General features: G+C 40.8%; 5 protein-coding genes across 25 annotated transcripts in view; 2 read left to right on the forward strand and 3 right to left on the reverse strand.

The window, feature by feature from the left end:
- Dap160 (dynamin associated protein 160) overlaps window positions 1-21,782 on the reverse strand; it is a 264,887-nt gene extending 243,105 nt beyond the window's left edge. For 14 of the 17 annotated variants that reach the window (XR_011224723.1, XM_045747362.2, XM_045747358.2 and 11 more), the window contains exons 1-4: window positions 21,674-21,782; window positions 18,258-18,412; window positions 15,246-15,421; window positions 3,429-3,842 (exon numbers count right to left, since the gene is read on the reverse strand). Coding sequence is in view for 16 of the 17 variants with exons in the window: in XM_045747362.2 (XP_045603318.2) it covers window positions 3,429-3,842; window positions 15,246-15,421; window positions 18,258-18,412 (745 nt within the window). In the remaining variant the exon portion in view is untranslated. The remainder of the gene's footprint in view (window positions 1-3,428; window positions 3,843-15,245; window positions 15,422-18,257; window positions 18,413-21,673) is intronic. The other 3 variants (XM_045747361.2, XM_045747360.2, XM_069313476.1) reach the window with 1 other exon arrangement.
- Window positions 21,783-27,557: 5,775 nt separating this feature from the next.
- Larp7 (La related protein 7) lies at window positions 27,558-42,740 on the forward strand. Of its 2 annotated transcripts, none has more exons than XM_069313396.1 (2): window positions 27,558-27,810; window positions 35,962-42,740. In XM_069313396.1, the coding sequence occupies exon 2, from the start codon at window positions 36,015-36,017 to the stop codon at window positions 37,695-37,697; it is 1,683 nt and encodes a 560-aa protein (XP_069169497.1). In that variant the 5' UTR covers window positions 27,558-27,810; window positions 35,962-36,014; the 3' UTR covers window positions 37,698-42,740. The 2 variants fall into 2 exon arrangements, with proteins under 2 accessions (XP_069169497.1, XP_045603322.1); XM_045747366.2 differs by lacking the exon at window positions 27,558-27,810 and adding an exon at window positions 34,555-34,632.
- A 7,938-nt stretch (window positions 42,741-50,678) lies between these two features.
- Window positions 50,679-52,655, forward strand: Pex3 (peroxin 3). Its single transcript, XM_045747367.2, has one exon. It carries the CDS (start codon window positions 50,919-50,921, stop codon window positions 52,125-52,127), a length of 1,209 nt encoding a protein of 402 aa, XP_045603323.2. The 5' UTR covers window positions 50,679-50,918; the 3' UTR covers window positions 52,128-52,655.
- Window positions 52,656-60,344: 7,689 nt separating this feature from the next.
- On the reverse strand, window positions 60,345-69,804 carry LOC123761369 (uncharacterized). 3 transcript variants are annotated; one of them, XM_045747369.2, is made up of 5 exons: window positions 69,689-69,804; window positions 69,400-69,470; window positions 66,127-66,491; window positions 65,848-65,927; window positions 60,345-63,369 (listed from the first exon to the last, which is right to left on the reverse strand). In XM_045747369.2, the coding sequence occupies exons 1-5, from the start codon at window positions 69,689-69,691 to the stop codon at window positions 60,400-60,402; spliced, it is 3,489 nt and encodes a 1,162-aa protein (XP_045603325.2). In that variant the 5' UTR covers window positions 69,692-69,804; the 3' UTR covers window positions 60,345-60,399. The 3 variants fall into 3 exon arrangements, with proteins under 3 accessions (XP_045603325.2, XP_045603326.2, XP_045603327.2); XM_045747370.2 differs by lacking the exon at window positions 69,689-69,804 and adding an exon at window positions 69,555-69,640; XM_045747371.2 differs by lacking the exon at window positions 69,689-69,804 and having other exon boundaries at window positions 69,309-69,446.
- Window positions 69,805-69,954: 150 nt separating this feature from the next.
- Window positions 69,955-72,089, reverse strand: part of LOC123761370 (uncharacterized) — a 10,651-nt gene continuing 8,516 nt past the window's right edge. For both annotated transcript variants that reach the window (XM_069313500.1, XM_045747372.2), the window contains exon 8: window positions 69,955-71,948. In XM_069313500.1, the coding sequence (XP_069169601.1) occupies window positions 71,796-71,948 (153 nt within the window). In that variant the 3' untranslated portion in view covers window positions 69,955-71,795. The remainder of the gene's footprint in view (window positions 71,949-72,089) is intronic.

Raw genomic sequence — 72,089 nt, forward strand, 5'->3', positions numbered from 1 at the left:
ATTTCATACCTTCTCAACATCAGGGGTTGCAAAATCTCATATGAAGCACAAGTTGGCTCCCATCTTAGGTATGCACAACTTTTGGATACCCTGCCCCCCTCCCCCATCCTTTATCTAAATTCTGGACAATGTTTAGAACCAAGCAAGAAGATTTATCTCTAGTCTTGACCCAGTCTGGTTATACTGGTCAGTACTGTGCACCAGAGCTTTCAACACCTGAGAGATGTTGATGACTTTACTGTTATGTATAACGTCAATGATCTCAAAAATACCCACCTGGCCCAGCTTTGTGAAGAAGCAGACGTTGGCAACAGCAATATAAGGTGTTCTGCAATCAACAACCTTGTACTGGCTATGCCATTGTCTTGAACATCACTCCATCAAAGGTCATTCATACCTAGGCTGACTCACTTTTAGAACACCTCCACTAAACACACAGATGCATATATGTAAAATCCAGCCAATTGACCATGTGAAGGTACTAGTATGCAATTAGCTTCAGCCTGCTACCAACATGATTGTAACTTAGCACTAACCAGAGTTTATTCCTAATGGAAACACGTTTATCAAATAAATGAGTTTCAAGACCTGACTTCAAATAAGCTGATGTAGGATAACAACTCTTAGTTTGCAGTTCTTTAGGAAATGAATTACCTTTTAAATAAAACCTAGTCTTAGTTTAAAAAACCAACGTTGAATGTAATGAAATGCATCTTTCTGGATAAACTTGGTTGGCTCCCTGAAGCTAATCTCACTGAGATGGCTCCTACCTACTAGGCGAGATCAGTTGCGAAGTTGTGTTTGGCCTACCGAGGACCATAACCAGAATCTGGCCACCTCACAGAGTCACAGAGAGCAGTTGACACTCCTCCACCACACCAGAAAAGCATCCAGAAAATCAGCAAACAAATGCAGACCACTGCTGTGTTCAAAGAGACCGAAGCCTCAAAACTTAGACCAAAACTAGAGCAAGCTTGATAGCACTAACCTCCACCAGTGGGGGCGGTGGGAGCCCAAAACTCGGGGTCTCTCCCAGCCAACCAAGCCAGTTCTGGAGCAGATGTGATCACATGCACCAACCAACCCAGAAGGAAGGAAGGGAATGAGGGAGCCACTGGGGGCTCATCCAGAAAGAGTTGTTTCATTATATTCAATGCTGATTTCCTGTGGAGGCACCTTGAAGCTCACTGAAACTAACTTGCAGTCCCCGTGGCGAAGTGGTAAAACACTCGCCAGGCGCTTCGCAAGCACTTTAGCCTGGGTTTGTATCCTGGCCGAGGAGGATTGACCAGGTGCCAATCCTTAACTGTAGCCTCTGTTCATCCAGCAGTGAATGGGGTAAATGGTTGTTAAACGATTTGGCGGGTCGAATGCTGGGGAAAATTAGGATTAAGGACCTGCCCGAAATTCTATGCATGCTAATGGCTTTACAGGAATGTAAGAACTCTTGTGTGTATATTAGTTTGTTTTTATATCCATATCCATATAGTTGAAAGAGGATCCATATCCTCTTTCAACGCCTTAGTGTGGCGATCCAGAGAGGAAATGCTCACTGCATCCATGGTTCCTGCCCGCCATCTGAGGAGCTGGAGGAGCTCTACAACTTGTGACAAGTAGCCTTGTACCTTGCATGTAACCAATGTTGTAACCCTTTTCGTGTAATGAAATTTTAAATAAAGTTAGATATATATACACACATACAAAAAGAATACGGGTGGTAGGAGAAAAAAATATCAGTGTTCAGTGAGGATCCACAAGGTCTTTTCTGAGTACTCTTTATTTTCTTCACCGAGGCCATAGGTCCCTACAATTGCACCAGAGGTTGTACCCCTTTTAGGTTTTTTGTATATGTATATAAAACCTATGTATAGAGAAGAAAAACAAGGGCAGACAAGAGCCCACAAATCAACTGCCATGAGGGCTACATAAAACAAAAGAACAGAGCATGAAGCTGCACCAACTCCTTATCCCAGGAAAGATCAGGAGCAAACTGGCAGTCACTAAGCAGTTCAAAAGAGGAACTGCCCAAAAAACACTTGAACATCCGAGACCTCACACCACCTAACCATGCAGGAATGAAAAAAGTTGCACCAAGACCCAATGGAAAAAGAGAGAAAAATAGTCTTCCTGCTGGCCAGGAAGACTCTGGAACCTTGCAGCACAGCCAGATGGGCAAAGATGATGACCCAAACTCAAAAGAGGCAGGGTCCTTCAGAGGCAAAATTCGAGTCATGCAGGAAGTATTTATAGATCCACCTGAGCCACCATAGGCAAGACCCGAAAGGAAGGAAACCATCAGAAGGACACATCTGATGGACCATAAGGTACATGGAAACATACAATGGGAAAGAGAGGTCAGGAGGGGGACTAATGGAAGCTGGGCATGCCACACCCAAAGGGAAAGGAAAATTAGATGTAGATAGAACCAAGGTGGAATTAACTACTGTACCTCCAATTTCGGAGGTACATTGGTGCAGTACCAATGGACAAGTGGCCCAAGAGAAGGAAATATAGTATTAGTAGTAGTAACGGAAGCCAAAAACTAACAACTAGAAAAGTGTAATCAGACAAAGTCAGAAAGGAACTGGCATTAAGACTGAAGCCGCAGCAAAACACATTGATACAAGTACTGTACCAAAACATTTTCAGTAGCAAAGAAAAGAAAATAACATCTAGGTCAGAAAGATCCTCAGAAAAAGTAAATGTGGTAAATGAAGGTTATCTTGAGGTTATCTTGAGATGATTTCGGGGCTTTAGTGTCCCCGCGGCCTGGTCCTCGACCAGGCCTCCACCCCCAGGAAGCAGCCCGTGACAGCTGACTAACACCAAGGTACCTATTTACTGCTAGGTAACAGGGGCATTCAGGGTGAAAGAAACTTTGCCCATTTGTTTCTGCCTCGTGCGGGAATCGAACCCGCGCCACAGAATTACGAGTCCTGCGCGCTATCCACCAGGCTACGAGGCCCCTCGTTGAATTGTTCGGTTAGGTACGAAAAAGGAAAAGATTGACCCTTAAGGATCATCCTATATGGAACTAAACAGATGGAAGTAGTACTCATGAATGTGTGTGTGTGTGTGTAATTACATAAGTGTAATTACCTACGTGTACTCACAGGATGTGAAATATACTCGTGGTGTCCCATCTTTCCTTCGTCATATAACGCTTTGAAACTGCCGACAGTTTTGGCCTCCACCACTTTCTCGCTTAACTTGTTCCAACTGTCTACCACTATTTGCAAAGGAAACTTTCTAACATTTTTTTGGCACCTTTGTGTGTGAATGTGTGTTTTTTGTTTTTGAGGATGTTTGTTTTAATAAACATGCAGTACTTTATTAAGTATTATTCTTAAAAAAAATCTGAGGTAAAACAATATCATGCACAAAATAAGGCTTGCGAATCAAAAGCAATTTTTAAAAATTACACTTACGGAGAGTTGTGGGTAAAGCTGGCAGCACTGAGCCTTGCCCAGTCCCTGCTCTTGGTCCAGAGATTAAACTAGGCATAATCCCAGAGACCATACCAGGCATAGTACCTGGCAGAGCACCTGTAGTGCATCCTACAGTTGTAGGTGCTACAAAACTAGAAAGACTACTTGATGTTGTAGCCTGAAGTGCCATAACAGCAGAGGCTGAGACAGGAGCAATAGGGATAGATGCTGAAACAGGGGCAGCAGGAGTAGGTATATTGGTCGTAATAACCATAGGTGACATAACAGGACCAGGAGCCCTGGCTGGAGTGAGTGAAAGGCCAATATCAAGACCTGTAAAACCTCCTCCTCCTCCTCCTCCTACCCCAGCAGCCATCCTTACATTGCTAGGCATCCCATATCCAGTGGACGTTCCTATAGGGACCAACAACAGATGTCAACATTGTAACACACTGCAGTAATTGTGCATATCTAGATCTGTTGGTACTATCAGAAAATATATGTTGCCAATTTTGAGTAAGTTCAATAAGAAATGTTTTCTGTCAGTCAAAATATGCCAAGAGAACAGAAATATTATCCAATGGAAAGCAAAACAGAAACTTGGTACCAAGCTGCAGTATACACTTAGGGTTTGATGTGCACAAACTCTGTTTCATGTGGACAAGGCATGTATACTGTACACAACACTTTGGTGGTCCAGTCTCTCCATGTGTTCCTGACTGTATACATTCTGCTTTCCACTGGCCAATCATAGGCCACTCAGCGATGCAAAAAGTTTACAATAATTTTATGTTCACTCAGTTATTTGTTAGCTTACATCTATAAATTTGGTGTTAAAATGTTTGCAACATTTCTAGATAACATAACATAGATAACGTCTAGATAACAGATGCAAAAAAAAAAAAAAAGTGTACAGTATTTATAATAGATGATGCTACTCTCTGCACATTCCTATGTGAAGAGAGTAGAAAGAGTTTACACACATTCCCATGTGTATAAACATAGCTAGCTTGGCTGGTCCCACTGGGCAATGCTTAAAATGTTTACAATCATTTTATGTTTTCTCGGTTATTTATTTGGTTACAACTATAAATTTGGTGTCAAAATATTTGCAAATTAATTCTCTAGAGAACAGATACAAAAACAAAAGTGCATTTGTAATAGATTATGTCTGACAGCAATGAATATACAAATGTTTATGAATAGCAATGGAATGACACATTTTAGCATCATCAAAATGCAAAATTGTTAACTTGCTTCATGGAAAACATTATCCGAATTCACACACGTTAGGCTTAATATTGGTTTAGTAAATACATATATAGTATACTGTATTGAATATATAAATATATATGTTTCAATAACAAATCTACATTACAGTTTTGTCTTCACTCAATTATCCAAATAATATATGGGCCAACGTCCATTCTAGTTAGTCAAACATTCAACTTAGCTGAACTGCTTACCAGGAATATTCAAAAATTAATAAATTCACAATTTTTATACCACAATTCGCCAACTCCCACCGCCTGCCTGTCCAGCCCAGTGACTCCCGCCACCCATCCAGCCCAATGACTCCAGCCATCTACCTGGAACAGTGACTCCTGCCACCCATCCAGCCCAATGACTCCAGCCATCTACCTGGAACAGTGACTCCCGCCGCCCATCCAGCCCAATGACTCCAGCCATCTACCTGGAACAGTGACTCCCGCTGCCCATCCAGCCCAATGACTCCAGCCATCTACCTGGAACAGTGACTCCTGCCACCCATCCAGCCCAATGACTCCAGCCATCTACCTGGAACAGTGACTCCCGCCGCCCATCCAGCCCAATGACTCCAGCCATCTACCTGGAACAGTGACTCCTGCCACCCATCCAGCCCAATGACTCCAGCCATCTACCTGGAATAGTGACTCTCGCCACCCATCCGGACTAATGACTCCAGGAACAGTGACTACCACCACCCATCCAGCCCAATGACTCCAGTCATCTACCTGGAACAGTGACTCCTGCCGCCCACCCAGCCATGTGACCAACCATTTAGCCCGTCTAGCAACTTTTGCTGTCCATCCAGTGAATCCTGCCATTCACCTAGTGACTTTAATCATTTACTCAGCGGCTCCCACCATTTATCCAATGACTCCCACCGTCAATATAAAACAAACACTTTGAATTGGTACTGTATGTGCCATTTTGCAAAACTATACCAAACACAATGCCAAATTTTAATTTCACACCTTCTGATAGAAATAATTTTGTTGGGCGGGGAAAAGTCAAACTGGAGAAGACAGTAGCAGGCAGTATATTACCAGCTTGGTTTCAAACCTCACTAAACATCTAAGAATATGCAGGTGACATACTGTAAGAAAAAAGCAAATGTTGGCCCAATTATTTACTTAGATAATAATAAAGTATTAATAAATGTAATGAAATGCTTCTTTCTAGTTAACTTCTCAGTACACCCCACCCCTTCTCTCTCCCAGAGATTATCGTATTTACCGGCATAAAAGACGCACCCTCACATATGACGCACGCCCTATTTTACAAGGATATTTTGTGGAAGCATCGGCAAATACAGTAAATGCTGGTACTGTTTTCACACTGTAGCAGACCACAGAGATTTACACAGGCCTACTAAGAATCAGGACCAGAATCTGGTTCTCTTGACAGCACAAGAGGGAAATGAGGATCATAAACCAACTCAAAACCAAGGAACACTAACAAAAGGTCCATGCAAAATTACTGTTTGAAATAAGAAATAAATGAAGAGGAAAACAGGGCAAACAATAATTGGCAAACGGATGAACAACCCTTGTTTCAACTTGCTTAGTTGGACACGCTAGGCGGAGGGAAGCAGTGTCGGCTAACCAAACAAAACCCTAACGATTAGACAAAGAAAGATTAGACAAATCACTTAACATAACCCAACCACAAATCCAGCTAGGGCACAAGACCCAGAACTAGACAAGTCTTAACCTCAGCAGCACACATACTAGGCACACAACTACATCAACAATTTATTAATAGGTCTCACATTGGAACAAAGTCCCATGCACTACTCAGGAAGGCAACTCAAAAGGAGTCAATATGCAGAGTAGGAATTTAAACCAGTTAAAGAAAGCTCTGGAAAACCATGGGTGACAAATCAAGTACCCAGGGTATAGAACCATAAACTCAAAGTCTGGGTGAAATAACAGCCAGGACCACACAATGAGGTACAAGCACAATCATAAAACAAGGCATAAAAATTCAACAGAGCAAAGGTCTGCATAAAACAAGTGTTCCATAGAAAATCAACACCAGTTAGCCTAGAAAAGCAGATAAGACATGCTAGCAGGAGCTATATGACCCACTCAGTATGTATGACCCTCTGTGTACGTAAAGCAAATGATGGATTGGGGCCCAGAGTGGCCTAAGATGACAGTGGCAACCAAAGGAGTTGGAGCTATGGTTATTCATTCCTTGCCAATTATTGTTTGCATGGTATTCCTCTTTTCACATATTTATTTGAAGCAGTAGTTTTCCACTTGGACTTTCTGGTTAGTTTCCTTGGTTTTTGGACTAATCTTTATTCCCATTTTCCCCTCATTGAGGAAACCAGATTCTACTCCTAATAGAAGTCCCTGGTAGAACTAGTCCTTAGTCCCTGGTAGACCCGGTAAGATTTGAAGCCTTTGCAGTACCAGCATTAAACTCCATAAGCCAACCCAGAAATGTAAGAAGAATCAATTATTTGCAAGGTTTAAGTGTTAGGAGCTTAATTAGACAACAAAACTACAAAAAAAAATAGTGTCATTAAAGATCTGGCATATCAAAATATGTAACATTATTTATCATTTTACACTCATAATTAAGATTTATGACAATGTTCAATTTTACTAACCCTATAACACATGTTTAAACTTTATGTATGAAGTAATATATACTGTATACCAAATTTATGTTACTGAATAATAGAAAATAAAAGTGAATGAACATTTCTGTGATGTGCAGATAAAGGTGTTGTTTAAATTATGTTCAGTAATCCTGCATGGATCCAGGTTACAATGAAGGCTCATACAAGGAGGGTTTAGGTGGTATTATAATACTAATAACCAGACAAAAATCCAGCATTAAATGTAATGAGATGCTGATTTCTGGGTAAGCCCCAGTGGCTTCCTGAAGCTACAATGCTGATATAGTGCCAAACTACTTGATGCCATCAGTCACGAACTTCCTTTTGGCCTACCGGGGACCGTGAGCCAGAACCTAGTCCCCTCTACAGAGACAAGAGAGCAGTGGCATTATGATAAAATTATCTGTGAATTTTAATCATGTCCACCACCACCAGGGAAGCATCTACAAAGTCAACAAAACTAAACAGATCACTGCTGGTTATAAGGAAAGATCAATGCCTCAAAATTACCAAAACAACTCGCCCAACAATGTAAACAGACTATTCAGAATTCATGAAACTAGCACAAGTTTGTTCACCCCACTTCCTTCCCCCCCCCCCATTGTTTGAGGGAAGGAAGAAAGCACACCAGGTCAGCTGGCTGCTCCACCCTCAGTTCTATAATAGAAAAAACAGCCCTAATTTCCTAGGGAAGGGAGAGTGTCAGGGAGTCACTGGGGCTCACCCAGAAATTGGCATTTCATTACAATCAATGCTGATTTTCTGGGGAGGGAGCTCCTTGTGGCTTCAAGAAGCTACCTACCCACAGAAAAGGAAAATAAAAGGAACACACTAGGTAAGGAGAGAGCACCACAGGGACCATAATGAAGAAAACACCACAGGCCCCGACCAAGGACACAAGAGTTTGTGTCCTTCGTCAGGGCAGCCAGGAAGTCACTAGCTACCTGGTTGCCAGGACCCTGCCAAAACCCCCTATGCCTGAAAATTGGCCCAAGACACATTGGCAAACACAGCCAAGAGAGTAGCAAACTTAAAAACGCAATGGGCAGGTGGGTAGAGCGCAGGCTGGCGAGGCCATAGAAGACCGCGGACAACCTGAGAAACACGCCCTGAATCAGGGGAACCAGAATGACCCATAATGAGTCCACCAAAGCAGGAGCAGTGGCACGAAGGTAGCAATGAAGAGCCGCCACTGGGCAAAGAACATAATGCACCCCTGGCCAAAGCAACCAAGCATCAAACACCAATGGACCCCTCTGGAACCCAACTCATTCTTCTCCAGAAAAGAAAGAGTTGGCTGCAAACAAAAGGATCTGCAGAGCCAAAAGCCCAAAAATCCCAGCACCAAAGGAGAGCATGAAGCATGCCGACACAACAACCAGAGATGAGGAAGAACAAAAACAATGCCTGAAGAAAACCAACACGGACCAAAGTGTACACCAGAAAGCAAGCAGAAGAAAGGAAGAAAAGGATACGGTACAAATACCAAGTCAGCTTGGGCAGTGTATGAGCAAGCTATAGATGAAACAGCACCCGAGAGCTTACAAAATGAAGCGGAGGAAGTATTGACCCTGAACGCAAGCCAGAGTGCTCCACCAATGCCACACGATATGAGGTGACAGTATTCAACAGATGACGACGATCGAAAAAAATTCAAGAAAAAGAGACAGGACAACCAAAACCAGCACCAAAGGGCAATGATAAAGTGAGAGGAAATAGCGGAAAGAATGCCACTAGACTCCATACTGTCATCCAGAGGAGATACGCTGGTAGTACACCAACTAACAAGCCATATGATTACCACAGAAATGGTGAGAAATATGCGTCAGAAAATCCAGACTCAAAGATCGGAAAAGAAGAAGGAACCAGCCAGGTAAGTCACTTGACCAATCTTTTGAAAGAGGTAGAGCTGCAGAAAAACAGATGGGTTCGGACACCGAACAAGCAGCACCTGAAACCAAGTCTGGGCCAGCCACCAAGGAGCCAAAAGCATCACCCTCCCCCCCCCTGTAGGACTCCATCTTTGCCTGGACTCAGAGCAAGAGCTGGACCGTGAAAGAGAGGTACAGGAACCCCCACCTCATCCAGTTCAGCTGAAAGGCATCTACTGCAAGACCCTCAACAGGCTGGGAACAGGGCCACATAAGGGGACAGTGCCACGACCAAGCTGATGCGAAGAGGTTTATGTCCTAGCACCTGAATGTCTGGCGAGCCAAAGGAAGGAGTCGGGCATCGACAGTCTTCTCCATGGAGATGGGATGGAGCCGAGAAAAACAGTCAACCAGGACATTACACACTTCCCTGACATGAATGGCATGAAAAGTCAAACCCTAAGAAGCCAGAGGATGAACTGCATGTGGAGTTCATCCTATGGAGTTCATTTATAGTCCAGCTAAAAAGAGACAGGGACTGAAGTCACCCCCCCCCCCCCAGTTAAAACAATGAACCACAGGGAGACAGCCCAAATGGAACAGGACCACAGAGCCCACAGAGGGATCCGAGCCCTCAACATTGCATGCCACACTACTGCAAACTCTCGCACAGTAATGTGAGTCCAACGAAGGCAAATAGACCAAGCACTCCCCAGACGAGTTAGGGGAGTGCTGGTTACAAAGCCCCAATCAAAATCCGAGGCATCCGTAAAGATGTCGAGTGAGAGCGGAGGAAGACCCCAGGGAACTGAACCCCGAAAAACCTGAAGAGGAAGCCGGCAACACAGCAACCTGTGAGGGGCTCCCAAGTTCACACCCAGCGAACATGGCTGCGGTAAAAGAGCTGGCCCCAGAGAAACCAAAGCAGCCTCCAAGGCTAATCCATGCCCAAGGGGAACATGAGGAGGGCAAAGTTGAGGTTCCCACACACCTGCTTGAGCAACTGCTGAGTCACCCAGCATCCACTCAACACAAACATATGGCAGTTTGCAGCCAAGTTAAGGTTGGCAGAGACAAGGACAGCGAAGCTGGCTGAGAGTCCTAAATGAGGCCCAGCCAAGACCAAACCTGGGATGTAACCAAAAGGGACTTCCACCAGTTCACCAGGAACCTGAAACCAGTGATCTGAGAAAGAACCAGATCCCAAGCCAGCAGACATGTGGACCAGCTGGGAGCTCACACTGGCTAGTCATTGAGGTAGGCCCGAACCCGAACACCGAGAAGACGAAAATGGGTCACCACGATCCGAGCCAAACACGTAAAAACATGAGGAGCCAGATGGAACCCGAATGGGAGAACCCAAAAACGGTAAGCCTGTCACCCCACGACAAGTTCTAACCAATCATCCATGCCCCCATCTCGAGAACAAGACAGACCTGGGACAATGCGGTCATCCGAAATAAATGGCAAGAAATGTACTGGATCAACCCAGACTAATTGAGGATGAACCGTAAATCTGGAGATTCCCTCTTCAGAACCAGAACCAAGTGGGAAACCCACTGAGGGGGGGAAGAGATGATCTTGACCATCCACAAAGACACTCACTCCAAGATTACCTGGCATAGACAAGGACAGGAGGCTTGCCCAGAAAGAAAAACTCCACCTCAGGCTGCACAAAATGACCCAAAAAGCCCTTAGAGGATGGAGCCAGGTGCCAGCAAATTTGCACCAGCCTCCCTCCCCTCTTTAGCCCATCAAAGGAGCATATCACAAAAGAGCCAGTGTGAGCCCCACAAACTGAACTTCCAAATGGCATGAGCACAGCGTCGACCTGACAAAGAAGAACCTGCCAAGGGAAGCACTAGTGGCCTGGCCACCGAGTCCAGAACCGGCCAACCCTGACCAACAGCAGGCACAGCCCTCCACTAAACTGCCTTGAAACACAAGGATGACCCCTAAGACACAGGAAGTCTGACACTGGCCGACAAGCAGTAGCTGCAGAACAAAAACTGGTCCACAACTTCCACTGGAAACAACAACGGGGAAAAGGGAGAGATGGAAATAAGAGCTATGGTCCACACCGAATCCAAGGAAGAGGCTATCACGGCCTGTCGACACACAAGCCGGGAGGCAAAAAACTCTGCCGCCACCTCCTGAAGATAAGGGGCATACAGCTTAAGAAAAGCTGCCGACAACGTCACAGCAGAGACCAAAACCCCAGGAAAAGGAGCACTGCCAAGTGTCTCAACTTCCTCCAAGAGCCAACTGGAATGCAGCTCCAGAGACCTCAAGAAATGTACGACAGCACCCAGGTGCAAACGAATGCGAATGTCTTCCACAACCAGCATAGCTGACAACAGAGAAACCTGAACATGGAGCTGCAACATCCCAATGTTCCTATGGAGAGCAGGAGCAAACAGGCAGACATTGCAAAGTGCAAAGGAAGTGTACTCAGAAACACCTGTAATATGGAAGAAGTCTCATGCAAATCAAGCAAGCAGAACCAACAGAAATTGCACTAAGCCCCAAGCAAAAACAAAGATTTGTCTGCCAACTAGGATAACTCCAGAACCTCATAGCACATCCACAAAAGAGAGGAAGACTTGAACTCTTAAAGAGGCTAGATCCATCAAAGAGGCGGAATCTGGGACGCACATTAGGTGTACACACAGCTTCTGCCAGAGGAAGCCAAGAGGTTGAAAACCTCAGGAAGGATGTACCGAAGAACCCAAAGGCAACCAGAAATGAACCCTGGGAGGAGCCACAGAGGTTCACCCCATTTGAAACCACCTACCCTGCAGAAGGCATAAATGCCATAATTGTCGAATTTTAAAATCGAGCTAGGAAAAAATCATCAGGACAAATGGGTGACCTTTGACTCGCCACTGGCTTCCTGTCCTTGTTGAGTCCAGAAAAATGTTGGAGACCCTTAGGTAAATTCAGGTAAATATCAAACTCATACAGGGAGGGAGGGAGGGATATGAAAACCCCTTACCCTGCAACAGAAGACCTTCTGCAAAAGGAAAAAAAAAAGAGCCCAGGAAAGATAAAGTAGAGCCCAAGGGCCCATAGTAGTACCCTCTCTCCAAGCCCTGGAAACCACAGCATAGGGCCCCAGAGCAGATGCATCATCAATGCCCACTGCCTGAGATAGAGAAGCAGAGTCCAAGGGAAAGTCTTCAAAGGTTGGGGCTAACTGAAAAGAAGGCCCAGAAGCCTCAGCAAGATCAACAGGCTCAACTGCCTCAGCTCCCAAGTCGAAAGGGATGAACTCCGGAGTTAACTGAGCCACATCCAAAGCCAAGCCTTGCCCTGACCCCCAAAACCCTCAGACACATTGGAGCCAGAAATAAGGAGAGAGAACCAGATGGGGGGTGCACAACTCCCGACAGGGAAGGAAGCGGAGGTGCAGACGGGACCACAGTTGAATTAATCAACATCTCCAATTTTGAATCCCTAAACACCAACTGGGGCAGCTCTAGGGCATCCAACCGGGCACACAACCTAGACAGCTGAAAACAGAAAACCAGAAGCATAAAGCAGTCACTGCCTGAAAACCCTGAACGTCAATAGAAGGGTTTGTAAGAGGAGTAATGTGTGGAGAACATGTCCCACATAACTCGGGGTTTAAGTTGTCACTTACCCAGCAAGCAGCATGGGTGGCAGAAGAAATGTGCCTCACCATGTGGCACAGACAATGCACAAATCTCGAACTCGAACAAGGCGAGAGTTCAGCAGAGATATCTACGGGGCCAACAAACCCATAGGAGTATTCCAGGGTCTGCAGGGAATGGCGTTGCCGGAAGCCTAGGCTCTGGGAATGCTATGCTGGAAACCCGGAATAGGAAATAGATTCACAAAGAGAGAAAGTCTCTCTGAACCAGGAGACAAATGGGAGAGAGTTATCTGGACAATGAAATGGGTGTAAGTAGGTCCACACAGCTCACTTAAGACTGAAAAGATTAGCAGTTGGTGTGCTGTAGTTAAGTCGCACGAATCCCAGTGTGCCCTACCAACCAAAACTGACTCCCAACCCCAGGGATGACAGAAAGCCCCAAAAAAATGGATTTACCCAGGGTGAGGACCACCACACAAGGGAGGAAGTCCTCCAAGAGAGAAAACCTCGAACACTTCAGGGAATAGAACTTTGGCAGTGCAAGGACAGCAATAGGGAACACACAGGGAGGAGAACCCTGTGCATATGCAGCTCCAAATGCACAACTCTCCTGGCTCACACAGCACACACGTGCAGTAGAACAACCACAAAGGCAAAACAAAAACATCACTTTGATTTTTTTTTATTGATATATACAAGAGTTGTTTCATTCTTGTACAGCCACTAGTACGCATAGCGTTTCGGGCAAGTCCTTAATCCTATGTTCCCTGGAATACGACTCCCATGAAGAATCGTTTTTACAACCAGGTACCCATTTTACTGTTGAGTTAAACAGAGGCTACAGTTAAGGATTTGCACCGAGTAAATCGTCCCCGGCCAGGATACGAACCCGGACAAAGCGCTCGTGGAATGCCAGGTGAGCGTCTTACCACTACGCCACGGGGACTGAAGCAGAACATGGGAGTCATAATAAAAGAGAGGGCAGCTGACACTGTTTACCATCAGCAAAGAATTGAAGTTGGAGCAGCTGGCTGACCCTGGCCTACCTTCCTCCTCTCCCCGATAAAGGGGAAGGGGAGACTGGGTGAACAATCTTGCACTAGTTTCATGAATTTTGTATTGTTTACATTGTTGAGGGAGTTCTTTTGCAAATTTTGATATGTTGATCTTTCCCTATAACTAGTAGTGATTTGTTTTGTCTTGCTGATTTTGTGGGTGCTTTCCCAGTGGTGGGAGAATGATTAAAATTCACTAGCAATTTTATCATAGTGCCACTAGAGGGAACCAGATTCTGGCTCGTGGTCCCTGGTAGGCTGAAAAGTACTCCATGACTGACCCCACCTAGCAGTATGGCACTATATCAGCATTGTAGCTTCAGGAAGCCACAAGGGGTTCCCACTAGAAAAGACAAAGACTTGGATTTGTCTGACAGAAGCATTTAATTTAATAAGGATGTGTTCATTATAACTTGCCCCTTTTCTCAATTTTATGTGGTAGGGAGGCATCAGCCTAGAATGAATAGGAGAGCAAACAGGTAAAAGGAATAAAGATATCCAAAAAAAAAAGACCCCCATCCATTGCCATATCTTACACACAACATATTGATATATCATATAGAACCAGCACTGTCTGATTATAGGAATACATCAACAGCAACAACCTATCATTTCATACAAACAATTTTCACGAACTTATTCCCTTAGTTGATTCCACCTTGCCTTATTCCCTATCACTTCTCGTAAGCCATTTATCTATACTCTACACTTTTACTCACTCTCACTCATCATGTACATCCATCTTCTTGACCTGCCTTTCTTCCTAATATTTTCAAAATCCCTCACTCATATGCACTCTCTTAACCAATCTACCATCTTCCCTTTATTTAATATGACTAAACCATCTCAAAGTCAAATCTTGGGAATTATTTTCTCAGAAGGAATTGCTACATGTGTGGACTTGTATATTGTGGGTTTATTACAGAAAACTATATTCAGTATAAATTCCATGAGCATATATTATTACTCTAATAAACTGATAATATACCAATAATATGCGAGACCGGCGCGAGTTGGAGTGATCCTAACTTGTGGCGAGAACTGGCAAGCTGGGGGATGGTCAATATCCGAGTGTGTGTGTGTGTGTGTACATGTGATAGGCAGACTGGCTATCCTACCTAGAGGTTAAAACAAATACCTCTGCTGACATCCCAGCTGACTTGATCTCACAGCAGTTTTCAACTATAAGAAATTTAAAAATTATGCCAATCAACAAAATGAAATTTAAAAATTATACCAATCAACAAAATGACACTATTTCTTTTGTTTAGTATATAAACCATCACCATCAGCCCCATTCATTCCCTATGCACATAAAAAACTACTGGAAAATAATGTAATGAAAACTAGAGCATCATTTCCATAAAATACTGCACTCACCCATGGCTGAAACAGAACTTGCAGTCCCTGCAGTACTGCCACAAGCAGATTGCTTGAGTGATGCTGGCAATGCTTGTGGGATATTGAAACCTCGTAATTTTAAATTAATCAGTTTACAAGCAATGCTGAACTCATGGAGATCCATCTTCCCATCACCATCAACATCAGACAATGCCCTGAAGTATTTATCCACAATTAAGACAATGAAGGCATTAATTTACAAGTGTCACTTTTCAGTGTTCCAGGCAAAAAAAGACCAGAGTTATTCATGCACATGTTCAAAATTAATGTACTGTACTGTAATTCCTCCTATCCTTGTATGTACTAAGAGAAAATAACCTTGATTTTAATGAAACTTTAATCAAGTTTACTGCCTCTTTGATATCAACTGGGTGACTGATAAGTGGGATTTGCTATTGCTGCCAGATCTCTTCTGTACACATATTAGGGAAATACTGCAACATATTTTATGAGTGGCTTTTCGGATTTATTAACCACACAAAAAATCTGCAAATACTGTACTTAGCGAGATCCATAATTATTTACATTACAGTTTTGCATATACAGGTACTGTAATTATGAATTTAAGCCCATTTGTACAACAGCAATGCAAAATGTGCATAAATGCAGGATAATTGTACATAATATCTCAAAAGTAGGTCTACAAAAATCCATATAACATGTGAGGGTTCATTTATGAATGATTTTGATTGTTCAATTATCACAGCAAATCTAACTCACTTTTTACGCTAAATTTTTATTTTATTAGAATTCTGAAAGGATCTTCAATTATTGCATCCAGAATCTTTTCCACATTCAATGTCACGCTTACTGGCCACAAGTTCACAGCAAAATGTTTATCCCCCTTTCTGAATATTAGAACCATGTTAACTACCCCTCCAGGCAGTTGGTTCAAATTGAGTTCCAGTATTAAATATTACATACTCTTTAAGTGGCCCACTAAGCTGCTCCTACCATTCCTTTAGGACTCTCCTCGATACCTCATCAGGACCAAGAGATTGATTTGATTTGAATCTTTCAATCTATTTAAATATATCATTCTTAATGTGTTAAGTTAAAGATATACCATCAATTTACCATCAAGATCTTGGTATATTGCTTTTATGCTGGGTCTTTCAGTCTTCCTTGGTAAAGACTTGTATGATAGTTGTAGAGGATGAAATGAGCAATATACTAGACATCCACTAGATGACAAGAGATTCTTCAAAATAGTCCTATCCTTTCCATTACAGTACGTTCATTCATTTTATATACAGTACGTACAGGCGTTAGTTGATCAAAACCTTTGGAAATGAACTTCGCTTCTCTGGCGATCTTAACTTCATAACCTCTTGCTTGACCTATCTTTATAATTACTGCAACAATCTATTAGGTGGGGCTCTACCCTTTTGTAGCTTCTAACTTTTTTTTTCCTAATTACATGTTTAATTTTGTCTGTCATCCATTTGGGGTCATTATTATTTATCTAATTTGTCTAGAATAGATATTATTTTCTTGTGCTATTTTCACAATAGTGCATTTATAAATTCTATATATTCTTTATTACTAAAGGATGGATCATTAAATTCTGGTCCTCTTGTGATAGCTGCCTTGTCCAACTATAACCCTGTCTTAACTGCATTTAATCTGTACTTTGAAAATCTGGGACTGTGATAGTTATTATTTGTGTAGCAGCTATTCCAGTTTATACCAAATCGAATTTCTCTATGATCACTACTGCCCAGTTCATTGCTTATTTCTATATTGTAAATTAATATATCTGTTTGCCAGGACCAAATCCAGAATAGTATTATTTCTGGAGGGCTCAATAACAAACTGGGTCAAGAAGCAGTCTTTGAATAGTCTATAAATTTTATGCTGCACTTCAGATCCTCTTCCACATAGATGGCAACTCTGCTTCTTTATCTACCCATTTTGTCAGCATGAAAGGGCTAATATCCTTAATCTAGTACCGTACTCAATCAGAAGGCTTTGAGATTATGATATTTCATCACACTAGGGGGGTTTTCAAAGGAAGCTGTGTTTAGTGGAGCAGACAATAGAATTAGCTTCGTTCCTTGTAGAAATATAGACTGATTAACAGCAGGAGAAAGCTGCTAGGGTCTGAAAACCTCTGCAGCTAAACTGCTTTGTTACAAGACCCTGTAACAATGACATCAATACAGCATGTTGTTTTGCCCGACAATACATGATCCTTCCCTTTAGGAAATAAGGGATCTTATCAAACTAAATGATTCATTCAGAAAGGAAATTTCCATGTAACTCAAGGCCTGATAATCAAGTGCTGAAAACTAGATTTTATAAAGAAATTATATTCTTAATGATTTGCAATAATTTGTTCACCAACTTCATTAAATTTAATTTTAAATAATGAAAAGTTGAAATACTGTACTGAAATATTGTAAATTATCCTGTTTATGCTTGGTACTGTAATCCTAATTCTATGAAGCTCATACACATCATACTTCATACTTCATACTGTTCAGAATTAACTGAACATATGAATTAGCCAAATATACTACAGTAGTATAAATTAGCCATATTAACCACAACAGTCCAAAAATGAAAAAATTTGCAATTTTTGTACCACAACCCAGTTACTCATGGCAATTACCCATGCATTCTCATCTTTTACCTGCTTATCCCATCATTTATTGGAAAACAATGAACATGAATTCATTCAGATTAACCGAAGATTCAGGTTACCGGAATTCATATTACCAAGCTCTTATAGCACATAAACTGTGACAATCAAAACCTCACCCAATTTCTCAATAATCTATTTCACAATCTATGATGTCGAATTAGTATTTGTAATTCATTAATATACAGTGGAATACTGCATTTTATTTTAATCCTGTACAGTATATAAATAAGTATAAATAAGCACAGAATGAAACAAATTGAACAGATTTAATTACAGCATTCTGGCATCACATTAAAAAGTACTAATACATGCACAGTACATGTATAATAATACACAAAACTTACCAGATGATTCCCAGTACTGGTGGAGGTAATCGAGACTGAAGGAAAAAGCCCTTGGCTTGGTCACCTGTGATGAAACCACCGGTGGGCCGTATAGTATTAAATTGCTCTTCATGTTTCACCCGTTCACCGGGTGTAACCACCCATGGATCACCCATCTATTGATAAAAATAAAATATTACATGTAACAAAGGCATACTATCCTGATAATTAACATTGAAAATAAATGTAACTTATTATATTGCTATCACAGGTGTTCCCCATCACTACACCTTAAACTCAGGTTATTACTCTTAGCACCAACTCAATGATCCTTGAGATACAAACCTCACCTGATGAATTATGCAAGACTTTTTATAAATTCACACATCAAAATTAGTACAGAAAACCATCATGCAACAATCATCTACACATCCCCAGATAGGACAAACAGCTGGCTTGTTGGACAGAACCGCCATGCAGTGGACCTGAAAATGGCAGGCCTTAGAAAAGGTGATTCTATAAGAAACAGGCAGGAAACAGAGCCCTGACAACAAAAGTGCAAGAAGTCTGCAAAAATGCTGGACCACAGATACAGCACAGAGTCAATTATGGACCAATTCTAAGATCAAAGAATGTAAAAAAAAAGGACAGAAAGAGACAAGGACACATCAATGTCTCTCCCAACTGCCAGTAAAAGGGGTGCCTCAAGAGCAAACAAGATAAGGTGATAGTAGAGACAACAACTCATAAATCCAGAAGATCCCAGACAGAAAAGACCAATGGAAACTGACAAATACAGTATTATCAAAAAGAAAGATACTATACTAATACAGTATGCAGCCCCAAGAAAACCTGCCACCTGACTCAAAAGACTGGACACAAAGCCAAGAATCCCCTACAGAAAAATTGTGGAAAGCAGAGAGCCATAAAGATATAGTACGCTGCTGATCCTTGGAGAGAGGTGGATCCTTAGGAATGGGGGAGGGGTTGAGACAACACAAGAAAAAGACCAAAAACTTGGACAAAAGTGACCCCAATGGAGCCCACAAAAGAACCCTCAAGTCAACATGATTTGAGAAGCAGAATGGACCAGGAAAAGAAGGAAAAATAAGCCCACCATAGGCAAAGCAAAATATGTCCTTCATGATGCTGACCAATCAGAAAACTGGGCCTCAAACTGAAAGCTACCAGGACAACACAAAAGGCAAAAAGGCCCACCCGGAGATCATTGAATTGGTTGCCAAGCCAGAGGAAGTAGGCCCATCCATCTCCCAAGCTGTTGAAGCATACAGGAAGAGAGATCAACTTCGAAAATGGTTGATATGCTCTAAATGGAAACAGCACCGAGGACAAAAGCCAGAGATGGCAGAAGAGGGGATACTCTAGAGACCTGCCCCACAGGAAAAAGAAACAACCCCCTCCCCCCAACATCACAGAGAAGCAATCTGAAAAAAAAGACAGAGCAAAACCTAGCAGGAGACACACAAATTAAGAGACAACTGAAACCCCAGCCAAGGGCAGATACAATAGGGATCAGCCCGAATGCTAAAGGAGAAGGAAGCAAACCAAGAAACAGAATCAAAGAAGAAGAGATGATACAATACACCTTGGGCAAAACAGGCATTCACCACATTGCCCTAACAGCAACAGCAGCAAAAGAAGGCCTAACAAGCAAGCAGGAAACCCCACTAAGCCAGTTGTGGCACAGCAGGAACACTACACCAGCAAGTGTGGTAAATAGGGAATCATTACCAAGCAAGTGCAAGCCCTCTAATCCATCATCCTCAATGCCAAAACCAATCAAGGCACCTAGGGCTAAATGCTCCACTCACCAATTATTAAGATTCAGAAACTCTTGTTCTCTGTTAAGGAAAAGGCTATCTTAACCTCTAACACAAATATGTTTATTTGAGAAAAATAATTTCAGGCGATGAGATGACTTCACTAGAACTAGCATTCTAGCAATTACTAGACACCTGCCTTAACCCACTCGGCCACAAGAGGATGAAAGTCATTCAACTCAAAACTACTGAAATCATTGGAAGGTTCTGGAGACCTCAACTGGTACCACAACCAGGATTTTACAAAAGGCCTGCATACACTCTGGCCTGGGGGTAATTGTGTTCTCACACCGTGTTCTTTAAAACACAGAAATTAAAGTGGCGTGATAAACAGTATGAGAAAATCTTTTGGGGTAATGAGGTGACTTGAACTGGCATTCTATTGATTCCCAGACACTTGCCTTAATCCACTCAGCTATTGTGATTTCCTTGTGTTTTCAAGGAGGAGTGTAAGGGTTGGAACACCATTACCCGCAGGCCAGAGTGTATGCAGGCCAGTCATAAAATCCTGGCTGTGGCACTAGTTGACAACTTCAGAACCTCCCAGTGAATTCAGCAGAGTTTTGAGTTGAATGGCTTTTGTCCTACAGTATCACGATCGAGCGGGCTAAGGCTAGTTTAAGTTACAGTACTTCATTTCCCAAAATGATTTTCTTACTGATATATCAAGCCATTGTGATTTCTTTGCATTTATTTTACAGAAGATAGTAGCGCTCTTGTGCTTTGATATTACTGCAGTATATTATATACACTGAAATACTAGCTAAAATGGGCTTAATTGCTGCAAGTGGCTCATTTTCTTTTAAAATAATTGTAACCATCGAATAGGATGAAAATATGGCATGACCACATTCCCAAATAATGATCACCAAACTACCTTGAGGTTACCCTGAGGTGTTTTCGAGGTTTAGCGTCCCCGAGGCCCAGTCATCGACTAGGTCTACTGGTTCCTGGACTGGTCAACCAGGCTGTTGGACGTGGCTGCTTGCAGCCCGACGTATGAGTCACAGTCTGGGCGATCAGGTATCCTTTGGAAGTGCTTGTCAAGTTCTCTCAAGAGAATTTCGTGGTAATGTAATTCTTAATAAGAATTTCAATGTATGCCATCCTGCTGCACCAGAAATCATAAGCAGACTGATGGAGGTACCTTAATGACTTCAGAGACACCAAGCCTAACAACCAAACGCCCAGACAAGTGCTTTGTTGGAGTTAGAAATGGAACGTTTCGGCCACATACCCAAGTGACAAGAGAATCTCAGAGTCTTATCCATAAGAGGTTTATGAATATTAAAACCTCTTTAAAAAATGACGAGCGTGTATTATGTGACCCCGCTCGTCACACAATACAAAATTTCATAGAACGTAGAATTATGTAATATGCGTGTGCAGATAATTGTCACGTGAACTCAAAAGTTACCACGGTGAACGCCTCCCAACATAACTGTCCATGAAGCAAGAGTTACATCCTGAACTTGGCGGTCTGCTGCCACAGAGCTATAATCGCTGAGTTCCTATCTTTAATACCTCCATTCCTTTACAATACCCTTGGTCGAGGGCAACAATTGAATACGAAACAAGGAGCATGCTCTCCCTCACCTTGAAGACCCGTGTTAAACTAGAGTATCATGTCAACCTCTACTGTCACACGAAACCGTAATATTGACCACTACATGGCGAGGCTCGCCGATAGGTCTTTTGTTTACATCTCTCTCTTCATATTTGGCCTAAAAATTTTAGTTATTTACTTACAGAGTAATTTATTATAAATACAGATAATACATTTCAGGATAAAAATTAAACGATAAAATTTCAATATGAAATAAAATATTTGGGCAAATACGTGGTTTTATCCCTTAACTTTGCCTTATCAGGAGAGCAGACGACCGAATGTCAATGGAAGTAATGTTACCAAACCAAGGAAGTCTGCAAACTTTCCTGCACTCAAAACTTAATTGTGTAATAATAATATCGTGGCTTATATATACATATAATGTATATATACTTTTTATATAAAATATTTAGATCTATTGAAACACTGTCATTATTTTCCCATTTATATTGATTTGATATAGGTATTTGGGAATACTGTAATCAGCATCGGGTGCATCCCAGCACCGCCCACTTTTAATACTTGATAATTGATATACTTACAATATTTATTATTAAACACTTATATATAAATTTTGTTATTAAGATTGTATGTATAATTTCCCATAACTGTATAATTAACATTGATGTATATACATAAATATAATGTGTGAAATCACGACGAAATTAACATGTGATGAATAATCATATTTTCATATTTTTCCTGATATCCTAAAAAAACAGAAATAACTCCAGTTCATTTTTTTTATTATTAACAAGCTTAGGTATACACAGCAATGTGCTGCTACCCTATTCTATATGAAAGATTACACAGTGTAGATCAAAAACTAGCTATAAGCTCATTTAATATTCCCATCTCGCAGGATGGTTAGTCATACATGGAGTCAGGGAGGAGCAAATACCAGCCTCAATACAAAAACAAATCAACTCTGACTAAAAATTAGGTGAGAACATGAAATATAAGGCTGATTTATTAGCCCCCACTAGCAAAATCTGGGTACAGCACAAGAAATATATCTTCCCATATTCTTGCAACGCTACGCGTGCTAAGGGTTGTACAAGAATGTAAGAACTTTTGAATATATATAAAAAAAAGTAATTACAGAGGTCAAAGCACCTCTTACCATTTGGTCTGAAGTCACTTATAACAGGGCAATCACAGATATAGTGTTGTCCCAGCTCTAGTTGGAACAAATGTTCCAACCTATGTCTTATTCAAAAGTAAAACCAAACAGTACCTAATTTCATCAAATTCATCATCATTTCATAAAAAAAGTACCTAATTTCATCAAATTCATCATCATTTCCTCAAAAAAGTACCTAATTTCATCACAGTCATCATCATTTCATCAAAAAAGTTCCTAATTTCATCATCATTTCATCAAAAAAGTACCTAATTTCATCAGCTTCAAACCCCCCACACTGTATCTTGTGCCCAAAATTAGTACTTAAGACATACAACTTCACCAGTATAATCAATACAATCAATTATTATTGTCGTTATTATGTTGAACTCAAATTCTGCTAAATGTACCTATTAATACTTTTACTTATTGCTTAGATTAAGGATCTCCTGAAACGCTATGCGTGTTAATGGCTTTGCAAGAATTTAAGAACGCCAATGTTAGGTAGTATCACAACCCAATGTACCTTCTTGTATAATGATAAGTGAAATAAAAATAAAATAAATGTGACAATGTCTGATCACGAAGGAAAATGGGCAGGAAATTCCTTAAGTGCTTTGGTATTAATCAATGCATCTTCAGAAGGATGAATTTTACAAGTTAGTGGTGGTGATAAATAATAATATATTTATGCAGCTTCCCTAAACCATTTACGAAAGTATACGCATACACTAGCTAAGGCTATCTTTTATACGCTTCCTAAGACTAGCTTATACACTAGCTAAGACTAGCTTATGTACCTGAATTTACCTGAGAGTCACTAACACTCTAGTGGCCTCAATGAGGACAGGAAGCCGGTGATTTGTCAAAGGTCCCCCATTTGTTCTGATGATTTTTTCAATCTGGATTTTAAAGCTCAGCAGAGTTGAGCATGGATGTAGCGGGCTCAGCAGTTTTTCCAGTTACGACTTCAGCGGGTAGGCGGTTCCATGGGTTTGCAACCTTGTAATTGAAAAAGCATTTCCTGTTTTCAGTCCTACACCTTGACTTGTTGAGTTTGAAACCGTTGTTCCTTGTTTTCGTTACATCTGACCTTTTGAAGAAGTTGTCCGAATCAATATAAAGGACTTTATGATTGATTGATTGATGAAGATTAAGCCACCCAATAGGTGGCATGGGCATGAATAGCCCGTAAGTGGTGGCCCTTTTGAGCCATTACCAGTATCAAAAGATGATACTGGAGATCTGTGGAGGCGCAACTGCACCCTGCGTGACGGGAGATGTCTCCCGGACCAAATGGTGAAGGACTTTATGTTGATCCGGACAATTTATATTATATTTTATCAATATAAAAGACAAGGGCCATGATGAGGGTTCGAACATATGTCCGAGAGGATTCCAGACGCGCCTTAATTGACTGTGCTACGACATGGTTAAAGAGAATTTCAACCGGGAGTTCAACTTACCTCATAGTTGGCGCGTCTGGGATCCTCTCGGACGTAGGCTCGAACCCTCATCACGGCCCTTTTGGATTTGTTCATTTGATGCACCACGCTATTGTGATTTCTGTGTGTAACAAAGGACTTGTAATGTACGCGTACATGTACGTATTTGGTTGATTAGACACACAAAGTTTAGTGGTTTTGATATTTATTTATTATACAGTCATGGTTACAGCAGTCGGTTTGCTGGCAGTGTAGTGAAGTGTTGTAGTAGTTGAGGTGAAACCTGGAGCAGGACAGAGAGTCGAGTAAGGCCGGGATAGAGAGCTCGGATGCAGAGTGAGAGTCATAGAGCGTGGCGCTCTGAATGCAGGTGGAGTCGAAGAGCTCGAGTGCGGGACGAGAGCATGGATGCGGCCGGAGTCTGGCTGTCTGCTCTGTGTCGGGACTGAAACATTTTATGAGGGTAGGAACGGGACTCGTTGAGTGTTACATTGTTGTTGGTGAATGTTGAAGATGTGGGGTATCTCTCAAGCTTCTGTACTGAACCACATTTAGAGTTTAAACTGATGATGATTTGTTTTTGCCAATTCAATTAAAGACCATAGGGCTGGTCAGACCAGTGAATTGATGGAGTACATATGTCGCTCACAGCTGAGTGCTACAGGAGTTAGCAGGACTGTCGGCGGGCTAGCCGGCCTAGTGGGAGATGTCCGGGTGTTAAAAGAGGATTGGTTTGTAATTCCAGTTCCCCGATGTTGGTAGTCTGGTCGAATTTCCTTCTTCAAGGTGTCATAGTCGCAGAGGTGATCGAGGCGTTCTTGAGAGACGACCGTGCGAAGGATCCGTCCGCTTCCCGGCACTTGTATTTCCAGTAGTCGTTATGGATTATTGAGTTATGCTGTCCGTCCTCCTTAGGAAGTGCGCGGCCACGTCGGATATACCCGGAGAAGGCAGTATGGGAACCTGTCTGCCTGGTTGGTGCCGGTGCGGGTTCTGGGGAAAGAGATGGTGCCTGGGCGGCCGCATGCGGAGCTGGAGAGCCGGTGACATGGACTAAAGCATCGGAGTCGGTCGAGTCTTCGGAATCGGCCTCGTCGTCCTGGTCAGCTGTTCTGGGGGCTGCAGCCGTCCTTGTCAGTGGGGCAAGCTTGGAGACTGCGGAGTCGCTGTGGCCGGACAGTGAGGACTCCCTGAGGGTCGGCTATGCCCCACATGTTTTGTCAATATTAAAAAGCATTTTCCAGTCTTTTGACCATTTGTGGAGTGTATGTAGATCTCTTTGTAGGGCTCCAATATCATTATCATTTCCCACTTTACCATATATATCTTTGTGTCATCTGCAAATTTGATGATGTGGTTTGCAATATTCTCATCTATGTCATTGATGTATATGACAAAAAAGGCTTGGCCCCATAATAAATCCCTGAAGTGAATTGTGGGGTTCAGTCCCTGAGCCCATTATGTGCCTCTGTAACCCTTTCCACTACCGCCCACAAGATGGGTATGGGGTGCATAATAAATGAACTAAACTAAGTACCCCACTCACCACATTTCTCCAGTCAGATTCAGACCCATTTAGTACGACCCTCTGATTTCTTTATTTCAACCATTGTTTTATCCATTCTAGTATTCTATCATTTATTTCATGGGCCTGTAATTTCCTTGCCAGTCATTCATGTGGTACCTTGTCAAAGGCTTTAGCAAAATCCATGTATACTACCTCATCCGGAAGTCCCTTTTCTGTGTAGCTGGTTACCGTTTCCAAAAACGTGAGTTTGTAAGGCAGGATCTATTTTTTAACAAACTCATGTTGTGTCGATTTTACAAGATTGCTCGCTGAAAGATGGAGAATGATTTCCTCCCTTATGATTTTCACCATTAGCTTGCAGATGTGTGATGTCAAGCTGATTGGACGGTAATTTTCTGCTGAGCTCTTTCTGCCTTTTTTTTGTTTTAAATAGGGGGTAACATTTGCATATTTCCAATCTAGGGGGGACTATCCCTTGGTCCAGAGATTTTGTGAGAAGTAATTTCAGCGGTAGGCATAGTGCTGTTAGTTCCTTTATAACTTTGGATTGGACTCCATCCACATCTGGGGCTTTCAAGTCTTTTAGTTTACCTGAGTTTACCTGAGAGCCACTAACACTAGTGGCCTCGACGAGAACAATGCCAATGTTCTTCTTGATTATGTCGCTTGTTATAGGTATTACCATAAATTCATTCTCTTCACCTTCAAACATTTGTGTGGATGATGGATGTCTTCTAACCTTTCTAGTGTGAACACTGATGTAAAATATTCATTCAGAATGTTTGCTGCCCTTTTATCTTCCATTATAACTTTGTTAGTTTTATCTTTTAAGAGTCCTGCCGAATCCTTTGTTTTTATTTTAGTTCTTATATAGGCATAAAACGATCTTTGATGTTTTTTTATTTTGGGGGCAAGTTTCCTTTTGTAGTTTTTTTGGCTCATTTGATTTCTTGGGTGGCCGAGTTTAGTGCCCTTTCGTATATCTCATAATCAATATTGTCCATTGTGGATTTGTACGTTCTCCAGTGGTTCCGCTTGGTTGTCAATGCCCGTTTTACGACCTGTGTAATCCAACTAGTTCCCTTTCCTTTATTTCTCTTTATTTTGCACATATTTGAACGAGTTCCGTGATGACCGTGAAATTTTACCACGATGCTTCCACGTCGAGCTCCCCAATTAGCTTACATAATATACTTGCTACAGACTTCAGCTACAGACCATGTAAACTACAGGTGGATGTAGTTTACATGGACTTTGTAAGACATTTGACAAGGTACCACATGAAAGACCTTTTCTTACAATGTACCTGTTAATATTTTTTTCAATTTTGCTAGAAATTCGGGCAAGCCCGAATAAGCTCGGGCAAGATATACATATTGGAGAGTATGTCCCAGTTTTCGTTCACACAGTTTACAATTGGGAGGTTGACCATTGGGGGGGATTCATTACCTGCAGCCACCTGCCATAAATTTCAATATCCCAGTCTACGTCTGACAATTACAACCTCACAGTCATGGCCGCAGCCCTTGACGGCCATGACTGAAATTGAGATTGAAATAAGTTTATTGAGGTAAAATACACACAATGGGATGAGGTAGATCCAGCTACCTCATCCCTTTGTGTTCTCTAAATCCCTAAATTTGTGATCCCTTTATGATCCCTAAATTTCAATTCCAATTTCTGTCATGGCCGTCAAGGGCTTCAGGAGGGAGGGTATAGGGGGGGAGGGGGTTCCTCCCTGCCATCTGTTGGTCGCCTCCACAACTATTGTAAACAAACTCGGTTGTTAACTAGATGTTATATTAATACTGAGATATACGAGAGGAATGCACCTGGAATAGATAGCTAAATATCTAAATATTTCAAAAGAAGTTTCAGGTCTTTGTTAAGCGTGAGGTGTGAGGAGGAAGCGGAGGAAGGCATCATAGAGGAGCAGCCAGAGATATGAGTGTCTTGGACCAATTGGCTACAGCCGATCCTCTCCTGGCCAGATTCATTGAGGGAGAAACACAGAAACAGCGCTTTCAGGTAAATGACATGTCAGTTATCTATGATGAGCGAGACTGGCCAGAACAATATTTGGAGTGGAAGGCGAGGTTCTCGTGTTTGGAGGCTGAGGTTCTCGTGTTTGGAGGCTGAGGTTCTCGTGTTTGGAGGCTGAGGTTCTCGTGTTTGGAGGCTGAGGTTCTCGTGTTTGGAGGCTGAGGTTCTCGTGTTTGGAGGCTGAGGTTCTCGTGTTTGGAGGCTGAGGTTCTCGTGTTTGGAGGCTGAGGTTCTCGTGTTTGGAGGCTGAGGTTCTCGTGTTTGGAGGCTGAGGTTCTCGTGTTTGGAGGCTGAGGTTCTCGTGTTTGGAGGCTGAGGTTCTCGTGTTTGGAGGCTGAGGTTCTCGTGTTTGGAGGCTGAGGTTCTCGTGTTTGGAGGCTGAGGTTCTCAAGGTTGGAGGCTGAGGTTCTCAAGGTTGGAGGCTGAGGTTCTCAAGGTTGGTCTGGAGGGATTGGGGCTTGTGAGGAGTGGAGACATCTTTGGTGATGCTTGTGTGAGTGGGGTCTACTGAACGTTTTACCCATCTACGTCATCGCTACTCTAAACACTCCTATCTAACCTAATGAAAAATAATAGATACCATTTTATATATGATACACAGTATAATATATGAAGCCATAGAATTATTAAGGTCAAACACACTATATTTACAAGCTAAGATCACTCAGATGTGCTGTTTGGTATAGCAGGTACATGGTGGACTTGTGTAAGCTAGCCGGGGCAGGCCTATAGCCTGCCCCGGAGTCCTGTGTGGGGTTTAGTCCCCCCATACCTTGAGGTGCTTCCAGGGCTTAGCGTTCCCGCGGCCCGGTCGTCGACCAGGCCTCCATACAGTTACAGTAGTTGTGTTAGTCCCCCACACTGCCCCGGGCAGTGTGGGGGACTAACCCATCTCTGAGCAAGTGCAGTGCTTTATGCGAATTCCACGGTGGAATCATCCGAGCGATGTAATCCTTGGGTAACGTAGAGATGGTTCAGTTGGGTTCGTTAATTGTGTACTCCATACCTAACCTGTGGGTAGTGGTGCATTCCAGATACACCTTTCTACCGCCTAGGGATTTCCAACATAGTTGGAAACTGGCCAAGACATGGGGCACTTTTATTTGGATACTGAAATGTGCAACATTTAATAGTATCAAGCTGCTTCATTGCACTTTCAAGCAGTATTTTCTAAAAAGATCCCCAAAGGCAACCCGATTATGTCAAGTGACATTATTCACCTTGCACAGCATGTGTATAAAAAAAGAAATTTAGGTTATGTTTAGAGTAGCAATTCTCTGTTCGAGAATTGCTACAGACAGAGAATTTAAACAGAGAATAGAGTTCTCTGGAGTCTTTTAGGAGCCCTGATTGTTCAACCTGACCTCTTACAGAACACTACATTGCTTTTTATGCTATTGATCCCACTAAAAATGGGGCAGTGCTTTAGGGAAATTAAAATCTTCATAGTACTGTAATAGTTCTGTAATTTAAATTCTGGTAACCAAAATCTTGGGTAATCCGAATAATTTTGAATGTAATTTTTTTTTTTACTGAAAAACTATAATAAAAATTTAGGTTACTAAGAGTTTTACCGAACTAACACTCAAATAAATTAGATTTTTTTTTTTTTTTTTACTTTCCAGGTAAAAATTTGGTTAACTCAAATGTCCATCTACCTCAAATGGCAGTGGGCCCCATATGCAGTAATATGGGTTATCAGGTGTAGACATTATTGATGCTTCATGGGTCTAATGATTTTTGCCCCAGTTAGTTACATGGGTTGCCTAGGCTCTGATGCTTCTGGTTAGGCAAAACTGGTTAAAACTGATTAGGATAGCTGGGCGGGGGGACTAGGGCTCCCCCAGAAGGGAGCCGAGCGGACAGCACACTGGACTTGTGATCCTGTGGTCCTGGGTTCGATCCCAGGTGCCGGCGAGAAACAATGGGCAAAGTTTCTTTCACCCTATGCCCCTGTTACCGAGCAGTAAAATAGGTACCTGGGTGTTAGTCACCTGTCACGGGCTGCTTCCTGGGGGTGGAGGCCTGGTCGAGGACCGGGCCGCGGGGACACTTAAGCCCCGAAATCATCTCAAGATAACCCCTTCTCCCTCTTGAGGAGGGGGGTGCTGCGCAGACAGCGGCGTGTGATATCATGCTCATATGCTCGTTTCTTTTTTGGGAGTTCTATCCACTTGTTCGGCTTTTGGTAGCAATTTTCACCAGAATAGGGGTTTGTTTTGGGACGCTTGCCTTTCTGGGTGCCTGACCCGGTCGATGGCAGACATAGAATGCTTCCAACCACACGGGGGTTTCTATAGGCCATTGCTCCCCATGCCTCTCTGAGGAGGCTAGGTTCTGGCTCGTGGTCCCTGGTAGGCCCACAGAACTCCATACACATGAATGATACCAAAGTCTGACATTAGCATATCAGCCTGGATAAGCTTCGGGGAGCCTCCGGGTCTTGCCCAGAAAATGGCATTTCATTACATTCAACGCTGGTTTTTGGGATAAAACTAATTATTAATTTTTTTATTATATGCTATTGTGATAGCTGAGAGTCATAGACATGATTTCAGTTGACATTTGTGTTTGTTAATTTTTGACCATTTTGGAAAATTTTTGACACGTACTTTAATAAAGTATTTTTTCTCCCTTCCTATTTATGCTACGATGCTGAGACTTAGATCAGATGAAACCCTTTATATACAACTAGTCAAAAAAGTTTGATTGAAATCGAACTAGTTTTCATTTATTCCATATTTTTTTAAATTTGGGAACCCATGCCCCCTTAATGTTGTTTTTCTCTCGGAATAGCATATGATCTTCATTTTCATCAAATTAGAATATAGGTTTTCAGTATAGTTTACTGTAAAAAAAAAAATCGTCAATAAGGCATTTGAAATATGCGGCAAATTTAGACCAAAAAAAATATAACTCCAAATGTATAAAGTTTATGAAAAATCCATTCTGAAGGGATTGTAGAACAGACAGCTGAGCACACAATGTCAAAATACTAGTAGTGAGAATTGGTTAAAAATTGGAATTTTAGAAGTCACTCAAAAATGAAACTAGTTTCAGAGATAATTGAAGTTGAAGTTATCGACAATGAATAAAGGTAATTTTAATTCGTTAATTTAATTGTATGTTTTAATAAACATTGTTTGGCATTCATACTCGAATATGTGTTAAGTTGTAGGGCAATATATGTTGAAATGAAGTCAAGAAAAAATAACTAAACAAACACAAAATCATATAGGTATAATTATAACAATTATGATGTTAATTGTTAACAATCAAAATATAGGAATAATTATAACAATTATAATGATTTAGGGGGGGATATTTAGGGTATACTTTACATAAGTGAAAAAGCCCTAATATGGTCCCTAATCACCAAAAGAACCTAAAGAGACAAAGAAAATAGTTTGAAATAAAAGAAAAAATCAGCCAAAAAAAAAAATTAAGTCCCAAGTTTTGCAAGTTGTGACTGACTTATTTGTTGACCAATTTATAGTTAAGGAAATATATGCATTCTCCAGGATGTAAGGGTTACAACAAAATCAGATAATAGACAAAGGAGAAAAAACTAAAATCTAAAAAAAAAAATTTACCCTACAAAATTTGTTTTTGGGACATTGATGAAAGTAACATACTGTATATTAACATTGGACAATGTATTTATATGATATATAACAAAATAGAGCATAATAACATAGTTACTCATTATTATTTGTTATTATGTATTACTCAGCAATGATATAAAGGCACCAACTGCATATCCACTTTGTGGACACTTCTTACTACTATTCTTCTTCTTTGAGCAACGGACAGGTGCTTGCATCTCTTTATTATGGCATTATCCTTCAGTTCCAGTTATTAGGAACTGTTCTTATCAACTAAACATTCTTATTTTTTAAAAGTTTATCTAAAATAAATTTCTGAAAATATTTTGATAAAAGTTTCACGACACTGCAGCCAATTTGGAGATTTCACATTTTTAAGTTATTTTTTACATAATTCAAATATTTTTCGCTACCAGGCCCCCAATGTGCACGGTCTAAGGTTAATGATGAGGAACTTAGTAGTTATTTTAGTCTATTGGCTAATAAAGAAAATGACCCATGTCTTGCGTGATCTATGTTCTCAACAGGAATGAGGATGCTGGGCACCGGAGTGCCTCGCCAGGGTCTCCATGGGAGCACAGCTGTCAGGTCTATAAACTAACCAATAGCAGCAAGGCACAGGTGCAAGATCTAATGGTACTGTATAGACATACAGTGGTACCTCTTTACGAACTTTTCGGGTTACGAGCCCAATTTGTTCGGAAAATTTGAATTGGGTTACGAACTTTACCTCGGAATATGAGTTTGTTGATACACGTACGGCCAACCAAGCACATGGTGGCACGGCGATCGCACCTCAGTTTACCAGTGCCTTGCGCCCAGTGAATATCCCACCTGAATTCTTCAAGGATTTTCAGGTTTTTTCTTCGGATTTTTGGCTATTTGAGCATAAGTTATTATATATCTCGCCATGGGTCCCAAGAAAGCTAGTGATAAGGTTCAAGGCAAGAAATCATATGTGAGAATGACCATAGAGAAAAAACGAGATCATTCATAAACGTGAAAATGGTACGTGTTGTTGAACTAGCTAGGCAGTATAACAAATCTTCAGGGGGAAGGAGGAGTAGGCAGTAGAGGATGTCCCTTCCTCATTAAGAAAATGTGTGCAGTATGGGAAGAACTGCAAAGTTTTGCTGAAAAGAATCACCCAGATTAAGCTTTAGCAGGCCGCTGCATTGATCTTATTAACACTTTCGCGCTCTCGGCGCTCAAAAAAAAACAATACCCCAGATGCTTTCGGCACTTCGCGCGCCTACGCGGTAAGACCGAAAAAGTGTACACTCTTTTGACTGTCCTGACAATAATTGAAGGCGCACGTATTTAAATTTGGTATCACTGTGTTCGCAATGAAATTGTCTATAAGAGCATACCTATAAAATGCCGCCCAAGCATAAGGAGTATCAACACCAAATAAAAAACTATGCAGATCACTCGCCGAGAGCGCCAAATAGCAACAAAATGTTTCCACTCTCTTAATGGTTGCGAAGCCTACAGTTGTCCTACATCGCTAATTTTGGTATCATTGGAATCGCAATAAAATTCTCTACACGGACATATGCATATGAATGTTTAATATAGGTAATTGCCCACCCACAAGAGTGTGTGAAGTGGAGAGTAGTTAGCCGCGAGCGCACTGGCGAAAACACAGGGGGGAAATCATGCTTGGAAAGTTTATACGTTTCCTGACCCTACTTTTCTATGTACGTATTTCTTTTTTATACCAATGTGTTCGCAATAAAATTTTCTATAAGATGAAATGTATAACATTTGTACAAAGCATGTGTAAGAGAAGCGCCAAATATAGAACCACGTCGCTCAGTATGCGTTCGCGGCAGAAACGAACGCATTGTTTTCGTTCGTTTGATGTTTGTCATGTTTATACTTGTTGAAACATTTTATAATTTGTATGACAGTGATTGCAGTAAAATTCCCTACACAGACATATACATAACACATACAAATATTTCCCACGTGTTGGATATATCAACGGCTAAAGGGAACCCACTGCCACACGCTCGCCACACCCCCAAACATACTTTGTGTATTTTTTTTTTTACTCATAGAAGTTTATGTGATATAATATTCATTCTGGTACCAAAAAAATCGCAAATAAATTCTCTACAAAACGTATATAATCTGAGAGTATCCCCATCCATTTCGGTTAAAAAATGGAATTTATAGAAATATTTTTTCGATGGACGAGAAAAGTAGGCTGTTATGCGGAATCGTAAGAAAAAACGGCGACGAGTTATCTCTAATCTAAAGCGCGAAAGTGTTAATGACAATGTGATGTCTCACTACAGACAAGTGTTGCAAAGAAGAGAAAAAAAATCTTAATGAAAAACAATGAGAAAATCATACAGTGAGCCAGAAGCAGGTCCTAGTGGTATGCAAGCAAAACATGCCAGTGTGTGTACCCCAGAGAAGTCATCACTGCCTGATGTTATAATAATAATAATAATAATAATAATAATAATAATAATAATAATAATAATAATATTTTATTTAGGTAAGGTACATACAATAAATTTTTACAAAGATTGGTTGACTTATAGGTAGAGCTAGTACATACAATGCCTAAAGCCACTATTACGCAAAGCGTTTCGGGCATGATAAACTTAAATGACAAGCTTAATACTAATTGAGCATAATGAGTAGATGAAAACAAGAAATCAAAACATAGATGAAAAAGCAGCACAAATACAAATATGTCGACAAACAGCGCTCTTTAAAGAAAAACAGACATTGGTTGAAAATAGAAGGGTAAGGTAGGTTACAGGGAATTTATTAGGTATAGCTTCGTTTTTAACTTAAACTGGTTGAGAGAGGTACAGTCTTTAACATGGTCGGGAAGGTCATTCCACATTCTGGGCCCCTTGATTTGTAGAGCATTTCTAGTTTGATTAAGTCGTACTCTAGGAATATCAAAACTGTATTTATTTCTGGTGTGGTGCTCATGGGTTCTGTTACAACCTTCTATGAAGCTTTTGAGATCAGGATTGGCATTATAGTTTAGCGTTTTATATATGTATAATACACATGAGAGAATGTGCAGAGACTTAATGTCTAACATATTCAGAGATTTGAGTAGGGGTACCGAGTGATGTTATAATGGAAGGGGACTTCCCTTCCAAACAGTAATACCTCTCCTCCTCCCCCCTCCTCACTGTCTTCCATATGCCAACAGGAGTCATCAGTAAAGGTATGTAATAACTTGTATGTACTTTTGTAGTGAAGATTTGGATGAATTGGGTAAAAAATTTACTTTGAAGTGAAGTTTTTGGGAGTCGGGAACGGATTAATTCATTCCCATTATTTCTTATGGGGAAATTTTCTTCGGTTTACGAATTTTCAGGTTACGAACTCTCCAGGAACGGATTAAATTTGTAAACTGAGATGCCCCTGTACACTTGATGGCTAGGGAAGTGACATTATGAATGTCACGTTCACCCCCGTGACAGCTGTAAGTTTACCCTCTTGCCACAAGCTTTCTCCTCCCAGCTGGCTGGAGTCTCTTGCAATGGCTACGCCATTCACAATGGTGGGTGCTCTGGGTCCCACTTTCAATGGCGGGAATGCTTAACTCATCCTATCTAATCGTCCACTGGACACCCAATGGCTATCATGTCATCACCAATCTTGTTAGCAATGTGGGCTTTCAATTGATACCAAACATGCTGAACTTAAATCCAGTCATAAGGAAAATAGGATTAGTGAAATGACTTTGTGCACTTGTGCACCCAAAGGCAGATTTCTCATCAGCCGTGGGAAACCTAAGAAACCATTCTCTCACACTATACAACTCGACTGACCTTTTGTTTACTTAGTAAGAAAAGAGTAATGAACAATAATTTTTTTTATTTTTCAGTGTACTGTACTGTACTGTAGTTACAAATGGGTTATTCACAGAATTCTTTTCTCTCGTATTTTTCCGTATTTAACTTGATTAGGTTTTATTTTGCAAAGACAATAAAACTACAAATGGGACTCCCTATCTTACCTGTTGTGGTCAGCACTATAGAGTCACAGCCAATAGGTCTGGTTCAATTCCCATGGCAAGACAGAATCATTTTGGCAAATTTTTCTTTCACCTTATGTTTTTTTTTTCCAGCTTGACCTATGTACCAGGAGTCTGGCAACTGTTGTAGGTTGCATCCTGGGGAAAGTCAGTAGTTTCTGTTCCCATTGTAATAGGAACAAAATACATTTTATTTTTTAAAGCTATACTTTTGAAACTGAAGTAGCATAATAAGAACAACGTAGGAATTTTATAAGCTGTATTCAAGTAACAGATCCCCATTGTCTTGTACAGCACGTATATAAAATAGTACGGCACCCAATTATTTAAATCTGATGTACTGTACTGCATTTACAATCTATTAAAATTGGCAGGATACTACAGTAGTAATAATTTCAAGAGTAAATTTTTTCATGAACTTTACCACTGTATATACAGGTATCTTAAGATTTTGTTTTAAGAAGTTGCGCAGTGACAGCGCATATTGACAGCATCATTATTTCTTGTCTACAGTTGCCGTAGAAGAACCAGAAAGGAAAATACATAAAAGGATTGGTCCAGTATCTATGATGGAAGGAACTGTAGTGGACTGCACAAACATGGAGGATACCAACACGTCATCAGAGGAGGTTGTTGGAGAGAAAAAGTCCCAGAAAGATTCAAGAAAACGCAAGAAGCACCTAATCCACCAAATTACAGCACAAATGGAATTTTACTTTAGCTCTGCTAACATTACTAAAGATCGCTTTATGGCAAGTCTAATTAAAGATGGCCCATACGTTAATCTAGACACATTTTTCAAGTTCAATCGAATTCGTTCCCTAACAACTGATATAAATTTGCTAAGAAAGGCTGTCAGTAAATCATCATTGTTGGAACTCTCTGAAGATGGGCTTAAAGTAAAAAGAAAATTTGAAGTTGAAGTAAAGGATAATGAAATGGAATGTACCATATATATCGAGAACATTCCAGCTCATAGTGATCATAGTTGGATTCGAGAAGTGCTAGCTCAATATGGAACTATAGATTACATATCCCTTCCACGTTATCGTCGCTCGGGCAAACCCAAAGGCTTTGCGTTTGTTGAGTTTAAAACTCCTCAAATGGCCAACTCTGCATTAGAAGCATTTGGGGCTTTAGAGTGTAGAATTCCAGTAACAATCGATCCTTCCGAATTGCTGAGTATCAAATCGTATGAGGGTAATGTGGAAGAGGAGCAGTTGAACACAAATGAACAGGGGACACCAAACAAATTCATTTGCTCTTTAGATCTAAAGCAAAATGCACATAAAATTAGTGATGATAAAGATACAGCCTTTAAAATGAAGACAGAAGTAGAAGAGAGGAAAATTGAAGTTGATGATAGAATGGGGGAAGATGTTAATAGAAAGAGAAAGGAAGTGGAGGACAAATTTGAAGAAAATGACTCTGAACCTAATATTCATTCTGCCAAAAAAACAAAGTTAGATGATGCCATTAATAAATCTGCTTCAGTTACTTGTACTGAAAGTGGTGAAGTAATGGAAGAGGGGTTGTCTTTAGGTAGCAAAAAGAAGAAAAAGAAACGTAAACGTAATAAGAAAGAAAAGGAAGAAATAGTGGAGAGTATTTATTTAAGGGTAATGTCAAAGGAGGATTGGAAGGGGCTGAGAAATCAGTATCTAAATATGCAACGAGAGAATATGAAATCTTTAAAGAGGCAACTGCAAGAGAGATCAAATATGCAGTGTGATTATTCAGAATATTGTAATCCAAATTTCATTAAAATACCAGAGAAATGGGATCGAAGAGAGAATACAGCCAGCAGTGTATCTAATGAGAATCAGAATTCAAAGCCACAGTTTATTCCAAATGCAATAATAAAAATAAGCTTTGAAGAACCACCACAAGACCCAAAAAAACTGAGAGAGACTATACGTGAAGGGGGCAGTGGTGGCGTGGCGTATGTGGATGTTAGTGCTACAGAAAGAGATGTTTTTGTTAGGTTTTTGTCTGAGGATGCAGCTTCAGCATACAAAAAGTCTGGGTGTTGGAGTCGTATGGAAGTTTTATCTGGGACAGAGGAGGAAGAGTACTGGAATCGCATTATTAGTTGTTGGTCTCAATTAAGAGGGCGGAAAAACAAACAAACTGGGAAAGGTACACTTGGCTATTCTAATCAAGTACGGGGCAGAGAAAAGCTACTCCAAAAAGCCTTCAGAGAGGCACAGAATACCAAATTGAATTCACATATTGTTTTTGAAGATTAATTGAAGTACTATAGTACAGTACTTCAATTAACTTAGCACTGTACCAAAATTACATTTGGATCTTGTTTAAATGTGATCATGGTATTGGTTAATTAAAGATTTAAATTAGATTTAAATTTTAGCTACTAAACTTAGTCATATTTCCATAAAATGATTACTTAATGTAGAAGTAATGTACAGATTCTCACTGCAGTATAATAAAGGTACAGTACTAAACACATGCCTTTTTATTTAATGCTGTTTTGTTTAAAAAATTTGGATATACTGTATGGTACAGTACTGTACTGTAATTTTTTTATATATAGTGGAACCTCGATTAACAAATTTAATCCGTTCCGGCACTGAGCTTGTCATGTGAAATGCTCGTCTTTCAAAACAAATTTCTCCATTTAAAATATTGGAAATAAAAATAATCCATTCCACCACCGAAAAACATCAATATGATTTTTTATTTTTTAAATAATGGAGCAGCCTACCTGACATACACTGAATGAACCTTTGACATTTTTCTTTTTTCAACCTTGCTCACTTATTTTTATTTTTTATTTTTTTATGGCAAAAGGTTTGTTCAGTGTTTGTCAGGTAGGCTGCTCCATTATGACAATCTTTCTTTGTTTCAAATGTGTTCAATTTGTTTTGAATTTTTCATCCATTTATTAATAATGGAGCAGCGTACGTAACACACACTGAACGAACCTTTATGACATTTGTTCTTTTTTTAATTTTTTTTTAAGTTTTTGTTGTTTATTCTACAAAAAAATACAATGCTTTGCAACATCACAGCAGTCACCCCTTTACATCCCAGCATCATTAGCATCTTTAAGTAAAAAAAATTATTTGCATCGTCAGAGTGCACGAGAAGCAGCGGGAACACACCATGTGGTTTTCTCGTTAATCAAACTTGCCAATCGAGACAAATTGTCGGCGATCGGCGCGATCGTTATTCAAAATGCTCATAAATTGAGGCGCTCGTCACTCGAGGTTCCACTGTATATACTGTACTGTATTTGTTAATAACAATACTCTAAGTATTTTATCTGAACACCTATTATTCGGATTTGCCAGCTGTTTTGATTTAGTCATGAATGTCCTATTAAAAGAAATACAGCTATTACTGTATCTGCATGTTTGAGCTCTAGATTCAGCCACTTGCTGACATTCTTGTCTATATGGCGTTACTTAAATGTGGAATAAATTGCCAGATAAATGTTGAGTGACTTGACATCCTACTACTGTACTGGGTCTAGAGCCCAACCTTTATTTATTTTATTATTATTATTATTATTATTATTATTATTATTATTAAGTAATAGTCTTCTCACAGACATAGTAGCATAGGATAAAACCCACAATTATGCATTTGTGAATTTTATGAAAAGAAGTCACAGTCTTTTGCACTCCTGAGTGCTTTAGCAAGGTCTGAATATGTGGTTAGGATGAGATTTGCATCTTGGTGACTAATGCCTTAGTCGTTGATAAGTCCCATAAGTCGCCCCCCTAACCACATACTGTACTCAGATCTTAACAAAGCACCCAGAAAAGTGTGAAAGACTTAGTGTACATCTTAACACTATCGCTAGCTTTGGACATCACTCGCGTCCACTTTTTTTCTCTCGAGTCCTACCCTTGGACTGCATTCGCGTCCAATACAAAAATATTTGTATAAAATTTATTTTTTATCCGATTGACTTCGGGATACAGTAGTTTCAAAATACGCTCCATTAGAGTGCGCACAATTTGATCCCAAAAAGAAAGATGTAATCCAAAATGTGATGTCAGAACACTTGAAAGATTATAAATACGTTTTTGGTCAAAATTTTAAAATATTTGTTAAAATTCTATTTATTGTGCTATTATTATGGGACTAGTTTTAAAATGCGCACTTTTACATTGTGAACAATTTGATACCAAAATGAAAGATGTAACACAAAAATTTGTCAGAATACTGGAAAGATATAAATAATTTTGTGATGATGAGTATTCAAAAATAAAATATTTGTTAAAATTCCAGTTATTGTTCTATTATTGTGGGACTAGTTTTAAAATACGAGCCTTTATATTGCGAACAATTTAATGCCAAAACAAGCGATGTAACACGATAATTGATGTTATCAAACTGAACAAGTATACACATTAGGTTGTGGATGTGATAATTGATTCTCGTTCACGGGTAACTTGAGGCTTTGCTATTTGTAGTCATGCTGGGCTTTTGGACAATATATGCATATACACCTGCAGGGAATTTAATTGCGAACACAATGATACCAAAATGAACGACGTAGCATGAGAATTAAAGCGAAAAATCTGAAACGAGTATACACATTTTACTGATTTTGTGTGCTCACGGGTAACTTGCCAATTTTAGGCTTTGTTGAGGGGAGTCGAGCTTGGCTGTTGGACCTTATATGCATATACATTTGTAGGGAGTTGTATTGTTAACACAATGATACCAAAACGAGCGACGTAGCACGAGAATTAAGGTGAGAAATCTGAAACGAGTATACACATTTAGTGTCGCCGAGCGCTCGCCCGCACCGCCAAGGCTACTTCATGCATACGCGCGGAGCACTCGCCCAAGGCGCAATACTGTTAACATAAATTTCACAAATATATAATTGTGGTTTTTTATCCTAAAAAAAAATAATGCAGTAACTACAAGATGGCATTCATGCCTGTTCTAGCACTTCTCAAACATGCAATCTGCCACCACATGGCAACCTCGTCATTTTGATGTCTTAAATGTGTAGGAGCTTAATTCTCCAGAATTGCATTTTATAACAAAAAATTTAATAAATGTCTGCTTTGTCAACTATGGATATTTTTTCTGTATAGTATTTTTGAAGATAGTACTGTTAAAGGTTACAGATTTAGTATCCAAATACGGATTTATCCTGTGTTGAGAATGAATGTTTACTATAGAAAGTTATTTATGGATCGGAGCTTATCCTGTAGGCTGCTAATCTTGCCCTGCATTAAAAAAAACTTTCCGATTTTTATTTTGTTTAAGATCGAGGTGAAGACAGGTGTATATATTTAAGAGGCCTAATGCTGTACCGTATAGATTTTACACCAGAGGCAAGTGCATCCTTTGGAGTTTAGGCAAAAAATTTCTTAATGGAAATTGCATAGGCATACATTAAATTTACTAAGTGTAATGTTTTGTTTTGCAGTTAAATATGTATACTAAAATAAGGTTGATTGAAATATTATTGGAAATCTTTAATTATTTTTCAATACTGCCATTAAAAGAAGAAAAATGCAGCTCATTTAAGCATCAAAACTTGAAACCACTCTTAGACATCCTGTATATGACTGTTCTGTAATTATACATGTACACACCATGCAGTAATCTTGATTTGTTGAAATAAGCTATTGTAAGTGTATTGTATTTTATTAACCCTTAACTAGTTCTCCTAATGAAGTCCTTCATTATGCTGCATAAAACTACAAATAGTTTACAAAACTTATGTGTAAACATTTGTCATTTCAAGCATAGGAAGTAATCTCGGATAGTAATTGGAGCTGTTTAAAGAGTTAATCATTAATAAAGGAAGATCTGTTATCTGTTGTTTCTGCTAGTTTGTTTCTTTACTTATAAAACCAAGACAAGCAAACTTAACTGTGTATATATTGTGTGATTAGTTGTGCAGGAACATTATATAGGTTCTCCGTTTTGCCCTTGTATACAAATGCTGCAGTCTGGTACTGTAGTTATTTTTCCTTAATTGTACTTTATTTTTCCTTACGGTAAAGAGGGAAATTTCTGTGAAGGTATCTATTTTAAAAAATTCCATATGGATCTGTAATTTTTTATATTTTACAGAGTGAATATCCAATTTGTAAAGATTTGCTATTTTCCACTGTTAGTAAGCATCATGGAAAACTAGTACCACTGTATTTAAGCTAGTTATCCATGTCAGTTTCTTGGATGTTTACTAAACTGTCTAGTACTGCCTGGTAATATTACTCTTGATTGCTGGATCAGTTAGGCTGTTGGAGCTTTCAACTCGGTCTGATGTAGATGCTGTAGCCATACTTATTAGAGGTGTCTAACATAAATGTATAGTTTATCTAGATGAGATTCCACATTTTTGTTCATCAGTGTTGTAACAATCACTCCCCAACAGGCCTCTTGTCTCCCTTCCTATCTTGTTCTTCCTAAGTCGCGGATACAATTTTTGCTTAATCCTTCTCCTGCCTACACTTGCACAAATTCTTTTGCTAATACTAATATCTTGTTTATACTCCAAGCCCAACACTACAATGCAAACTCACTTTACTCCAAGAGAAAGGTAACAGACCTCTCAGAAATAATAAAAGATGCAAGTACAGTTTCTCTAACATTCTCGGTGACTGCCTCAAGCTAACCAAATTACTGCATCATATATATATATAAAGGATCCTAAAATCTATGGCTGCCTTAAAAATTCTTTCTTTTCCCATACTTATCCTTACTGTAGCATCCTATTGTATCAGCCCTTGTACATGTAACCTACTACCTGTGTCCCAGCCCTTGCCATGCTCTCCATATTATACAATAAGTGATGATAAACATTTACAGTACTTATGCCAATAAGCATTTACAGTAATTTATGCCAACATTATAATGGCATACTGCCAATGTACCAATGAACTGCATATCTATGATTTTCTTAGCTGTTACCATTATTTTCTCCAGTATTGTGTAATTAGCTTGCTACCCTCCCCTAATATTAACTCTCCTCAATTATCATCCCTTATTATATTTATATGTACTTTTAAGTTTCACCCATATACTAACTACAGTATAAGAAACATTTGTTTCTAACTTTGAAGTATTAACCTGAGATCTATTATACAAACTCACTGCAAGTAACCTGAAATCTATTCAAAACTTTTAAAAGCAATGCTGTAATATAATGCACTAAACTCGCCTTTAAAACTTGCCCATAATTTGTGAGGACTTTGCTAAACGTACATTTTGCCATGATCCTATTATGTGTACACTACATCAACTCTGTAATATAACTTCATATTTGCTTTTGCAAATAAAGTTGTTTATGATAGCATTTATCCATTCATCCTGATTTTACATGAATAAGTGAATTTTAAATTCCTCCATGGGCACAATACTTTTTTTTAACGATATGTGGATAAAGTAAGCATTAACATATGCATATACATATATAAAACACTCTGGTGCTCTAAATATCCTGAACACCAAGTGGTATCTTGTCGGTGCTTCTAACCAATTTTTTGAGGACCAAACCACACATCAGACGATTGAGAAGTTAAGACATTTTGATCCATCCTTGACCATTATAAAGTCGTGTGTGGTCCAGGATGGTCCAGGACAGGCCAAAATGTCGTAATTTCTCCATTTTCTGATGTGTCGTTATTATTGTGACTCATTGTCAACCAAGTTTTTGTTTCTGAAGATCAAGTTGGCTCTCACTTACTGATCCAACATTGTTCTTTTTTGTAACATTACAACCATTTTTCTAATGGTTTCTTACAATTTGTCACCTCTGATCAGACCACTCCAATTGGAGATGGTGTCACCGTGGAGAATTATATCCATGACTCCCTCATCAACTTAGTTGTTTAGGTCCAGGGCAGATCAGACTAGACCTTCATCATTTTGTTATCATATGTGACACCCTTTCTGGCATCTGACTCCATTGTGTTTCAGTTTGTCATAAACACATTAGAAATTGTGCTGGACTTGTGTCACACTGAGTTCTTAGTGTCTGCCATCCTTTCAGAAAATTGGGAACATAATGATTTTAAATAAACAAATTCCCTTAATATAGATTTAAACTCTCCTTCTGTTGGCCTTTAATTTGAGTGAGCCATACTTAAATGCACAATTCTCTCTTGGGTCACAACTGATGAATTTACTGGCTCTGTTAATCTGGAGGGCAGTTGAGTGTGGTTTATGAAACCTTGTTTATGGCAAAGTGTGAGAGCTAAACAAAGTGTAGCTAACCTTTTATATCAATTTAAAAGTTAACGGGAATAATGCAGTGGTGAGGTTAAAGATTCATGGAGCAGACAAAGCTCCATCTTTATCCCCAACAGTTTTACATTTTTTGTGGTGGGGGTGTTCTTAAACTCCATAGTGTAACGGGTGCCAGCCTTTAACCTCACTGGTTAAATACTGGTCGTTATGAAGTAAATCTACAGACCACAGTTCTGTGTAATCTTCATATCAACTCCTCGAGATCTAAAATGTTCGATCGTTTAGATATCATGACCCGAGGACACTGTACCCTTCTATGCTACACTGCAAACCTCTGAAATGCTGCCACCACCTGCTACCCACTGAGTAATCCCCCCAATTGACGGTGAAGCAGGATACCGTCAATTAGGCATAAACCCTGAAGGAACACCCAGTTAACAAATCTTATCCCTAATTTTCTGATAAGTGTGGAATTAAATCGAAGTACAAAGGGATTATCTGAGGTATTAAATAACTGCTTGCAGGCTTGCAGAGGGTGCTTAGTCTCAAGCATGGGGCTTGAGCCCAACAGCAATGTAAAATAATCGGGGGAAAATTTCACTAAACGCCATAAAATTCTAAAAATTTATTAAATCAAAGATTATAAAATAAAAATAAAAATTAATACGCCTTATCTGAACACTTCCTAAACTGAATATATTCCTAACTGAGGAAATGACTACAAAAAGTAATGTGGATTCTACACTGTAGTAACTCGGACAGAACCTTAAATACCACAGCTAAGCCAGTTGTTCAGCCATGCCTCAGGAGGAGGAGATGTTGACCCCCAGGATGTCTCAACCCACACTGACCTTAGCCTGCTCTCTCAAGCTGTGAGACTGCCCTAGGCTAGTTGCCAAATTAATTTTTGAAGATTACTAACTAAACTCCTGTACTCATCACTTTAAGGTGACTTATTATCCAAAACAATTGGGAAATATCTAGACACGTGAGCCAGGTTAATTATACAATATTCAATAGCACTTGCATTTCACTAATTTACATGAATTAACAAGCAAGCTGGTAGGTACAAATTTTCCAGTAACGAGATTCTTCTTACATATATTCATATTCTTACTGAAGTCAAATGTTTCTTTGATAACATACGAGACTAATTCTTTATTCCCAATTGACGTTAATTTTAACACAAGTACTTAACCACGATTGATTATTCCTACTAATTCTTTAAAATTAATATCTAAAATTAATATCTGAATTATTCTCCTAGTTTGATGACTCGACACAGGATGCATGTGGTGCTGCTGTTTTCTACATAAGAGCTATAATCCCTTTAGGAGGGATGACCCTAGCCTGTCAGGTCAACTACCCACTCGCTCCATATTTTTATGAAAGGTGTATCCTCCCTTCTTATGAACACCAACTTTTAATATTAGATCTGTGGATTTTCTATATTAAGTCCTACTGTTACGATAGGAATGGTTAAAATTAATTCCAGTATCTTGGAGATGGAAATAAATAGCATGGTGATACTATCCTTGGCAATTTAGAATGCAAAGGACATTCCATAATCTATGTTGATGTCTACTGTACTGGAAAGACTATTATCTGATCGTGATTATACAGTCTCACCAGCACAAATATTTTCCCTAGCCCTTGAACAGATTAGATTGATCACTTCATGTTTTTAACCATGATAACTCCAGAATCGATGAGAAACAAATACAGTACTTACATTGATACTGCTATGTACTTGTATTACCAGAGACATTGACAGAGAGATAATGAAAATGGAGCATAAGTATAACAAGGCTCAGGCACGTTAAAGGGGAATTCTTTTTGGCAGCAACTGTATGATGGCTTGGCTGGCTTTCTGCCTATTCCATCCCTCATGTTGATTGATTTGCTGTTGGTGTTTTCTTCATTCATTCTTCTTGATTCACTGGTTGCTGCCTATACTGCCATGTTTCTTTAAGCCTCGACTCTCACTCTGATGTTGAGGGTGAAGTGAATGTGTCCTTCCTTTCTCTAGCTGTCGGGGCATTCTTTGACCGTAGTCCATTTTGTACTGTCCTTTGGTTGCAATGTAGCATTTTACTACACTTCTCAGGCTTCCATGGGGTAATTCGGTCCAGCCACAAGATTCTTCAATCTAGGGATGTGTGATTGTTTGCTTTTCTGGGGAGGAAAGCCCCTTGTGGTTCTCTGAAGCTACTATCTCAGATAGTGTGCCATACTACTGGGGCCCCATTAGTCATGGAGTTATATTGCCTACCTATGGCATCAGAATCCATTCCCCACACAGGCATAAAGGGAGCATTGGCATTTATTTACAGTATAAAGGTATTCATTTATACCTCTATTGAGAAAAGCACCTAGAAAGTCAGTGAAACCAAAGAAACAACTGCCTAGCTTCAAACTAGACTTGCAATCTTGAGAACCACCTAAAGAACTCAAACTCAAACATGACGATCGAAATTTTAATGAAACTAGTGCAAGCTCTTGCTCAACATCCACCCCCTCCCCCTTCCCCACTCATTTAGGGGGAGGAGGAAGGCAGCCTGCAGTCAGCCGGGTGCTCCACCCTCAGTTTTATTCTGATGGTAGTGTGTACTGGGTTGTCTTTGTTGCTTTCACCCTGATGATTTGCTTTCAGCCATTGTTTTCTGCCTTTGTGGCTGTTCGTATACACACTGGTGCAGCATGAGCCAAGAGTTTAGAACACTTGGAGCTAAATGTGCTTAGGATTCTCTTCTCTGTGTGCTAACTAGTGCTGCCCTTGCGCTGCATTCAGGCCCTCCCCCCCTGGAAACTCTTGTGGGTTTTGTAGTACTATGGATATTCACTACCCCATCCTCCCCTGAACCTGCTCTCACTTCATGCGAGTTTGAGGTACATCACCAGTACCATGTGCTGATGATCAGTCATTCTGCCTCTGCCTTGCTGCCTGTTGGGTTGGGGACACCTTCGACCCATAGTCATATGGGGTTTGCTCCCATCATGTTGCTTTCTTATTCTGACCCAATGAGGTTAGAACTTTTTAGGCAGTGACCATTCTGTATGTTAGGTTTGCTAGGTTGCAGCAGTCTGGGTTATGTGCCCATTTGGATGCTCAGGAGCTGCCCTGGTTGACATATAGGGACCTGAAATTCGAGATGTTGGTTAATTTGACCTTGGCTCCATCTGCACCTCCCCTCCACTTGGGCTGGACGGTACAATGATGGTCTCATTTCATGCAGGTCGGCTTTCAATCCCCAACCGTCGAAGTGGTTGAGCACCATTCCTTTTCCCTGTCCCATCCCAAATTCTTATCCTGATCCCTTCCAAGTGCCTATTTACAGTAGTCATAATGGCTTGGTGCTTTTCCTTGATAATTCACCCTCTGATCCTCCCCTCCTGCTGCCAGCCCCAAAGTGTTTGAGGGTTTTGGGTTTGGGGCAGGGCTTAGCTCAGGATGTGGCTTGGTTTTCTTCAGGTTGCCTTTTGTGAATCGGATGCGAAGGGAATTGAGCCTACCAGTCCCTCCGAGGCTCCTGATTCATTATTTCAGGCAGACCCTTCCTTCTTTGAAACCGCTCCCTTAGACTGCTTCTGCTTGTCGGCTCATTCAGGACCTGTGTGTTCAGGGTGGTTGTTCTCGCTCTTTGAGGCAGTCTGGTAGGGCTGGGGTGGCACCTGTTGTTGGTTGGGGTAGACCTTCTGTGGAGCCAGAAGCTGGGTTGCATGCGCTTCCCTCGGCCGGTCATTCTTCATCTGGCCAGCACCATGCTCGCTCTATTTGGAAGGCGGCCTCTCACGGTTCATGCCAGCCCTTTTGCGGTTTGCCCCATTGATAGGCAGTAAGGGGGGGTGGGTACAGCTTGCTTAGTTTGCCAGTACCTAGTCCTACAATTCAAGGGCTTTTCAGGTAATTTTCTTTAGTCTGCGGTAGAGTTCGTCAGTCTGTCCTCCCTCTGGGGGTTTGGGTTTTTCCAGGAAAGCTTCCTCTCCTCGCCTGTCAGATCATCTTGGAGTGAGCGACTTTGGATGTAATAAATCCACCCTTAGGATTTAGGTGATCCAAGCGATTCCTGTGGGGGGGGGGGGGGGTCCCACGTCATCATAGATAGTTTCTCTCTCTCACATCCCTTTTCCATGGAGTTGTCCATCCAAGACGTTTTCTTGTTTTGTTTGCAAGGCATTTAGTTGCTCCAAGGTGGACCTCTTGAGATTGACATGGAACCGGCTTTGCCTTTTCCTGCAGATTGGCCTGGTGGCACACCATGCTGGTTCGTTCTTCTCTACCTTTCTAAGCCTCTGTTATTCTGTCAAGAGTTCCACCATTTATGTGGTGCACTGGTGGTTGTTTTAAAAATAATTTGTTTTGTCGGAACAGGCAGTCAGTGTATATTTACATGTTAGGTTTATATCGAGGTCTTCTCCCGCCACTCCCTCCCAGGTCGAACTACTAACCCTTTCCAAGATGCAACTCCACAACATGCTAACTCCTGGTTACCTATTTATCGTTGGGTAAAACAGTGGCATTAGCTGATAGGAAATGAGCCCAACCATTTCTGTTTTACCCAGGATTAAAACCCAGAATTCCTGATTGCGAGTAGAGAACAAAATCGACTGTACTGTACTCCCACCTGAATCTTCTTCGTGGCAACAGTATGAAGTGTCCTGGTGCTCCTTTCACCTTTTCATCCTTTTCCTGGCATTCGGCACAGATACTCCCTTGGTGCTGTTTCACATAAGGAAATGAAGATTACCTTTACATAAGGTATTGAAACTAGGTGGAGGGAACAGGAGGCCAGACACAGGATACCAAATGGGAGATGAAGTCCTCCACGAAACAGAGAAAGATCTAGGAGTCAAGATCACACTGAACCTGTCTCCTGAAGCCCACATCAAAAGAATATCATTTGGGGCATTTGTGAGGCAAGCTAACATCTGAACCATCTTTAGAAATTCGTGTACAGAATCCTTTAGAACCTTGTATACCACATATGTAAGACCAGTTCTGGAGTATGAGGTTTCAGCATGGAGTCCATACCTTGTCAAGCATACAACAAAGCTGGAAAAGATTCAAAGGTATGCCATTAGACTAATCTCAGAACTAAGAGGTATGAATTATGAGGAAAGGCTGCAAGAACCAATAAAACTGCCCCTCGCCTCACTGGAAGACACGAGTTCGGGAAGACATGTTCACCACATACAAAATTCTCTGGAATTGACAGGGAAGATAAGGACAGATTATTTAGCATGGGTGGTACATGCACAAGGACATGGGTAGAAACTGGGTACCCAAATGAGCTATAGACACATTAAAAAGAACTTTTCCAGTGTCAGAGTAGGTAATAAATGGAATGCATTAGGAAGCGATGTAGTGGAAGCTGACTCCATACAGTTTCAAATGTAGATATGATAGAGCTCAATAAGCTCAGGAACCTCTACACCAGTAAACTGACACTTGAAAGGTGGGACCAAAGAACCGAAGCTCAACCCTCGCAAGCACAATTAGGTGAGTATATCTCCAGTTCTCTCTCATACAGGTGGCTCCTGCTTCCCCTAATCAATTTTGGTCTGGATCAAGATTTTTATTTTCCATAGTTGGTTATCAGGTGAGGGACCTTCATGCTATCTTCCAAAGGCTTGAGTTCTGCTCTTTCAGCCCTTGTCCTCGATTCTGTCCTTGGCCTTCTCCTTATTTTCTGGCAGAGGCAGACACATTTGGCTTCCACAATACAGGGGTTTCTGTGTGGTTTGGTTTATCCAGCTGGTGGTTGTGTCTTCTGATATGTCTTGTTGTGGCAGTCCATTGCAAGCCACCCCCCCCCCCTCCCCACTACTAGATACATTGGTTCGTGGTTCATCAGCTCCAGACTGACCATGCTAGTTGCTGGGATGCCAGCAGAGCTGGCAGCTCTGCACATGCATGCTCTGGGGTTTCATGCCCAGGTTCAAATGAACCATTTAATTTTGATTGATTATGCAGATGAGTCACAATAACATGGCTGAAAAATGTTGACCAAACCACACACTAGTAAGTGAAAAAGACGACAACGTTTCGGTCCGTCTGGACCATTATCAAGTCGATTGTGATAATTATCACAATTGACTTTCACTTTCTCTTCACTTTCTAGTGTGTGGTTTGGTCAACATTAATTGATTATTTTGTGGTTTCAGTTGCAACCTGTCCTAGATTCAAATCCATTACATGCAACAGTCGACTCCACAGACACATTCATAAGTTTTTACATGCTGTTCATTCAAAACGGGAATTTTCTCAAATATAAATTAATATTACAATACAGTACTGTATACAGTATTAGCATATTGTGCATATATAGGCATAGATTAAGTTAGGTGTTTAGGTTCTACTGGGGATTATTTGTATTTGTAGTACATGTGTGAAGCATTTATAGCATTGTGGTTCGAAAAAAAATTCGTCAGTGAAGCACTTGTTCCAGAATCGTTCAAACATCATCAGTTGTTAGTCGTGTGTAAACCGTTCATCATTCATAAACGGGAGGTTTGGCAGGTGCATGGAACCACTTTTGGGTCTTTGTGTGGAGGACGGGCTGTTCTGTTATCTGCTTTGGTGTTTCATTTCATGAACCATGCAGGTTCATGTGTTGTCTTACCTGCCTGCTGAGGGGTTTCCTGTGTGTGTGTGTGTTCATAACAATCCTTGCTCTGTACCTCTGCAAGGACTGTGGGGGGAGGGGGGGGTCAGGTTCTGACTCTAGGTTCCCAATAGGCCACCAGAATTCTGAGACTGGTGTATGTGTCAGTGGGTTCAGGGAACCACTGAGATTCGCCCAGAAAGGGGCATTTCAACATTTTTATTTTTATATTGTACCCACAAAATTTTTATTTAAAATTATTATTTAATTCTTTTTTATTTAATGTACAGAAATTTAAAATTACTGTTCTGTAATAAAAAGAATTCCTGTTGTTCTTATGAAATCATAAATTTCATCAATTACTAAGTAGTCAGTGATTATTTGTTGACATTTATTTACAGGTCCTTGTTCATGAATTGACTGAGAAGTGCTGGGACAAGTGTATGGATCGCCCATCAACACGTCTCGAGTCCCGCACAGAGAGCTGCATCACTAATTGCGTAGAACGTTTCATTGATGCAAATAATTTTGTTGCCAACCGCTTGCAGAAAGTTGCAACTACTTCAGGACTTATGTAATGCTTATACAGGATTTAAAGCACAGAATTAAGTTTATTTTGTGTTTATTTCCATATTCTTACACCCTTGTTTTTAAGTGTCAAATTTTCACAGGACAATGTTGCTCAGAGTGAGAGATTTTTTATACAGACACCGGAGGAAGTTTGTAATTGGAGGTGCAATAATAGGTGGGATTGCTCTCCTTAGTCGTTATGCAGAGCACAAACTTATTGCTTGGCATGATCAACACACACACACTTTGATGGAAAAACAAAAAAAACGGCAACATTATGAAAATACACATAGAACAGCAAATGCAACAGTTATGAGCTTGTCTGTTAGTATGAAAGAGATTATATCAAGGGAACTTGATGCAGATGCTCTCCTTCAAGCAGTAAGGGAACAACCACAACACAAACACAGTATTTGGCAGCAACTCAAGGTTGTGGGATTCAGCCGTGCGGTTTCCACTGTTTATGTTGCAAGTTTGGTAGCCACAGCGGTGCACATACAACTCTTGCTACTTGGAGGATATACTTTTGGGGACCTCATACACTCTGGTCATGCAAACATACCAGTATCCCAGGCATTGCAGCAGAAATATCTTGCTGTTCTTCATTACCTTGTTGAAGAGGGCATTCCTAAACTGTTGCAGCATATAACTCGAGCTGTTACTCATATTGTTGCTGGATTGCCTCTTACTCGACCTCTTACTTTATGTCAGTTAGAAGCAATTTTTCAGGAAATTAAACTTGACCTAGCTGGAGAAAATGTATCATATGAACTTCATGATGGGAAAAGGCCTAAGCTAGAGCCATGGAGCAGATATGTTCTTCATACACCTGTACCACCTGAAGGGGACTCAGGAGATGATATGGCACTCTACAATATGCTAATTGAAACAAATGATATCCTTGCCAGTGAGGATTTTAGTACTGTAATGGACACACTAGTTCAACACGGATTTAATCATTTGTTAGATAGAATGGCTGAATTTTACCCACTCCCTAAAATTCCACACGAGTTCAGTGGTAGTAATGAAAATTGGGTTGACAGTGTTAGAAGAGATATACCCCCTAGTGTTTCAGATAATGTGGTTGAGAGTTCTTCACTAGCCCAAGGGACTCTATCTTACAACTCCAGTTTCTCTCATAACAGCACTCTTCCTGTGGCCAAATTAGTACCACTTTTATCAGGAGTAGTGCATGCTGCTCTATCCCCTGCACCTGGCCAGCTCTTACAAAAGATTCTCACCGTTGACAAACTTGATTCATTGGGAGCAAATGTTTATGAAGCTTTTGCATTGCCTCTTAAGCAACAGATGTGAGATAATTATTGTTCTAAAGTTTAATGTTGGGATTAATATCATTGAATATTAAAGTTCAGAAGTGTTTTTGTCATGTTTTAATTTTAAATATAAAATGTACATTATAATAAAAAAAATGAAGTTTAAAATATATGTCCAACTTGTGTAATTTTACCACAAAATATTGTTTAGGGCCATCCTTTAGGGACTAAAATTACATAATATTCTGAAATAATGTAATTGTTGATATTTGTAGTGTAGAATCATATTAACAGGCTAATTGGTCAAAGAAAAATTACATTTATTAAAGATGTTAAGGAACAAAAAAAATTATATACACAGTAAGTCAACAAATTAAATTAGATATTAATTTTTTGAAACTAAAAATTGGTTTAGTATGATTTGTTACTCTAAATTGAAATAGCTTATCCATTTGAAGTTATTCAACTGCAGCTACTGATATAATTTAAAGCAGTCATGTTACTAAATAAAAAAACAAAAGTGGTTATCTAATTCATTTAATGTATTGAATATAATATTTAACCTGTTTGTGGTTTATATTTAACCTTAATTTGGACTGTTACATAATGAATGTCCCTTCCCCAGGCCTCTGGAATACTTGCTGGAAGTTTGGCCAGAGTGCTGCACTTTGTCAGGATAGTGTTTTTTTTCCCCTTAGCACATGTTCATACAATGTCCTCAGCCCCCTCTTATGCAAATTTACCTCTAAATTATCATAGGCATTCTTACTAAGACCCCTATGATGTATTTTGATTAGTTTTCCACATTAGGTTCCTTTTATTCCATCCTCAGTTGTTCATACCACTCCTCCATGGTAATGGCGCATCCTCTGAAAATACCTTCTCCATTTGAAACATTTTAAACACTAGCACACTGCATTCAAGCCACAAGTCTCCAACCTGTTATTCTTATCTTTCAATTACAGAAGTAACACCAATTCCTCCCCCAAAGGGAAGAAGCCTACCGTTCAGAGCCCTCCATCATAAAGAGCCGTATAACAATTTGTTTCAATCTTATTTGCAATTATCTCTGCACCCTGAAACATTTAATTTTGCTTCTTCCCCTATTGGAATTTTCACAACTCTCCCACACTGGTCCCTTGCAAGACCTTTCTCTGTTGAGCTTAACTTTGCAACTGGATCTAATTGTATAAATTAGGAGAACTCGTTACCCTCAGTTACTGAGTATGGAATGTTGCATATTGTACAGTATTTCTTTGAACTCTTGCTCCCTCCTCCCCAACAAGTACACACGTCTTTTCAGTCAATGCAATGTCCACAGTTTTTATGCAAATTTATCAAAGTGCCATTTTGTTAACTACAAAGTGTTAAAAAAATCAGCCCCTCATAGGAACCAATGCTAATTCTGGACTATTCAGACTTTTTTTTAGCATTTCTATTTTTTTTTTAACACTTGGCATTATCACCAAATTTTTTTTCAATTTAATCACCAAAATTCTCACCTTAATTTTAAGCTCATTTTAGATCTTTACCCGCATGTTTATTGCTTTTAGACGATTTTAATTGGTGACATTTTATGGGGCAATAACATTACCAATACCTGCGGCTGCCTTTTGGAAATGTAACATTCTACAGACACTACAAGCCTGTTAATTATTTATAAGCGAAAAAGTGACTATAAGCAATAAGTCATATATGTGCTGTCTTGTGCGAGAGCTGGTTGCAAGCCTCACAGAAGCGTCAGAAATTGCGTCACTTAGAATGCAGTTTGTTAGCATCGGCTGAAACATGCATGTAACATAAGATGGCTGTCGACAAGTAAAAATTCATTGTCGGCAAAACATTTATCTTAAATGACCTCTTCTCTCCTTGGTAGTCAACACTTGGGATCTGCCCTTCGTAAGTAATTATCAAAAGGCGCCAAGTCGGGGAAACTATGTAGCACCATCAGATGTACAGGATATTCAAAGGGCGGGGATATTATAATAAAGGGATATTCAAAGATAGTGTCCTAAGAACCACATCAAACGGACATTGATTACACGATTAAAAATTTGCAGACAACTCGTTAGGCAATGGGGAGAAAGTCCTTCGAGAATGACCCTAGTGAACCGGTTTCCGAATTCGAAAAATAACCACCTGAAAATAACCTCAGTCCCTGAGGACTGGCTTGACTCCAAGATACGGTTATAAATATTTAGTAAATACTGAAACATGTATGGAGGAAGACTGCGAAGCGTCTCATAATGAGTGTCATCTGAACCCGCTGCCGTAGAACCGCAGGGTCCGGGCAGACTGGAGTTCCGAAAAGAAATGGGATCGTTATTGGGAAGCTGGAGTTGTGTTCGAAAATTTAAGGGACAAGATTCAAAAGAGGTTTACCCTTTTTACCTTCCTTCCAGTAAGGAAGAAGTGCGTTAGATAAGAACTGAAGCTAACAGACAAAAAGTAGGAACCCAGTTCAGTCGCGACCGACACCGGATCCACAAGAAAACCATGGAGGTGGAGGACTGGCAAGGCATCTGGAACACACTTACCTGCTATCTTACTGATTTTCTTCCAGATCTGGGAGAGGAGTGTCAACTGTAATGGTGGAGACAAGATTTCCAACTCACCTTCTAAAACAAAATAAGAGTCAGGCATCTGTGTTGGCGCTGCTTAAAGCGGACAGCCAGAGCACAGTCTGAATTCCACCACAGAACGTACTACCGTGTGCCCCAGGAGGTAGAGTAAGGAACAGAGCTGAGGGCAGCATTGATTACCGTCATGAAAAAGGAGGGGGACTCTAGGGAGAGGCAGATCAGAGAGATCGGAAAGAGTAACGTGTAACATGACTATTCCAGTCAGCCTTGGCAAACTCCCACTGAGGGAATATTTAAGGAGGATGGGAAAATGGTCACTTTTTTCATAGCGCTCGCACCGCTCCTATACCAGGTAAGTCCACTACGGGCTTACCATAGCCCGTGCTACTTGGGAACTTGTTCCGAGTAGCTGAATCTATAATAACATGGTCACTTATGGTCATCAAAAACCCGCGATGCGAAATCTAAATGAAGAGACGAGCAGAGAGAAGGGAACTATCAAGGGAAAGTGCCAAGCCATTATGACTAAATAATAATAATAATAATAATAATAATAAAATAAATTTTTATTCAGGAAAAGTACATACATAGTTGATTTACAAATATAATGTTGGATTTATAGATAGAGCTAGTACATACAATACTTAAAACCACTAATAAGCATAGCGTTTCGGGCAAGGTGTGGGGGGAAAAAACACTTAGACTAAAACCTAATAGTAATTGGGATTAGGTATAAATTGTGTTGAAAAAAGGAATAAAAAATAAAAAAGGGGAAACGGCAGAAATCAGCAATTGTACAAGTTGGTGAACAAACAGCATTGTATAACAAAAGCAAGACATGGGTTGACATTTAGGGGGTAAGGTAGGTTACATGGAGTTAATTAAGTAGCACTTGGGTTTACTCAAACTGGTTGAGAGAGGTACAGCCTTTGACATGATTGGGAAGGTCATTTCACATTCTGGGTCCCTTGATTTGTAGAGCATTTCTAGTTTGGTAAAGTCGCACTCTTGGAATATCGAATAGGTATTTGTTTCTGGTGTGATGCCCACGAGTTCTGTTACAACCTTCTAGGATGCTTCTAAGGTCAGGATTGACAATGCAGTTCAGAGTTTTAAATATACAAGAGTACGCATGAGAGGATGCATGTGCAGTGACTTAATATCTAACATATTCAAAGATTTGAGTAAGGGTATCGAGTGCTGTCTGGGGCCAGAGTTAGATATTGTTCTAATAGCAGCTTTGTGTTGAATAATTAGAGGTGTAACGTACGATTATATTACGTTGTTGGGTTGATTAGATACAGTGTTTAGTGAGTTTCATATTTATTTAGTAGTCCTGGATACAGCAGTGTCGTAGACGTTGAGACGAAGCCTGGAGCAGAGCAGAGAGCCGAGTGAGGCCGGAGTCGTGGAGCTCTATGTGGGAGAGCGTGGCGGCTCGATTGAGAATTGTGAGTGTCTGAACTCGGGGAGCGAGAGCGTGGCGGCTCGATGCGGTCGTAGTCTGTCTGCTGTCTGCTCTGTGTCGAAGCTGTAGCGTCTTGGGTCGATTAGGACTCTACACGCCGAGTGCTACATTGTTGACTGTGGAAATTGAACTGTCTTCTATTCATCAAATCGTTGCTTATATGGTGATTACACCTCAGCTTCCTCCAACAAGGTGAGAAGAGTATTGCCTGTAATTGGGGAAAGGATCGTTGCTTCTGTAATTAGTTATCCTATTAAGATAATGAAGCGAGTATAAGATTAACTCGCTACAGAGGACGTAAATGATTTTGTGTAGTAGAACCCCCAAGCACAAATACCATAATTGAGATAAGGAGATGAGAGAGTAAGAGCGTCACCAAGGCAGGGCGAGGTACATATCTGATCTTAGAAAGAATGCCAACAGTTTTAGAAACTTTGATATATTTAGAATGTGTCCCCCTGGAAGCACTTGGAAGCTATATATAGCACTTGAGAGAGAACAAGTCAGGGAAGGGTGCGAGTGAGTCGACGTAAATTGGTTCACCAGGATTTATTTATTTTTTTATTTTTTTTTTTTTTTTTTTTAGATATATACAAGAGTTGTTACATTCTTGTACAGCCACTAGTACGCGTAGCGTTTCTGGCAAGTCCTTAATCCTACGGTCCGTGGAATACGACCCCCTGCCGCGAAGAATCGTTTTTTCATCCAAGTACACATTTTACTGTTGCGTTAAACAGAGGCTACAGTTAAGGAATTGCGCCCAGTAAATCCTCCCCGGCCAGGATACGAACCCATGACATAGCGCTCGCGGAACACCAGGCGAGTGTCTTACCACTACACCACGGAGACTGCATTTAGAAGAGACAAAGGAGAGAGAGGACAAATGGTTCAAGGCGGCGGCCAAGGGTATTCGTCAGAACATCGCCCCAGAGGGCATGACGACAGTTAAAATCACCCAAAAGGAACACATGCTCCGGTAAGGAGACCAACAGGTGTTAAAGATCAGGGAGAGAGAAAGGAACATTTGAGGGGAGATAAATGGAACAGTGTACCACTTATTCACATAGATATGTGCAGCAGAGGAAAGAATGAGCGATTGGAAAAGAATGGGTAACAAAATGATTATCATTACGGATCAAGAGAGCAGTAGAGTTGAGGGCCCCAGCAAAATTTGGAGGGAAGGGGAGAAAGAAATAACCGCAGAAGCGACTAAGACTAGTGCCAAGCATCAGTTTCCTGGAGACAAACACAGAGCGGCAAAAATTGCGTTGGACTTCTTTAAGTTGGCATAGAAACCACGAATATTCCACTGAAGAATACACACTCAAAAACAGAGATAAACAGATAAAACCAAGACAGTATACCCGATAGGATCAGGGATGCCGGAACAATCGTGGACATCTTCAAGAGAAATCTAGATAATTTTCTCCAACGAGTGCCGGACCAACCGGGCTGTGGTGGATAAGTGGGCCTGCGGGCCGCTGCAAGCAACAGCCTGGTGGACCAAACTCTCAGAAGTCAAGCCTGGCCTCGGGCCGGGCTTGGGGAGTAGAATTCCCAGAACCCCATCAACCCGGGTCAGTGAAATCAGGATTATGGGGCAGAGGTAAATCTAGCAAATATGATTGAATCATGGGGGAGGTAGGATGGGCTCAACCCTACCGCGGAGGTGGGAGGGGGAGCAGAGAGCGGCCCCCCTGTACTGAGGGCTATAGAGCCCATCCTTCCATCACAGTACGACTCTTTAGAAGGGGGGGGGGGGTCTAGTCGTCCACCCTGAGTCTGAGAAGCTGAACGAGCGTCAGAAATCGGCATATAGCCAACATTAATATAATTTCATCCACAATTGAGCCTCATACCCAACATGGAGCCACAATTAGGGGATAGGACACCCGACAAGACCAAGATGCCCCTCCAAGGAGTGCATCGTACGTGGATACACACCCTGCAATCGTCACCTTAAGAACCGTTAGTCCAAGATCGGGCTCAGCAACGAAGGCAAGACCACGTCAGTACTACAGTTCTACGGGCGAAGAAGAAGAAGAAGAAGAAGAAAGTACCTTCCCAATCACCCGGCGTCGAAACAATGGCACCAAGTAAGTAATTATCAAAAGAAGGCACCAAACCGGGAAGGCTATGTAGCACCTGGTCGACGACCGGGCCACGAGGACGCCAAGCCCCGGAAGCACCTCAAGGTAGGTAACCATCAAATGTGCGGAATAATCAGTGGGCGCTAAATATCACCAAGGATGCCAATACGAGAACAAAAACGCATAAGGCGAACGATATCAAAAGTATCCGAGTCACCAAGAATTCTATTGAGGGACAGGTGACCGCGGGGGACGGTCGGAAAGCAAGACACGCTCGTCCTGGAAGTCAGGACATTCACGACCGTAAGAGGGACAATGCAATTAGGACAATAAGGAATAACGGCACCAAGTCGGCTGGTAGGAATAATCAGAAAGAAGAGGTGGATATGAAAAATGAAACATGGGAGGGGAAAAAAAAAAACACTAAAATTTTAAAGACGAAGCATAAGACCTCAAAAGTTAGTTTAGTTTATTATACACCCCATACCCATCTTGTGGGTGGTAGTGGAAAGTGTTACAGAGGCACATAATGTGCTCAGAGATTGATCCCCACAATTCATTTAGCTAAGCAAGTTACAATCTTGAGCTAGTTACAACATTCAATGCACGTACATCGTCACATCAACACTGTGCTCGAGACTGACCACAAGTAGAGTTTCGAATTCAAGCAACTTGCATATCAATGACACTAGCTCTCTTCATATGTTTGCCCTGCACACCGCCCTCCATCCAGTGGGCAGCGGTGGATAGGTTACAATCACTTAGTTACTACCTACAGTTAGTAAATTGGGGATACTTTATTAAGACTTCTGGCAGTAGATAATTTTTTAATGAAATTTACACATCTCTAACATATGTTATGGAGTTCTCTGAATTCAAATATCTTTTCGCACTCCATCACAGTTACGGAGGGTGTGCGAATTTTGTTGACAGTTTACATTTGGTCAGGTCTACACCTGATAATGATAAGACCCAGATATACTTGTAACCGAGTCTAAGCCGAGCAGTAGTAAGATCTAGAATTCTGCCAATTGATCCATAGATGTGTGGCTCCTCTTGCATGATAGTATGATGAATGGAATTACCGATGTCTATTTCACTTTGCCTCAGATCTACAAGATTTTGTTGAAGTTCTCTGTGTACTATTGCTCTAGGACAAGAAATGCTGTCCCACAGAACATCACTCCTACAGCCGCCCACCAAGCTCCTTCACGACAACGGCCAGAAAAGGGAGGCATTAAGGGCTGTGGAGATTAAATCAAACAAGCTAATAATGACATTGGTATTTTTTTTTGGGGGGGGGGGGTAGATCCGAAGCGAAACTGGCTAGTACTTAATATGTTGAATTATGAGGCAGGAGTAAAGCGGTTTGTAAATAATTTTTCAAACATTTTTTTAATATTGGCAGGTTTGGTGTGTACAGTTGTTTATGTCAGCATATTTAAGACATTTTAAACATCCTGCGGCACAGACTATACTAAAGTGTCTTTCAGGCTTGGTGTCTTTTGATAATTATTTTCTTCGAGGCAATTATCTGAAACTGTAAGAAGTGGTCACATGCTCGTGCATGTGACGTCATGCCTTCACTAACGCCTCCTTCAAAAAGGGGACCGGGAATGCAGACGAGCCACCGCCTCAAATAATACTGTAGGACCCGACCCCAAAGAACATTTCGTCCCTCATCCTTCCACCAAGAAGTTTCCTTCGAGCCACAGCCACTGGGTTGGCTAGACTCGCAGATGAAGATTAACCGAATTTACGGGTCGCCACGCACGACACACGGGTCCCAATTTTCCCCAGCTATTAGTTTGAAAGGAGCACCCTTACCAGACTCTGAAGGAACCCGCCATCGTGCAGAGCCTGCTGGGTTTCAACAAAACACCAGCCTCTCTTCCCCCCACCACCGCTGCGACAAGGTACAACTGCCATGAGGCCATAAGCAAAAAAAAAATCCATATTTATTCGTTATTATTTATGTCTGGAACAACGGTGAGCAGTGGCGCCTCCATAAAATATTGTAGGAATTTCAGAGATTCACCCCCTTATAATTTAACTAGCACGTATAATTTTTGTAATCTATGTCCAATGTACACTACACCCGATTAATAAGGACCAGAAACTGATTAACATTTATTAAAATTATGTGTAAATACAAATTTATAAAAGGTAGGATTACAAATAATTTATATGTGAAGTGTGGTGGCTTGTTGCCGTGGACAAGCGCTCGGCTTCAGTTGCAATCTCCTGGGCTGTTCCCAGGACCTCCATAATGGCCGTCATCACTACTGCGGCTATAGATGTTAGTCCTTCACTATCCTCCATTTCTCGGAACTTTGAGCCCATCCTTTCGATAATTAAGGTAATTTGTCTGAGGAATTCTTCCACGAGATGGACGAGTGGTCCTCCGTAATCGGCAACGTTACTCATTTTACTTGCAACATTTAACGAATCATAGTTCAAATTTTCAACTTTGTCCGCCATTTTCAAGATCTGTAAGCCAATATCCCTAAGTTGTAGAGGTAGTGGGAGCCTCCCGGGCTGGCCACCAGGCGCCACAGTGTCCTCGCCCTGCTGCTGCCAGTTGTTATAACTGGCTTTTCTTTTAGGTTTCTCGTCGTCCCTTTTGACAGTGTTATCAAACATTTTCATTAACGTAGTCAATAACTGGAAGTTTCCAGCATTGTTCAAATCCTCGTCACGCATAAACTTTGTTCGCATTTGTTCCACTGGAAGGACGTATCGTCTCCTACGATATTTTGGAGGAAGTAGTGTTGGTGCCTCTTTGTCATCCGATTGTCCTCGTATATTTTGCAAGTTATCCATACTCGAATTATTTTCATTAACCTTCAGTTGGGACCCATTATTGCTCTCATTGTGATTAGGTAAAAGTGCTTGTAGAAACACACTTCTCTGCATTTGGGAACTTTTACTAGAACCATTACTAGTTACATCCTCTTCAGCCCCATCGTGCGTGTTAACATCTTTAGCAACCATGTCAGCCGTCTGTTGCCGCTTCCGATAATTAGCTTGTACAAATTCGTAGCCATACTGTGAATGGATTGTTTGTTGCTGGGTTTCGCTCTCGTATTTCGAACGAGTTGAAAACTGTTCTTTCCGCTCTACTGCAATTACATACGGCATTGTTGCTTCTTTGGGTCGTTGATGCATGCAATCTCTGTCATTACTCGCTTGCTCACTTGTTAGTTGTACCAGATCTTCGTCTTCAGCCTCCAGTGACTGGTCACTTGCACGTGGAGGATTATTTCCGAGTGGTACCACTGACAACAAGCGTCTCCCATGGTATACCATTGATGGTGGACCTGTATTATACTCAGACTCGTGCACATGTTTGTCTTCAGAACCTCCCATCAGTTCCTTAGACTTTATGGTGTGCACATCGTAGGTATTGTCACCGTCAGAGGATAAACTCTGACCTATATCCTCGGTATATTTATTCACAATCTCTTCACTCTGTGAATCTTCTTTCCATACTTGGTGAAATCCTGAATATGGATCCAAATTTTTATCATAATGCTCGTATCTTTCAACTTCTAACTTTTTTTGTTCTATAATCTCTTCCTCTCCAGAATAATCAGCACATTCACCCACCTCTGGGTGATAGCCGTCTAGCCCACAACTCCCATCCTCGTCTTTTACAAAGTGTTTAAAATTATTTTTATCATATAGTTCTCTCATGTTAAAAGCAATTTCAGATTTCTCCAAGACTCCATCCATATTACTAGAGCTCTGCCCCTTATTCTCTACCTCTGGATCATTGTATAAATCGCCACTCTTTACATCTTCACGAGTCTCTAGATTCCTTACATTTTGGGTATCTTCCCGCCGCGTACGGTAGACTGGTGCTGCTGCAGCTCTCCTCGTCTCTAGCGAGTCACTTTCCTCTTCCAATTTCATGGAGCCTTTCAACTCTAGCTTTTTCATGTTTTTTGCCATATTATCTAAGTGTTCTTCACTTGGCTGGTGTTCATCTAGTAAGACAACCCTGAGAGGAATTCCATTCTCGTCTCCAATAACATGACCCGTTTTATCCACTACAAACAATCCATTTACAGTTTGCTTAACTGACACTCCAGTAGAATTCTGCAGTTTAAACGTAATCTTTCCAACTGCCAGTTTCACGTCATTGCCGTTGTAATCCGTTAAGTTTACCACTCTGCCCATCTGGTCCACCAAAGTGATTGTGTTACCTTTTCCATCTACGATAACCATGTCCTCCAACACTTTTTGACTATTTCGAGATCTAAAGTTTATGTTTTTAACTTTAATTATTCCATTTTTGTCCGTAATCAGGTTGCCATCTTTGTCAATTATGGCATTTGCAGTTACTTTATCTGAAGCTACAATGGAGATGGAGGCATTCTTGCCGGTGCCAAGTGCCTCTCCAGGTACCGAGGAGAAGCTCATCACAAACATCACACCATCATGGTTCAATACTCTCAAGGCGTCAGTCCTCGTAATATTTTTGTTTTGTCCTTGCAACTTATCACCTATTGAACTGCTACGAGCAGAAACTTGCTCAGAACCATTCCATGTTTTGTTATAAAGTTTCTCGGCATGCATAGTCAAGTTTGGAATTACCGAATGCTTTACTGTACCCACGAACGACCATTCTGTGGCAGATACAATGCCAGCCACCACTTTAATCCCTTCATCGTTAAAAACTAGAGTGGGACCGCCACCAGCCTGCACCAGTGTTAAAGTATTGTCAACGGAATCTACCACCAAATCACCATTTTCGTCCTCTATAATGTAAATTTGATCCTTTTCAGATAACTGCACATTTGTTTGAGTCTTGTGTAAAGTTGAGGAACTAGTTACATTAGCACCAGGAGCGAGCAAGTGTGGTGACGGGGGCGAGGGGGCCACAGTGACCACGTCTCCTGCCCTCACCGCCACGGGGTCGCCTCTACTGTTCACCACAACACTGACTGGCTCCTCGTCACGCGTCAGTATCACTGGTATCGCTGCACCTGACCCACTATTTCTAGCGCCATTTGGATTATACCGAACAGTATTCCTACGGTGTCTGGGTGCAACAGCAGTTTTGCATACCCTAGCCATGAGGCAGGCATCATCACAGCACTTATCAGACACGGCGCAGTCAGAGTCCGTGCTGCACAGCTGAAAATATGGGTAATTTTAGAAACATTGTGAAATATTATGCTGCATAGTCTGTTACCGGAACAAATCCTAAAACCAAGTTGGACATTCGACACACCTTAGTATTATCGTAACCTGAAGAATTTGTAGTCCTTATAAATGTAGTGCATTTTAAACGGCCAAATTTCACACCCCTACTCTCCCCCGCCATCCCAAGCTACATCCAACGTTGTTACTGCGACCCGTAGAGGGGGTAGCAATCGACCATGATAAAGAAAGAAGATTCGCCTCCTGAACAATCAAAACATTCATCAAGAAAGAACTTCTAAAAGCCAACAACACGATCAACACTAATCCCATCGACATCCGCCAGGAGGGAGAGGGAATCGTGCTCTTCTACTCCCAAGAAGCTGTAGCTGACCACTTGCTCTCTACCCCAATCCAGAAACTCCTATTTAGCCAGAACATCGAACTCTTCTTGCCGCGTCTGATGGATGGAGTCTGGGGGCAGCGTTGTGATCGGGCAGGACCAGGATGAGCCTCTGAGCGGGTACGACAAGCGTCAGAGCTTCAGTGGTTTCATCGCTGACCTCTACCTCACTCAGTCTCTCCTCACTCTTGACCAGATGAATGATTATGTTCACTGTAGAACAGACGCGTTGTTGACTCATCAACATTTGATGGATTTTGTAAATATTCGAGAAGATTTTATGTTTGGGGTGGAAGCAAGCGTCGTGAGCAGGGTGAACCCTTGCCGCCCCAACAGCAACAAGTTCTTCTCCATCTTCCCGGAAGCACGAAGCATGAAAGAATGTAGCCATTTCTGCTCTATACTTAACGGCAACGTTCCTATCCCACTGAATGATGAAGAAAATATAGCTTTATTCAACGAAGAGTCTGATTTTTGCAGACAAATGCACGGCGTTTGATAAAAGCAACAGTATGTGGATTGGTATACAATGGGCCCCTAATGAATCTTTGTGGAAAAACCAAATTACTAATAGAGAAGCTGTTTACAAAAATTTTAAAATTGAAATTTTACCCTCTTTATTACGCACTAAAGCACTATGGCTGAAAGAACTATTTGCCAGTTGTATCACTGCCTGGATACCTGACTGGAAACTAATAGAAGTCAGAAACTGTATCCAAGTTGGAAACCTCAACTCTCAGGTATTCGAAATTACGAGCTTGACCAACGCCAACGGCGAACGCACCACTGCCGTTAGTGAATCACTATCACTAACGGCAGCAAATCTCGCCATCACAGCCGGGTTCAAATGTTTTGGCATCTTTACCCCACCTGTACAAGTGACAAACGGTACTACACCCTAGGACAGTGCTTAAAATGCTACAAATACACACACTTCAAGTGCCAGAAGATGCATGGTGTAGCATCTGCGCCGAGGATCACTACTACTCTGCCAAGGCAGACTTTCAACGCTGCCTCGTCTGCAACGTCACAGCTGCCCGTGCAGACAGGAAGCCATCAAGCAATTGACGGACTCTAGTAAAACTTGAGCTGCCACGAACGATTCCACCAACACTGCACGCAGCAGCCAGTCAGAAATTTTCCCCGCCTTACCGAGCAGCAGCCTCTCCTGCAACCATCCCCAGCCGGCTCACTGGGGGACCACAGGCCAACCAACATCCCAGCCTCAACCATCACCAACGGGCTCTACCATCTCTACAACCGATGGTATCATCCCCGCCCTCATGTGCCTTGTTGAATGGGTCGCCGGGTCCGACAACCACTTGTTCGGGAGCATACGCAACACCCTATATGCAGCGAACGGCTTAACCGGGTTAATCGTTCCTGACGCAGTGCTGGCTGCCCAGATTAAGACACCTACAACGGCGCGCTCCCGCACCATCCAGCGATCTTGTAGTGCACTAGGTAGTGTCCTCCATGCCAGCGGCCAGTTCACCACCTACCATCAACACCCTATCCGATGGGCTAGACTAACGGTCAGCCCTCGTCGGCTAAACCACCAATGCTCCCGCTGCAATGGCAACACCCGCTCCGCAGCCATAGGCCCATACCTGCACCTTCAACGCACACAACGCAGAATTAACCTAATTGACTCTTTAGACGATGTCTCAGTAGAAGTATCATCATCTCCCCACCATCTTAAGTCATGTCCTAGGGAGGACACTGACCCCGTCCATCCACAAATCTACATTATCAGCTATTGGTACTGGCTCCTAATTGCCTCTACTTACGGGTTATTCATGCTCATGCCACCTCTTTAGTGGCTTAATCTGTATCAATGAATCTACAGCCAAATATATTTCTAGTTGTTTTTATTAAACAAATAGAGTCTTTAGGTACAGGAAAATCAGAAGCAATTTAAAATCACTTATTTCCCTAATGTTCAATTCTCACAAGCTGGCAACAATCTAAGCCTTCAAGCCTAATATAGACAATTGTATATTTAACGTCATACGCGAGAAAATGAACTAGGGATAACTTTAAAATAAACTAGTATAAAATGTACTTACTGCCAGATGGGCCGATGTTTGTACTCTAGGACAATAATTACGTGCAGGAGGACACTGCCCGCGCTCTTGGCTCCACGTATCTAGTCATGAACAAGAATATGCATCATAACATTTAGTAATGCCTAGTATGGGGGGTAGAAATAGCCTAAGCTACTCTATTCCTTTGAGATGTATTTCTTGCTTATCTCAATAAACATACTTGAACTTGAAATGCCTAATATCTGGTATGACTTCATTTGTGTTCAGAATACTTGAGGTATTGGAGATATGACTAGTTACCTTCCGTGGTGATTGGAGTTACGGGGGCCGTGGTAGTGGCAACCGTAGTGGCGGAGAAGGCTCCAACTATTGTGCTGGCGACGGGTGGCCCCAAGCCGACGGGTGGCCCCAAGCCGAGTGGATGCAGGTTGAACAGCAGCGGTGAAGTAGTGACTGTTCCCACAGCATCTACACTACTTTCCACGTCAATAAATATTGGAGTGTAAGTATTTACAGGGAAATTAGGGACGTGGGAGGCATCAGCAGAGGTAGTAGGCGAGAAGTCACTTAGGTGCACACTGTCTAAAATAACTTGGGCAGCTCGGCAGCAATAATGTTGAGTATTACCATACTGTTGTGACTGGCAGTAGTGAAGACACGAGTACCTGCAGGAAAAACACTAAGACATTGGCGCTCTGCTCAACTTCAGAGCAAAGCTAACTAGAGAGCTTGTAAATCATTACATATAAATTCTAGTAAAGTTAACATTGTATTATGCATCTAATAGAGAGAAAGCCATAATCTTAAAACATGCAAACCTGTATTTCATTAATATTAACTTTACATATTAAAATACAACTGGTAATGTGCAATTAAGTTTCTTGCAAATCACGACGCATTAATGTACAATACAGCAAATTATCGTAAAACTGATTTGGTTACGTGGCGACCGTCACTCGAGTTAAAATCAAAAGAAAGCAAAGTCCGGAAGATAGCACAATATTACACAATATCTAGACATGCAGGATGCCCCATACATTAGCAGTATGACAAGACTAGTGTCAAAGGTATTAGAATCAAGGATTTTATCAATCCGCATACGACTAAGGAATATTGGGAAAGCAACGTACAATCTATCCAGAAAACTCAAATTCAGGAAGTGCAGGGCTACTTCAGGAGATGCCCAGATCATTGTGGCGCCAGTACATATCTTACCCAGACGCTATCAAGTTTTTTTTTTTGCGCCGAGACGAGACCACAGGTATTGGTAAAACTTTATAGTACGCAATTTATTTGTAATAGCAAACCTCTCCGAATGGTTGCAGGTAGGGGTTATGAATAAATTGATAAAGGAATTAGTTTCTGGGAGATGGGACACGCACGAATGACAACGATAGCAACTGCGAGGTCATTAGAGGTAACACCAGTGTGGAGAGGAATCTAACAACATTTTACGAATATTTGTTAAAAATGGTTAAGTTACTGTTGGATTTCTATCAGTACAGGAAATAAAGGGTAAAAGAACTCCAAGCCATGAGAGTCCAGAGAGAGAGAGAGACTAACGTTGGCATAAATCCTAGTAGTATTCTAAACTGCATAAAAGTTGCTCCATGAAAATACTCTTCAAAGGGGAAGCGGCATAAAGGCATCAGGAGACTAATCCGTGCGTAAATAGCAGTAATTGGGAACACATTGCAGATGTACACGGCCTGCAAGCAGACAACACGTACAGTAAAATATTTATAAACAAACAGGACTTTACAAGCAGCCGTCAAAGTGGCATTACAACTTACGGGCTATTCATGCCCATACCACCTTTTGGGTGGCTTAATCTTCATCAATCATCGCATTACAAGCGTGAATAGGAGCTCTGTACGGTCTGTGCAAGTTTTCGAAGGCAACACTCAACATAGATCAACCCGTCCTCACACTAAGTCCATTCCATACAGCGGTCGGCCCCAAAGACATCAATTTTAACATGCTGTTCATTCAAAATAGGTATTCTCAAATATAAATTAACATGGTTATATATATTAGTATGCTGTGCATATTTAGGCATTGGTTAGGTTAGATGTTTAGGTTCTGTTTGCGATTATTTGTAGTACGTGGGGTGGAGGATTTACATTGTTGTGGTTCGAACAAAATTAAGTCGCCAACTAAGCACTTATTAGAAGTGTTTGAACATCAGCTGTGAGTCTTGTTTGGAGGACGGGCCCATCCTCATAAACAAAGGCCAAAAGTGATTGTGCACCCGCTAAACCCCCTGTTTATGAATGAAAAACTGTTTACACACGACTCGACCGATTTCTTTCGAACACTTCCGGAACAAGTGCTTCACTGAAGAATTTTGTTCGAACCACAAAGCTATAAATGCTTCACCCACGTACTACAAATACAAATAATCGCCAACAGAACCTAAACACCCAACCTAACCTATCCTATGCCTATATATACACAATATGCTATTATAATATTAATTTATACTTTAGAAATTTCCCGTTTTGAATGAACAGCATGTTAAAATTTATGAATGCGTCTGTGGGGTTGACCGCTGAATGTAATGGACTTTAGTCAAGGACGGGTTGTATAAATGCTTCACCCACGTAATACAAATAAACGCCAACAGAACCTAAGCACCTAACCTATGCCTATATATGCACAATAAGCTAGTATAATTTATATTTGAGAAAATTCCAGTTTTGAATGAACAGCATGTAAAAGTTTATGAATGCGTCTGTGGGGTCGACCGTTGGATGTAATGGACTTTAGTCAAGGACGGATTGTTCACCGACTAATTGTTCGAACCACAACGTTGTAAATATTTTCTTGTCTCAAACGTATTTGAATTTGAGCCCACGTACTACAAATAATCGCCAACTTAATGCCTAAATATGCTTATATAATACTATTTTCATTTGAAAAAATTCCTGTTTTGAAAGATCAGCATGCTAAAATTTACAAATGCGTCTTTGGGGTAGACTGTTGGACGGAATGGATTTGGTCTGAGGACGGGTTGTGTGTAAATCTTTTTTTTCTTAAACGGGGTTTGGCGGGTGCATGGAATCGCTTTTGGCCTTTGTTTACAAGGACGGGTTGCGTAGGTGGTTTTAGACAAGCTCTGGAATGGGAAAGAAACATCCCTTCCCCCCCCCCCCCCGAGCCGACCTTCCCCGAATGCAACCTGTAACTACTACATCGCCAAACTCCCTGGTACCTATTTACCGTCAGGTAAACATACAACAGGAAACTTGGCCCAAACGTTTCTGTCCTGCCGCAGGAATTTAACCACGAACGTTTGTTGTGATCCGATTGCGCCACAGGTGTTAAGAATTGCGCCAGAGGGCATGTCACCAGTTACAAATCACTTTTGTAGTAATGGCTGTTACAAACGGCTTTTTAAAGTGGCTAACCTATATTATGAGCACTCATCATCCGAGACCTGCATGATGATTTATATTCGTTATATACCGAGCATCCAATACCTAGTGACACGTATAATGTTTAATATTATCCGTGTAGTGTACATGCAGCGGGCCACAGTCCCAAACCACAACAGCGTGCAGTGTCACCCACTTGTACGGCGAGAGGTCGGCCGCTGCAGCAGCCCACACCGCCACCGCCCACACAAACACCATCGCCGCCATCTGTACCAAGACAATTAAAACCTGGCTTGTAATAGACTCAAAAGCTTTAAAATCTGCACAAATTTTCTCACAAACTGTTCTCACCTTGTACTACTGTCAGACCCAGACTCAATGCCCTCAAGAAGGCCTTTAAAAGATGAATATTATGATTGTACAGTATATTTCGATGGGTATCCTAAATAATTTTCAAAAAATTTTCCCATCAGCCACTGGCTTACCATATACTGGTTTACACCGTCACCACTAACTCACTCTGTCACCAGACTCGCCACTGGCTCACTAACAGCCGCTTGTTTTCCTCACAAAACGATCAAGGCCCAAGAGGAAAGACAAGAAACCTGTCCATGAATAACTGAGACGTGTACTTGGGACAAACATTGCCAGATACCATCACACCAGCGCCATCTGTTAACAGTTTATTATATTATATTTTGTTCAACTATTATATTTTATCAAATATTTGTTTATTATGAATTGATACAGCGTTCCGTTACATTACATATAATATATATTTTTTAATTTGATTCAAAACTAACTAAATGAAGTCCTAGTGAATACTCAACTAGTTTTCGAATTTCATATTTCACGTTTGAGAATAATACACCATATTAACATAACCATGCATAACCTAACTTAACCTATCCTAACCATGGCTAGGGGAGTAAACAATAGCATTAATTACATAGTAGTTTTGTACTAATCACCTCCAGGGCACCTCCTCCCTAAGGACAGGTTGCCCCCATGCGTTCTGGTATAGGTTGAGGGTTTAAATCCCCTCATTGCTCCAATTTATTATCGCATTTATATATCACGTTAGTGTATATATATCAACACTCCTTCTGTACCTAAAGTTGGAGTGTATGGCGGAAGAGATCCATTACAATAACAAACTTCAGTACCAGACACCACTCTGCTGCCTTACTGAGATCTTTAAACATGTTTAACATCACATCACTGCACATACTCCCAAGTGTATTCTGTATCTTTAAAACTATGAACATCAATGCCAATCCTGACATAATAAACTGAGGATATATATGTTTGCTAGAGCTGTAGTAGAACTCATGAGCACCACACGAGAAACACATCCTTTTGAGATTCCTGGAGTGAGACTAAACCAAAGCAGAAATGCGGTGTATCAAGGGTCTCAAATTATGAAATGATCTCACAAATGTAATTAAAAGCTGCAAGTCTCCCAGCCAGCTCAAAAGAGAGACTAAGAAATATTTATTTAATATTATGTAACGAATTTCACTCACATTTCTTCATTGAAAAAAGTTGTTTGTGTCTTACTGCTACTGTATCATAAATTTTATTGATTAAAAATGTATGTTTTTCTTCATTGAGTGTTACCTTGCGATGATTTCCGGGCTTAACGTCCCCGCGGCCCGGTTCTCGACCAGGCCTCCTGTATGTCATCTAATCTATTTTTTTATTTTGATCGTCTGATCTATTTTTGTTAAATTGCTTAATCAGTCATATATATGTTATCTTGTTTACTTTAAGTGTTTACCCCATTAAACTTTTCAATTTTGCTAATTTACTATACATGTTATGTTCTGGTAGTTTTCTAAAACACACCTATATTATATATATATCTCCTTCTATTATTAATGTTATAAAACCCGCGTAGTGTTGCCTGGTCACAACTATGGATTCCATAATGTAATAGTCTTCGTCTGTCAAATTTAAATTTTGCTCTGCCCATTATTTTTGTTTGTATATATTGCATATCCTTATCCAACTGTATTATATCTATAATATATTAGTGAATTATAATTTTAATTTGATTCTTAATTTGACAAACTATCTGTATCCTAGTAGATTAATTATTTAAATCTCAATTTATCTCTGTTTTAAAACAATCAAATTTCACTTTGTTCTGCTCCTTATTTTTTAATTATATTTAACTATTTTTACTTAGATAAGTAATAAATTGAGGATATATATGTTTGCTTAATAATGTTAGCTATTTCTTTCTAATATTACATATTATTAATTTTACATTTTAAGTACATTGTATCTAACTCATATTTGTATAGTTCTGTGAGTCAGTACATTAGACAACCGACTATTAGAAAGGCGGGGTCCAAGAGCTTACAACTCGATCCTCCAGGCACAAATAGTAAATACAAGCAGTAAACACACACACACACACACACACACACACACACACACACACACACACACACACACACACACACACACACACAGTACACACGTGTATATATATATATATTTATCGCTATATGCGAAGGAATGAACTTATTAAATCATCTGTTGTGTTTTGTAAATTTTATTTCTTTGGGATAAGTTTGGAGCCGGTTAACTTTGAAACTCATCATGGATCATCCTGGTGTGATAGCCGACGAAGCCGAAGTAGCCAATGACGAAGACGCCCATCAGTACGGGCAGGACGACCTGAGCGCCGGAATTCCATGAGCGCGGGTCCACCAGCTGCCGCCGCCTCTGCTTGCCCTGTCAACCATCAAGAACATTCAGTCTTTCACAGAGACTACCACTTTTCTCGGGGTTAATCAGAAGGGAATGAATTATTGGAGAGATTACTCATTCTTCTGATTGCATTAATCAGAGAAGGGAAACAAATAAGTAAATAAA

The sequence above is a fragment of the Procambarus clarkii genome, chromosome 7, assembly GCF_040958095.1.
Source record: "Procambarus clarkii isolate CNS0578487 chromosome 7, FALCON_Pclarkii_2.0, whole genome shotgun sequence".
In the NCBI taxonomy this organism is placed as follows: domain Eukaryota; kingdom Metazoa; phylum Arthropoda; class Malacostraca; order Decapoda; family Cambaridae; genus Procambarus; species Procambarus clarkii.

Coding starts and splice junctions, on each gene's coding strand:
- Larp7 (XM_045747366.2), top strand. CDS start 34,608: ATGCCAACAGGAGTCATCAGTAAAG. Junction 34,633..35,961: donor AACAGGAGTCATCAGTAAAG/GTATGTAATAAC, acceptor TCTTGTCTACAG/TTGCCGTAGAAGAACCAGAA.
- Pex3 (XM_045747367.2), top strand. CDS start 50,919: ATGTTGCTCAGAGTGAGAGATTTTTTATACAGACACCGGAGGAAGTTT.
- LOC123761369 (XM_045747369.2), bottom strand. Junction 66,492..69,399: donor GCCGACCTCTCGCCGTACAA/GTGGGTGACACT, acceptor TTTTTCCTGCAG/GTACTCGTGTCTTCACTACT. Junction 65,928..66,126: donor AACTCCAATCACCACGGAAG/GTAACTAGTCAT, acceptor GTTCATGACTAG/ATACGTGGAGCCAAGAGCGC.